Here is a 71,573-nt window from a genome sequence, read left to right on the forward strand (position 1 = left end):
CAAAGGAAAAATCAAAGGAAAGAAAGTCAGCATGATAGCACATGTCTACAGTCCCACCACTGGGGGTACAGACATCTATCCCAGATTAAATAGTAGTTACTCTTGAATTTACTGGGACCCTCCTGCCTCAGCCCTCCTTGGTTTACAGGATTGAACCAACACACTGGGCTCATTAACTGCTTTTCCAAACAACAGTTTTAGCAATTTCTGACACTTCGAAGAAACTGTTAATTCAATTGGTTGTTAAGAGCTAACATTATCGCTGGGCTGTGGTGGTACATGCCTTTAGTCCCAGCACTCAGGAGGCAGAGGCAGGTAGATTTCTGTGAGTTCGAGACCAGCCTGGTCTACAAGAGCTAGTTCCAGGATAGGTTCCAAAACCACAGAGAAACCCTGTCTCAAAAACAAAACAACAACAACAAAAAAGAGCTAACATTATCACAATGTGGTTGGAAGATTGTGATAAGCTACTCCAGTCAGCTGCAAGTAGATGTTGACATTTTCTCTGGAGTGGGTTGGGGAATGCAAATCTTGAGTGTGAAATGGATTTATTATTGACAGGGATGAAAAGATGAAAATGGTGGTGCTGTACAGTTTCCAGTGGTTTACACCAGAAGATCTTGAGTTCAAGTCAGCCTGGGCCATACAGTCAGATCTTGTCTCAAAACACACAAGGAAAAAAAGTCATCTGCAAAACATAGTTAAAGCTGAGTGTGGTGGTGCACCTGCAAGCAATTACAGCATTTGGAAAGTGGAGATAAAAGGGTTAGGAGTTCATCTGTCCCTGCTTCAAACAAACAAACCCAATCCACCCTAAAAGAAAAAAAAAAAATCCATTTGAGGACTTGCTTTAAAAAGTAACGGAGAGGGACTGGAGAGATGGTTAAGAGGTTAAGAGTTCCTGAGTTCAATTCCAGCAACCACATCCCGCTAACAACTATTCATAATGAGACCCAGTGGCATGCAAGCATATATTCAAGCAAAACACTGTATACATTTCTTTTTTTATATAGTTACTGAGGGCTTTGTGTTTAGCTCTGTCTTTAGGCCAAATTCTCACTTAGCTTCTTTACAATACAAATGTTTAAAATCAGATTTCCAACTTAGATCTCGATTTTTTTTAACGATTTTATTTATTTATACAACATTCTGCTTCCACGTATATCTGCATACCAGAAGGGGGTACCTCATTAGGGATGATGGTTGTGAGCCATCATCATGTGGTTGCTGGGAATTGAAGTCAGGACCTCTGGAAGAGCAGTTGGTACTCTTAACCTCTGAGCCATCTCTCCAGCCTTTAGATCTTGATTTAAAAAAATAACCTAAAGCTGTTAAAACATTTTTCTACACATTATTCCATAATTTCCAAGCAGGTTAGTTGCATTCAGATTAGACTCTTTTCAGAGGAAGTAAAATTAACAGTATGTTTTCCTCTGTCTTGGTCTCCACAGGTGAATTACAGGAGAATTTAAAGGTATTTGGGTTTTTCCTACTTCCTGCAGTAATGACTAAAGGTGAACTGCCTTTCTCTGAACTGTCTTTCTCCTTGCTTGTTACTTCCCCCACATTTACTAAAATGCAACCTGCAAGTATGAGATGCAGTTATTATTAAAGTTGACAAATCCAGCCACTCAAAAGGAAACCACTTCACCTAATGGCGGATAAGGAACTGGAAGCATCAAAATAGCCCTATTAGGTACTGTTGGGTACATTAAGAAATATGACAATCATGATTAATTTATAAATCTCCTGGCAGGGAGGAGGAATGCATGGAAAAAAAAGTTCAAGTGAGGGTTTTTAATGACTAGTCAAACATAATGTGAGTCATTAAAAGTTTCCAGTCAACAATCCCTTCCGTACATCCTGTACATCCTGGGCCCATTCCTTTATGAGCCACACTGCAGTTTAAACTGTAACATCTCACGGTTTTACTGCCTCTTCACAAATAAATACATAAAAGGAAAGACACTCCCCGCCGGCTTTGAAATGTAGGGCAAACTGGTTGGGGGTGGCGAGAAAAAGAACAAGGTACAGAGACTGACTGGAAGGCAGAGAAGGCAGAAAGGGTGTTGAAAGTGGGGAAGGAAAAAAAGTGTTTTTCCCTAGGTTAGGCCTGCAGTCAGTGTCCTTACAGGCTGGGGTTGATCCTCGCCGCCTGTTGAAGGGCCCGGCCCACCATCCTGCCTCATCAAAATAGGGCCTGCCCCTGCCCCCACCCTGGGACAGACGGGGCAGCCGATCGGCCACCAGACCTCTGCCTCCTCGCGCTGCTTGCCGGGAGCTCCAGCCGCTTCCGGTGACGCTTGATCGCTGAACTCCGACTCCCGTCGGTCCCCGGGAAAACCGCAGCAGGCCTGCGCGGGTCCTTTCGGAACTTGTAGTTTAGCTGTCGGCCGAGTTTCGTAGGCGGAAACGGGGGCTAACATAGCCGGGAACTACCGAGGCGAAGGTACGGGTAGTAGCGAGGGGTCAATTCACGCCAAGCGTGGGGTTGGCGGTGAGGCCGGCGGCGGTAGTTGGAGTTGGGTGGGAGGAGATCCTTTCGCACACACGAGGAGGGTTGAGCCGCTGTCGCTGCGGTCGCGAGTGCCCAGTCCGGACTGCAGCTGCCGCCCAAGACGCCGAGAAGTGAGTCTTTGGCCGCTGGCCCCTCTGTCTTGTCGTCCTCTCTGGGTCAGCTCGGCCTGCTCCTCCCCGGTCGGCCGCCCCCGCCTCCATTTCCCGCCCTCTCTTCACCACACACACGGCCCCCCCGATCATGGATCCCGGCAGCGGCGGTGGCGGCGGAGGCGGTGGTGGCGGGAGCAGCAGCAGCAGCGACTCTGCCCCCGACTGCTGGGACCAGACGGATATGGAGGCCCCCGGGCCGGGGCCTTGCGGCGGCGGCTCCATGGCCGGGATGGCCGAGGCCCAGCGTGAGAACCTCAGTGCGGCCTTCAGCCGGCAACTCAACGTCAACGCCAAGCCCTTCGTCCCCAACGTCCACGCCGCAGAATTCGTGCCGTCCTTCCTGCGGGGCCCGGCCCAGCCGCCGCCATCCCCAGCTGGCGCGGCCGGCGGCGACCACGGAGCGAGCAGCAGCGCGGGAGGCCCTCCGGGTAAAGGGCCGGGATGGGTATTCCCAGGGCACGGGCGGCGGGCTAGGGCCGGAGTTCCGCGGTGGCGTGGGTGGCCCTGCCGGCCGACCGGCCGGCACGTGGGGCGCTGACAGCGGCGCCGGCTGGTCTGGGTGGGGCGCCTCTAGTCCCGGAGCTGCATGGCTTGGGACGCCCGGGCGGGAGGAGTAGAGACCCGGAGACCCGGCGAGGCTGGCTTCTCCGCCAAAGGCCGCGGTTCACCGCAGACAGAAACCGTATGGGACCCGGCAGGCCCTCGGCCAGTCACTGCCACGAGGCCCAAAAGTGGGGACTGATGGGGCCTGAAGTCCCGCAGGTGGGCGGTGTGAGAGCCTAGGAGTTGGGGGACAAGATCTGTCTCTTGATCTGTCTGACGCAGAGAGCCGCTCCTGCTGCAGTTTCTACTATTGGAACTGTTAATTGCGTTTTAAATATCTGTGGCACCGGCCGACCTGAAGGAATCCCAAGATGCATTGCAGGCTTGTGATCCGCCAGAAACTGTTGGCTGTCAATACAAAGACCTTTTTTTCACTCTTAACATTTTGAAAACTTAAAAAGTTCAAAAAATATCAGATAGATTCCTTAGTAGTAAGATGTGGTAGGAAACTTCATTGACTTGTGAGGTTTCTTAAAGTGGGATTTAAGACCATCATTCTGAGTGGCTTGTTTAGACTTTAATTGCTTTAAAAATGTTGACCTTATACTGCTGCTTGTTATGAAAGCTTAGTTTGTGTTCGTGTATTGGTAGTCTAGTCTGTTACTTGAGACACTTGAATATTTCTGATAACTTAATAGTTGTCCCACCAAGAACTACTAGATATACTTTCTGTCATTTCAAATTTCAGTCTTTAAACATCTATTTCCAGGCTGGCTGTGTGGTTGGTAGCCTGCTTTCAGGTACTGATTTTGTACCAATGTCCCTTGAGTGAACTTAAGTATTGCCTTCTCACTGGTGCTTATTTGAGTAAATATGGTATTGTCTTAAAGAGAAAAAGGAAAGGGAAGGAGAAAGGCTGACTCTTAATTATTTAGCAGGGATGTTGGTGGGCCAGGTTGTTGGAGCTCATTTCAAGTGAGTGGTGGTACTCCTAGGTAATGGCTATAGTTCCAGAACTCTGGAGGCAGAGGCATAAGGATGCTTGGGGAAGGCATAGAAAACATGTCAGTATCACCTAGCCTCCTCCCTCCCAGGTATGGTGATGCTGTCTGTAACCCTGGGACTCAGAAGGATCAGGCTGGGAGATCTTTAGATGAAGACTACTGGAAGTGTATGGCAAAATCCTCAAAAAAAAAAAAAAAATTTTTTTTTTTTTTTTTTAACCAAAAGTTCTCTTGGAAATGAGTTCCTTGGGAAACTTGCTTCAGTTTGCTCTCCAGGAGTGAAAGAATGTTTAGGGAAATGCTTTTTTGAGGAGCATATAGATGCAGTTTAGATTAGACTTTTTGGGTGAGAGGTAGATAGTGAACTTTGGGTCAATATTATGCCGGAGGGACTTGACTCACTTACCTGCCTTTCCCTGACCCTAGGGATTTGACTGTTTTATTGACTGGCATTTCTTTTATTTGTGTGTGGTTGATACTTTCCTTTCAAACAAGAAAACTAAACTTTTGTTTTTCAAGACAGGGTTTCTCTATGTAGCCTTGGCTGGCCTTGAACTCACAGAGATCCATCTGTCTCTGCTTCTCAAGTGCTGGGATTAAAGGTGAATGCCTGGTTTAAAATTTTTTTAATTCTTGTGACCAGGCAGTGGTGGCAGATTGAGTTCTGGGACAGCTAGGCCTGTTACACAGAAAAACCCTATCTCAAAAAATAAAGTAAAATAAAAGGCAATAAGCTATATACTAGCAATACTAAATAAAACATGCTCCAAAGGTTTGTTTCCAGTCAAAATTTCTAAGTTTAAACAGTCACTCAACCTAATACTAGATAATGCTCCCTAAATCCTCATACTCAAGCTGTCCATATTCATAAAAACATGAACCAAGAACCAAAATCTAGTCCCCACCACTGTGACATTTTAGGAACAATACTTATCACCAATTTCTTCTTGCTATCCTCCACGTAATATTCCAGTAAGGCCTACCAATGTCTTTATATCACCAAACCCAAATAAAAAACATAGGTTGGGAGGCTGGGCAGATGGCTCAGTGTGTTAGAGAGCTTGCTATATAAGAGCTGAGTTTAAATTCCTAGCACTCACTTTAAAAAGGCAGTGTGGTACTATAGGCACAGGTGCGTACAATCCCAGTGGGGATCAGAAATAGGAGCATCAATGGGGGTTTGACTGACTGCCAGCCTGGCTCCCAATTCATAACAGATCCTGTCTCAAAGGAGTATGGCAGAGAGTAATAAAGTAGGACACTCTATGTCTTCTTCTAGTTTCCATGAATCACCCCCCCCATAGGTAGGTCGAGTTCTTTCTCTCTCTCTCTCTCTCTCTCTCTCTCTCTCTCTCTCTCTCTCTGTGGGGGGGCAAATGGTAGGGTCCTTGCTTAGCATGTACAAGTGACTCAGGGTTTCACGATCAGCTTCATTAAAAATAAAAGACTATCCGGTCTTTAACAGGAACTGGTTAACATAATAAAAAATAATTATTACTTTGATTTTGGATACTGTCTAATCTTTTAGCCCTAAAGAAGAAACTTAAAACTATCCAGTGGTCAGAAAGCCACAGGCAGGCATAATGGCAAGCCCCAGTAATTTTTCACAGCCTCTTGGAGGTTGAGGCAGGAAGACTGAGAAGATAGCCTGGGCTGTATAGTGAGACCTGCCTTTAAAAAAAGTCAGACTGGAGAGATAGTTCAGGGGTTAAGAGCACACTGGCTGTTCTTCCAAAGGTCCTGTGTTCAATTCCCTGCTTACAACCATCTGTAATGTGATCTGATGGCCTTTTCTGTCATGCAGGCATACATGCAGACAGAACACTGCATATTAAAATAAATAAATTTTACAAAAACCAACAAAACTAAGGATGGGGACTCAGTTGGTAAGGATGTATGCCTAGCATGCACAAATACCTGGGTTTGAGCCCTAACATCATGTATACCATGTAACTTGCATGCAGTGCGACAAGCCTATAATCGTACCACTTGGGAGGTAGAGGCAGGAAGGAGAATCAGAAAAGTCCAAGGTCATTCTTGGCTCTGAAGCAATGGGAGACCAGCCTAGGTAACATGACCTTGTCTTAAAAAAAAAAAAAAAATCCATTAAATGATAATGGTTGCTTAACCTTGAGAATATACTTAAGTAAAAAATTTCCAGTCATTTTTTTTTCCCAGTCATTTTTTTTGGGGGGGGGGGTTCGAGACAGGGTTTCACTGTGGCTTTGGAGCCTATCCTGGCACTCGCTCTGTAGACCAGACTGATCTTGCACTCACAGAGACCCACCTGTCTCTGCCTTCCGAGTTCTGGGATTAAAGGCGTGCACCACCAACGCCTGGCTTTTTCCAGACATTTTTAAGACCCCTATTTTCATTGATAGTCACTAGCCCAATTTACTGGGCTCTGTAGAAAATTGGATTAAATTAATTATGCTTAATAACACTTAAATGAGTTCTACTTATTGTTAGGAATTTGGTATTTTTACGTTTTCAAAGAGAACAAGGTCAACAATGGGTCCCCAGTTCTGACTCTGGATTGCTGAAGATGGGCATATCTCTCAGCCTTTCCAGGAACATCTGAAAACTCTTGGCACCAAAGCCCCTTCCTCTACTGCTTGCTCTAGGCAGCACTGCATTTCAAAGAAAAAAAAAAAAAAGACAAATCATCCTGTTTCCAGGAGAAAGGAGAGGTAGTTGTCATCAGGCACACCCTAAAAGTTATTCTAGAGCCCCACTCCCAACGGCCCTTTGACAGCTCTCCTACTGGAAACACCAACTACAGACTGGCTTGATAACAAAGGAAACAGGTCACATACTGTATGGACCATTTCCTCAACATCAAAAACATATGCCCTCGTCCCCCCCTTAATGAGTTACAGGCTAGGTGCTACTGCCATTTGTTTTTTCTGTGTTCCCCAAGCAAAATTCACTGATAGCAGCACTTTATGGATCCAAAGTCCCCACTTTAGTCCCATATAGCTCTAGACTTCTCCTGAGGTAATATTCAGACTCATATACAAACTTTTTATTATTATTGTTATTGTTATTATTTATTCTTGATGGATATAGGTTCTTACTGTAACCCAGGCTGACCTGGAATTCATGGAAATTCTCCTACCTCAGTTTTTCAAGTGTTGCAATCACACAATTTTTTATTTTATTTTATTTTATTTATTTATTTTTGAGACATAGAGTTTCTCTGTGTAGTACTAGCTGCCCTAGAACTAGCTCGTGTAGACCAGCAGGCTGGCCTTGAATCTGCCTCTGCCTCCTGAGTATTGGGATTAAAGGTGTGCGCCACTGCCCAGCCATTGTTGTGTTTTTTATATTTTACCTCTTTGAAATTGTACAACATGGACAGGGCAGGCAAAGTGGCTTAATAGGTATTAGGGCAGCTTGGGACATAGCTCAGTGGTAGAGCACTTGCCTAATGATCAAAAGGCCCCAAGTTAGATCTAGATCCTTGGCACTGTAAGGAAACAATACCAAATTCTCAAGACAAGTTAGGGAAATACTATAGATATGTTTGCATTTGTTTGTCAGGGAAGAAATATATTAAAAGTTAAAAATAGAATTATCTTTCTGGTGAAGAGAAAGAAATGAAAAAGATTTAGTCAACTTTTGGGGGTGAGTTCACATAGTAGAATGGAATTTTTTTAAGTGGAATTTTTTGCTCGGATATCCATTCAAGCAGTGAACAAACATTTGCTTGTCTACTAAATGTAGGATGCTGTGCAAGGCATTGAAAGGAGGCTCTGGTAGGAACACCAAGATAATGAATTATGGTCTTTGAAAGAGTCTAGAAAGAAGCCAAATAAGTTTACTGTAGTGGAAGAATGCAGAAGAGTGCAAAGTCATGCAGAGGATGTGGAGGCAAGAGATTGGTCAAGATTCAGGATCCCTCAGTAAATGGTTTCAACCTTGTTATCCTAATCAATGCCTGGTTGTTTTGTTTTTTTTTTTTGTTTTTGTTTTTTTTGTTTTGTTTTGTTTTGTTTTTGAGTCAGGATCTTACTGTGTTTCCTAGGTTGCACCAGAGTTCACCTGTCCTTGCCTCAGTCTTCCAAGTGCTGGGATTACTTTTAATTTTTTCAGAGATTTGGCAAAGTAGAACAATACATGTCTTATTTATTATTTGATAGTTTTCTTACCAAAGAGCGGTGGGTTTGGGTACGTAAAAGTTTGTCCTTGTTTTCAATAGATTTTAATTAAATAGCTTGACAGTAGATACAGTTTGTTTATTCATAAATAGCTTTTTTTCCTGTTTCCCACTGTAATTCTTATTTCTTTTTTTTTTAATTTGAATTAGAAACAAGATTGTTTTACATGACAATCCCAGTTCTGTAATTCTTATTTCAAGGGGAAAGAAACAGTAAGAATTTCCTAAGCATCTTCTATTACTATAGTTTATTTCGAAAACAGGTTCCAACTAAGTGATTGAATGTCATTTCACTTGAAGAAAAAAAAAGTGCATATTACTGAGCAATCTGTATCCATCTTTGGGTAGTTGATTTTAGTAGTAGGGTAATGTTTTCTATTTTTGTACCTTACTGGCACTATCTGAAATGTTTCTAGGTTATGTATTTTAGTATACTTTAATTGTTTTTGAAGTAGATGAGACATATATTGTTAATAAGACCTTTTCAGGATTATTTGAAAAATAAAAATGTTGTGTTTTTTGTTACGACACAGAAAGTCATATCAGGTTGATATGTGGCATTGCTTAATCGTATAATAAATAGTTTCTTCGAACATTAGGTCTGAAAATGACTCCAGCAAAAATACAATTTCAGTTTTGAATAAAGAAATAGAAGCCTAAGCATGCTAAGTGGTTGTCTGAAGTCACTCCCAGAGTTAATGACATATTTGAATCTGGAACCCTGATTTGCCAACTGCTAATGTAGGACTCTTTCTGCCCTACTATATGCTGTTTTAATAATGAAGAAGGGAATGCCCATAGCCAGTTTCTATAAACAGCATGGATTTTTCTGACAGACTCACCCTGGAATTTGCCTTTCTAATGTTTTCATTCTAAAGGGTTTTGTAATAAGTGCAGGACTCTGAAATGCTTGTTGTAAATTTATGGAGCAGTTACTGCAGCTTACCACTTAGTCTCACAGTACCCAGTGCTTGGATACTGCCTGCCCATTTTATAGGTGCAGAAATTACAAGTTAAAGAAGTTAAACATGCTAGTAAGATTATACCTGTGACTAAATGGAGGAGCAGGCTTTGGTTCCAAAGCTTATTTTAGTATTAGTAACTGCTAATTACAAGGAAAGGTCCTTGTAACTTAACATCTCAGCTGGGTGGTGGTGGTGGTGGTGGTGGTGCACACCTTTTATCCCAGCACCAATGAGGCAGAGGCAGGCAGATTTCTGTGAGTTTGAGGCCAGCCTGGTCTACAGAGCGAGTGCCAGGATAGGCTCCAAAAGCTACACAGAGAAACCTGTCTCGAAAAAAAAAAAAAAACAAAACAAAAAAACCCAACAACAACCAAAACCATTCTAGCTAGGTGGTGGTAGTGCACACCTTTAATCCCAGCACTCTGGAGGCAGAGGCAGGCACATCCCTTGAGTTGGAGGCCAGCCTGGTCTTTAAAGCAAGTTCCAGGACAACCAAGGCTATCAAACCCTACCACCACCACCACCACCACCACCACCACCACCACCCACATCCCCACCCACATCTCCACCTCCCCACCCCCTGCCAAAAAAAAAAAAAAAGCCTTGTTTTACTTTATGTGTATGGATGTTTTGCCTGGATGCATGTTTGTGAACCACATTTGTGATTTTTAGATCACCTGGAACGGGTTTGATGATGGTTTGGTGTTTGGGTGACTGTCCAGCAGATAGTTGTGAGCCACCATGTGATTGTTGGGAATTGAACCTGGGCACTCTGCAGGAGCAGCAAGTGCTCTTAACCACTGAGCTATCTCTAGCCTCTTTCTCTTAATTTTTGAGACAGGGTCTCTCACTGAACCCAGGGCCTACTGATTAGACTATACTGGCAAAACCAGCAAGTCCATTCTTTGCCATTCCTGTGGTAGGGATTACAGGTATGTGCATGGGCTTTTTATGTGGCCATTGGGGTTGATCTTGAGTCATCATACTTGAGCAGCAAGTGCTTTTCAGACTCAGCCCCAGCCCCAGTCCTAGGAGAATCATTTTAACTCGGGACACAGTTGCTCTACCACTGAACTGCACCCGAGCAAAAAAACTCCAATCACCAGGCTTGTGTGCTAAGTGCCTTTCCTGATAGGCCATTTACCAGCCCTTTTTTGCTTTTCTGTTTTAAGCTGAGGCTGGCCTTGAGCTTTCAGTCCTCCTCCTGCAGCCTGTGGAGTGACTGGGATTTACAGGAGTATATTGCTGCTCCATTCTGAAGAACTTTTTTTTTTTTTTTTTTTTTTCCAAGACAGGGTTTCTCTGTATTGTTTTGGAGGATGTCCTGGAACTCATTCTGTAAAGACCAAACTCAACAGAGATCCACCTGCCTCTGCCTCCCAAGTGCTGGGATTAAAGTTGTGTGTGCGCCACCGAAGCTGGGCTTTTCCTAGGTCTTTACATGTGAATTTTATTATATTATTTTAAACTTCCAAAAAGTCCTATGACATAGATACAATGATTGCCACTTAATACACAGGCACACTACAATTAATTGTGCACTCTTCCTAAGATATACAAGTCCATTTTGCCTCTTTTTTAAATAGCCCTGTTGAAAATCCTGTTTAACTCTATACTAAACTGTGATGCCAATTACAGTGAATGAAATCTGTTTAGACAGGAAAAACACCGAGATGACTAGTAGAGTCATACTTGAGCTATCCCTAACTGTAACTGAGCATTTCAAAATCAAGCAGTACTTGTACTTGACCACTTAGGTCCTAGTACTATTTACACTTAGACTATGTGGCTAAGACTGTAGGGAACTTCTTAGGAGAAGAAAGTCTGTCTTGAGACTGCCTCCATGGCTGACTAATACAGCACAACACCAATCCTTACATGGTTTTATTTCTCAAGCTACTCTACAATTTGACATTTAAGATCATGGACAAGAAAGCATTGTCTTAATCCATGCTCCATTACTGTGAAGAGACACCATGACCATGGCAACTCTTATAAAGGAAAACATTGGGGGCTCACTAGACATCTCCAAGCCATTATCATTATGGCGGGGCATGGAGGCAGATAGGCAGGCAGAAATGGTGCTAGAGGAGCTGAGAGTTCTATATCTGGATCTGCAGGCAGCAGGAAAAGAATAAATCACACTTCCTCCAACAAGGCCACACCTCCTAAGAGTGCCACTCCCTATGAACCACCACAAGCATCAAGTGCCAGAATTAGTGAAGTGTTTAATATGCATGAAATGATGAAATTAAAGGACTCCAATGTAAGTTGACCATAGCTTCCCACAGTTTTCCACCTTTGATCACAAAAGCCTAATGGCAAGGCTGGTGAAATGTGTGATCCAATGTTTTTGGAATGTTTAAATGTTTTAAAATGTTCTTTAAATATATTTATACCCAGTTATCCCAAATGTGCAATAAATCTTTGATCACTCATTTTATTCTGGTATTATTCATACTGCATATGACATAGAAAGTCTACTGGCTACTAATAAGCTTGGACTTAATTTTCCTAGGTTTAGAATCCATTTGTTGGTTCATGGTTACACAAACACTGGGACTTATTTTCTTAAATCCTGCATGGTTTAGATTTGCTCCTGAAAGCAGCCAGAGAGCATTCTAAGGAATGAGGTTAAGGCTTCAAGTTTTCCAATAAATCTCCATTTTCAGAAACACACCTTTTTGTTGTATTGTTTTGTGAGACCGGGTGCCTCTGTGCAGCCCTGGATGTCCTAGAACTTGCTCTTTGGACCAGGCTGGCCTCAAATCAGAAACACACCTTTATCAAGTATTTTCAAATGGACTAATTCTGTCTGGGGAATAACTCAGTCAATAAAATATTTGCTTTGTTGCCCCAAGTTCAACCCTCCAGAAACCACATAAAAATGCCAGGCATGGTGAGGTGTGCAGCCCCAGCTCTGGGGAGATGTTGACAGGAAGAGCCTTGGGGCTCACTAGACAGCTCCAAGCCAATGAGAGACCACCTCAAAGGAGGTGGGTGGCATTCCTGAGAATGACACCTGAGGTTGTCCTCCAGCCTCCACACTCACCCTGTGCATACCTCTGTGCTTACTTACATACATCTAGAAACATACTTGGATTTATTTGAAAGATAAAATAATTCTATGTGGGGGAAGTTGTTCGAGTATACCTGTACATACAACAATGGTGTCCCAAATTAAAATGATTTTCCTAGGGCTGGGGCTGAGTCTGAAAAGCACTTGCTGCTCAAGTATGAGGACTCAAGATCAACCCCAGTAGACACATAAAAAGCCTGTGCACATGCCTATAATACTAACCACAGGAATGGCAGGGAATGGACTTGCTAGTTTAACCATTCTACTCTAATCAATGGGCCCCGGGTTCAGTGAGAGACCCTGTCTCAAAAAATAAAGAGAAAGAGGCTGGAAAGATGGTTCAGTGGTTAAAAGCACTTGCTGCTCTTGCAAAGGGCCCAGGTTCAGTTCCCAGCAGCCAGCCACATGGTGACTATAACTACATTGTTCCAGGGGATCAGTCAGGAACAGTCAGGCATGTGCAGCACATACATGCATGCTGGCAAAACATTCATGCACATACACACCTAGCAAGCACTAGGTCTTAGGTTTGATCTCTAATGCTGACAGACAACAATAGTTATAGTCATAGTGACAGTAAACTTGACTATCCTTTATCAGGGACAGGAAATACTTTCCTCAACTTTTGATGGTATTAAAGGTGATATATATATATATATTTTTTTTTCTCCCCCCAAGTACAATCTCCTGAAACCTAGGCTGGCTTTAGATTTCCTTATTAACTGCTTCTATCTCCTAAATTCTGGGATTAGAGGCATGTGCTGCCACACCCATTTCACTGTATTGATTATGTATTTGTTAATACATTCTGGGCAATGGTTTTAAAGATGCAATTTGTAGGTTACAAATTCACTATTAATGTTGTATGTCATATGACTTCAAATCCTTTGGTGTGTTTCCACATCTTGGAAAATCTTTAACAGTATCATTTGTGCTGTTCAGGGACAAAGAGATCAGACTCACATATTTGGGTAGCAGCATATAAATTTCTCCTATAGCTCTGTAGGGATGCCAGAGAAGATTTGCAGTTTAACAACTGCAAACTTAACTGTTGCTTGATCTTAGAATTCTAAGAATTCTGACTTCATCAGAATCACTTTAAAAAAAAAAAAAAAAAAAGCCAGGCAGTGGTGGAACACTTTAGTCCCAGCAGTCAGGAGGCAGAGGCAGGCAGATTTCTGTGAGTTTGAGGCCAGCCTGGTCTACAGAGCAAGTTCCAGGACAGGCTCCAAAACTACAGAGAAACCTTGTCTTGAAAAACCAAAAATAGATAAATAAACAAGTAAATAAATAATTTTGGTCAGACAGTGGTGGCACATACCTCTTTTTTTTTTTAAGTTAAATTGTTTTTATTTACATACCCATCACAACTTCCCCTCTCCCCCCTCGTCCCATTGCCGCCACCATCTCCCATCCATTCTACTTCTGACCAGAAAGGGGCAGGTCTCCCATGGGTGTCAGTGAAGCATGGCATATCAAGTTAAGGTGTAGGACTAAGCTCCTCCCTTTGTACTAAGGCTGGTCAAAGCAACGCAGCATAGGGAATAGGTTCCCAAAAATTTGCTCAGGCACCAGAGACAGGTCATCGATCCCACTGCTAGGAGTCCCACAAACTAGACAAAGTTATACAGTTGTCACACACATAGCCAGGCTGGTTCCATGCAGGCTCCCTAGCTGTTGTTCCAGAGTCTGTGAGATCCTATGATCCCAGGGGTAGCACACACCCAGCACTTGGGAGACAGAGGCCAGCCAGGTCTATAGAGTGAGTTCCATGACAGCCAAAGCTGCACAGAGAAACTCTGTCTTGAAACAAACAAAATAATTTTGAGACATGGTTTCTCCTTGTAGCTCTGTCTGTACCAGAACTACAGAACTAGCTGTGTAGACAAGGATGGACCCTGAACCCAGAGATCATCATGCCTCTGCCTCCGGAGTGCTGGGATTACATTGGGCAAGAATCACCTTTCCCGAATATGTTTATGTATTCCAGAGGCTTCACACAATTGCCATTTATCTTAGTATCAAATGACTTGGGGATTTGATAACATTGCCGTCACGGCTTTCTTGGGTTGGAGGATTATCAGAAGAGAAGTAGAGAAGAGGCATATTGAATACAGTCCAACTAATTATATTTGTTCTAGACTTTGTGTTACATTTATAATATCTGTGGAGAAAAGATTGGAAAATAGGACTAACATTTTTAATACATTTCCATTATTGGAAGTTGGCTGCTGTCTGTAGAGTTTTTAAATTACCATCTTGTATAAGTGCAGGTGTGAATATGCTACGGCACACTTGTGGAGGCCAGAGGACAGCTTTTTGAATTGGGTTTCTCCTTCCGTCTTTATGTGAACTCAAGGGATTGAACTCAGGTTGTCAGGTTTGAGTGGTGAGCTCTTTGCCTGCTGAACCACCTTGCTGGTGCCTGGATTTTTTGTTTAGTTGTATGCAATTGGTATAGTTTTTAAAAGTAAGCTAAACAGATTTCTGATTTGAAAACCCAAGTTAGCTGCCATTGTTCTGAGTTTCTGAGGTTTGTGATATGTTTATTGAACTTCTGCTCTTACTTGATTGTATGTTAAAAGATAAGTAAATAAGATAGAGCTTAATTTCTAATAGAACTTACTTTTCTTAACCAGCACCTGTGGAATCCTCTCAAGAACAGTCATTATTGTGTGAAGGTAATTTTTTTAATGTCTAACCAAGAAAACATTACATCGTCTATACTGTGTAAAATTAGAAACTGTTTTATGAATATGTATTGTGTTTCAATTTTTTCTCTAGGTTCAAACTCAGCTGTTAGCATGGAACTTTCAGAACCCGTAGGTAAGAATTTCTGACCTACTGTATTACTATACTAATTACTGTATTAATACAGTAATAGGAAACTACAGATTTAAGGTGCAAATGTACATGTTCTGATGACTGAAATATCTATGCTTAAGCCACACTTAATTTTTTGATATTAGAATTTAAAACAGCCTAGACAAGTTAGTGACTACAAGTGGAATGGAGTAGAGGAATGCTAGCTAATTTAAACATAGTGCTTGTTCCTTTGACTTTTTGTTGTTTCTTGACAATCTTTGTAGCCTTGAACTACTTATCCTATTGCCTCTACTTTGAGAGTGCTGGGGTTACAGGCATATCCTTTTAAAAATAACTATTACTCTTAAAAGTTTCCTATTTCCAAGGTGACTATTAAAGTTAATTTTTTTTAAGATTTTATTTATTTATTTATTATGTATGCAGTCTTCTGCCTGCATGCCGGCAAAGGGCACCAGATCTCATTCAAGGTGGTTGTGAGCCGCCATGTGGTTGCTGGGAATTGAACTCAGGACCTCTGGAAGAACAGTCAGTGCTCTTAACCTCTGAGTCATCTCTCCAGCCCTATTAAAGTTAATTCTAAAAGTTACTATTTACATAGAAAATTTATCTCCTAAATTCTTTCACCCTCATTCTGTTGTTTTTTTGTTGTTTTGGGGTTTTTTCGAGACAGTTTCTTTGTGAAACTCACAGAGATCCACCTGCCTCTGCCTCCGGAGTGCTGGGATTAAAGGCATGTGCCACCACTGCCCAGCTCATTCTGTTTTTTTATATACCCCACCCACCCCCACCCCCCCACCCCACTGTCAGGGCATCTTGGTACTGGAATAGAGGGTGCTGGAAATGATGGCTCTCTTGCCATTATTTAGTCTACCCTTAGGAAATGAACACCATGCTTGTATAGCTGTGTGCTGTGGTATAGGCTCTGACTCTGCTATCAGCAATGAGGCTAGCTTGAAAACCCACCCCTCTCTGCCTCTGTCACAGGTGTCAGGAGAGGAACCTAAGTACTTGTATTTGCCGCTTTAAAGACTTTAAAGTGCAGGCAGGTCTTTTTCAAGATACTAAGTTAAAATACCTTTCTTCAGTAGAAAATGGAGAGACAGAAATGTCCCCAGAAGAATCATGGGAGCACAAAGAAGAAATAAGTGAAGCAGAGCCAGGGGGTGGTTCCTCAGGAGATGGAAGGCCACCAGAGGAAAATACCCAAGAAATGATGGAAGAGGAAGAAGAAATACCAAAACCTAAGTCGGTGGTGGCACCGCCAGGTGCTCCTAAGAAAGAACATGTAAATGTAGTATTCATTGGGCATGTTGGTAAGTTGTCCTCATAGAGCTCATGAACAATGACAAGTGTTATTGGAGACATCAGAGTGTAGAGCATCTTGTTTAGCTCCTTGGAGTTGTTGAGTAAAACTGAGTCAGAGTCTTGAAATATCTAAAATCCTCTGTACACATGTACTGAGAGTTGACTGCAGGGTCGCATATAAAGTGCTTTGGGTGTTTGCTTGCTTGCTCGTTTGTTACGAGACAAGGTTTCTCAATGTAGGACTGGCTGTGCTGGAACTTACTTTGTAGACCAGGCTGGCCTCAAACTCAGAGATCCACGTTCTCTGCCTCTTGAGTGCTGGTACTAAAGGTGTGCACTACTACTCCCTGACTGTTTTCATGTTTTTGTTTGTTTGGGGGGGTTCCTTGGTTTGATTTGGAGGCCATGGTTCAAGACAGGGTTTCTTTGTGAAACAGTTCTTGCTGTCCTGGATGTTTTTATGTTTTTTAACTTCCTTCAGCTGACCAGTGCTTTGTTAAGTTTGGGCAGATGAACTGTTTTGTAGTGGCTTGGAAGCTGGAAAAGATAAGCTTCAGTGTGAGTGTGTAATGAGTAATTAATTAGTCTATAGACCACTGGTAATGGTTTGCCATATTGTGATAGTTTTTATTTAGTATCCAAGAAATGTGCATGTTTTTTGTTATCTTTAGTTGATATGTTCTTTTTAATGGGATTGACATTGTTACTATTCAGATTAATTCTGTATGAAATAGGGAATTAGTAATTTAGAGTAGCTTTTGAATGCTTGCCAAGTAACTGGCTTAGCCAAACAAATAAGACCTTGCTTAATTATATGATTTCTGACTTACCAGATTGTGAAAAGAAAATACTGAATTCTGTGTTATCCCTGCACCTTGAGACAGGGACTCACTGTATAATACACTGTGGCCTTCAGCCCGTATTCTTTCTGCCTCAGCCCCCTGAGTTCTAGGATTGCATATGTACCCCGCCATGCTTGACCTACCTCCCTCTTGATATGTCACTCCTTTTAGAAAAGAATAACTTTGAAATTTGTAAAGAAATGCCTATCCTGTTTCCTAAAGTGAAACAAGCCTTTGACCCCAGGACTTAGAGGCAGAGGCAGGCAGATCTCTTGAGTTTGAGGCCAACCTGGTCTACAGAGTAAGTTCCAGGACAGCCAGAGCTACACAGAGAAACCCTGTATTTCTCAGTCATCATTGGGGAATCTTAGCCTTATTCATTATATGTGGGAGAGGGTCCCTAGAATTTCATGAAATTCCCATTACAGTTCATTTGCTTTTGTGAGACTTGGTTGTATATGCTAAAAAGTCCCTGCAGTTTTATTTGTATATATTGGTTGTTTTTAACTTATGTTCCCATATTTTTGTTGTTCCTTTTAGATGCGGGAAAGTCAACTATTGGAGGACAAATAATGTAAGTCTCTTTTATCTAATGGTAGAGTTAATCTGATTGGATAAATTTCATGTATTATAAGTGTTCTTGTTGCCTGCTTGTTTTTTATTCAATCCAAATCAAATTACCTACATAATCACCTACAGTATGATGTTCTTCACAGTCTGAATGTGTGCATGTGTGTCGGTCTGCATATATGTTTGCTTACATGCAGAGACCCAAGATTGAGGGTCTTATTCGATGAGGCAGGGTCTCAGTCACACCCAGAGCTCCCTGATTTGGCTAATTTCACTGATCATCTTACTCTGGGATTCTGTCTTTGCCTGTGAGGCTGGACTAACAGACAGGGCAGACCTGCCTCTCCCACCTGACATTTAAATGGATTCTGAGGATCTGAACTCCAGTTCTCATGTTTGTGTGACAAGTGCTGTAACCACTGAGCTATTACCCCAGCCCAATTTTTACCATTTTATACAAACTACATACTTGCAAAGACATTGACTGACCTCTAGTAATTTATTGTGGTAATGACAGTTTTGTAAAAATCTTTTTGCATATGTGTGTATATTTGTGTGTGTTTGGGGAGCGCATGCATGCCATATTGTAAGCATGGAGGACAAAGGGATTCCTCAGTCTTGACCTTCCTTCTTGTTTGAGCTAGGGTCTCTTATTGGTGCTGTGTATGTTAGGCTAACTGTCTAGCATACCTCCCAGCTTCCTGTGCCCTATAAAAGGATGAGGATTACATACATTTGTGCTACTGTGTCTGGGGTCCAGGGATCTGAAGGCTTGTGCAGTAAACTACCTACTGAAGTACCTTCCCAATTTGATATATCTTTGTAATTAATAAAAGGGTGATTTCTTCTCAAAATTTGGATCTGTTCAAACTTGATTATCAGGGGAGCTAATGGCATGCTGTTGTGTTGCCTAGTTGATAGTCCTCAGTGGTAATCCTTCTGTTGTTGCTCCTGAAAATGTCCTTAAAACAGACATCTTTAGGTAGCTAATGAGGTTCTGTGGTTGCAGTTGTTATGCCTATTTGATGGTATTGTAGACAGTATGATTTTTGTTGATGGGCTGTAGTTAGGGTGGCCTTTTCACTTTTGTTTTTATATTCAGACTGAAGAACATCATACTGTAGGTGATTATGTAGGTAATCTGATTGGATTGAATAAAAATGAGCAGGCATTACTAGTGAGCTATTCAGACAATAGTTTCACATTGACAAGCTATTTTAAAGTGATCTCACTTTGAAAAGTCATTTGTCAGAACTCTACTTACACATTAGAATTTATATATGTATGTATATAAAATATGTATTAGCGGATATATATTTACTGATCTTTAATATGTACTAAAGAATCTTTAATATGAAAATGTCTTGTCTTACATGTTCATATGCATGTGGGTACATATGTGTTGGTCTTACAGAAAGATAGCAGAAACAATAGAGTCCTTTCACTTAGTTTATCCTAATGTGAAAATCATACATAAACTATGATATGGTAATCAAAACTGGAGAACTAGGGCCAGGGATATAAGTCAGTGTTAAGAGCACTAACTTACCAACCATACATAAGGTCTTCGGTTGAGTCCTCAGCACTGTTTACAAAAAGAAAAAAAAAGAAAAAAAAGAAAAAAAAAAGCCAGGTAATGATGGCACATGCCTTTAGTGCCAGCACTCAGGAGGCAGAGGCAGGTGGATCTCTGAGTTCATTTTTGGTGGTAGTTGTTTCATTGGTTGGTTGGTCTGCCTGCCTGCCTGCCTGCCTGCAGGGTGTCACCTATACCTGGCAAGTTTGAAATGCAACTTAGCATCAATAGGACATTTGATGCTCATTTTAAAAATTAAAAAACAGATCTTTTATGTTCTTGAATTATATATAATATAGCATTATCATTATTTATTTATTTTTTTGGTTTTTCGAGACAGGGTTTCTCTGTATACTTTGGAGCCTATCCTGGCACTTGCTCTGGAGACCAGGCTGGCCTCGAACTCACAGAGATCCACCTGCCTCTGCCTCCCAAGTGCTGGGATTAAAGGCGTGCACCACCAATGCCCAGCAGTATAGCTCTATTATATCTCCACAGCTTTTAATCTGTAACATTTCTAGTTTTCCTTCCTTTATGGCCTTAGTAATCTATAAAAAACAATGAAATTATTTGTATTCATGTGTATGTATTCGTGTGCCTCCTTGTATTATGTGCAAGTACCTGAGCAGGCTAACAGAGGGTGTTAGATCTCCTGGAATTGTAGTTTCAGAGAGTTGTGAGCTCCCTTGTGGGTGCTAGCAACCAAACCTGGGTCCTCTGCAAGAGCAGCAGGTGCTCTTAACCATTGAACCATCTCTCCAGGCTCCTTCCCTTTTAAAAAATGTATGTGTATAGGAGTGTCCCAGGAGACCAGAAAAGACTGTTGTCTCTCCTGGAGTTGGAGATAATGGGTGATTGTGAGCTGCCTGGACTCAGTCCCTGGAACCCACTTGGTGGAAGAGGAAGACTGACTGTTGCAAACAGTTCTCTGACTTCCACATAAATAAATGAATGTAATTCTTTTTTAAATAGTCATTCAGGTTCCCTTCAAATACTTCAGCGGTTTCCTTACTGTACTGAGTGTGTACTTCTTTTTTGTCTTTAACTGTTTTCAGGTATTTGACTGGAATGGTCGACAAAAGGACACTTGAGAAATATGAACGAGAAGCTAAAGAAAAAAACAGAGAAACTTGGTATAGTAAACTTTTATGATACTATAGGTTACCTTTTTTCTCTCTCTCTTTTTTGGGGGATTTTTTGAGACAGGGTTTCTCTGTGGTTTTGGAGGCTGTCCTGGAACTAACTCTTATAGATCAGGCTGGTCTCAAACTCACAGAGATCCACCTGCCTCTGCCTCCTCAGTGCTGGGATTAAAGGCCACCAACACCTGGTGCTATAGGTTACTTTTTTTAAAAAAAATTATTTTTATTTTATGTGCATTAGTATTCTACCTACACATATTGTCTGTGTGTGGGTGTTGAGTCCCTTAGAACTGAATTTATAGATAGCTGTGAGGTACTAGGAATTGAACCCTGATCCTCTGAAAGAGCAATCATTGCTCTTAACCACTGAGCCATCTCTTCAGCTCCCTATAAGTTACTTTTAAGGAAACACAGTACCCTTAGTATTTTTGTAGTCTAGTCAAATACATATTTTCAGCTCAGTGCTGCATGCCTATGAGCCCAGTTCTCTAGATGCTTGAGGCCTGGAGTTTGAGGCCAACCTGGGCAACATAGTGAGGCCCTGTCTCAAAATGATTTAAAACAAATTTTTGCTATCTAAAATACTGTATACTAAAGGCAAAGTTTTCTTTTTCTCACATCATACATAGAGAACTGCTCCTGATGACTTCCTAACTTACACAGGAAATTTGGGAGTTATCTAAACATCCTGTAGTAAGAGAATTGCTTAATAAATTTTAAGCCATCCATTTAATTGAGCAATTGTGTAACCATTCAAAGATTGTATTTATATTGCTAGGCAGTGGTGGTGCATACCTTTAATCTTAGCACTCAGAGGCAGAGGCAGGTGGATCAAGGTCATCGTACTCTACAGAGTGAGTTTCAGGACCGCCAGGACCACACAGAGAAACTATGTTCCGAAAAACCAAAGAGAGTAAAAAAGATTATATTTATGAAATTTATAATGAACAGGAATAGAACTTAACATTGCAATGGCATTTGGAGAGAAAAGAATTATAATTGTACGTAGGATATGTGATCATAATGTAAATAAGTGCTAGAAGGAAAAAGAAAAATTATCTATCGATGGAAAGAGAAAAGAGTATAAGTGTGTATGCAAGAGCAGCAATTAGTGACCTTATTTTGTTTTTTAAAAATGTGGGAGTGTGGGTGAGTAGTAGAGTAAATGCTTGGCTTGTGTGACAAGCTTGGGTTAAGTTCCTCAAACTTGAAAGAAGTTTGCAGCCCTTACCTCACGGGGACACTACTGCTTCTTTCAGAAAGGACCACATTCTGTGTTCTGGTGGTGGTGATGGTGGTTTGTTACTGAGACAGAGTCTCTAGCTCTGGCTTGGCCTAGAACTCACTATGTAGACCAGGCTGGCTTCAAATTCAGAGATTACCTACCTGTTTCTTAAGTGCTGGGATGTTTTGAAATATTTTATGTAGAATTATATCATTCTTACACAATGAAGTAGTATCAGAATTTTTTTTTCTTTTTTGGGTTTTTTTGGAGGGCGGTTGAGTAGTTTTTTGAGACAAGGTTTCCCTGTGTGATAGCCTTGACTGTCCTGGAACTCACTCTGTAGACCAGGCTGGCCTCAAACTCAAAGATCCATCTGCCTCTGACTCCTGAGTACTGGGATTAAAGGCGTGTGCCACCAGTGGTACATTATCAGTAGCTAATAGTAAGTTACAGGTGTTCCAGCATGCTGTGAATGGTGCCTTGTGGGAAAATGATATTTTGGGTTTTTTGTTTGTTTGTTTGTTTGTTTGTTTGAGATGAGGTCTCATTCTGTAGCCCAGGTTGGCCTCAAATTTAATTAGAGGTGGTTTCAAGTGGTTACAGGTATTGGGTATGAACCACTCTTTGGCTTTAATATCCTGTTTTTTATAATCATTGTACTCTGTCATATAATTAGAAAAGTAAAATAAGGAGGGATAACATCACTCTACGAAACTAGAATTATTTGTATTAGTTATTTTTCTATTGCTGTGTGATAAAACACCATAACCAGAAGCAACATAGAACGGAAAATTATTTGGGCTTGCATTTTCAAAGGGGTATGAATCCATCATGGCTGGAAAGCATGGCAGCAGTCAGTCATGGTCCCTGGAGCAAGCAAGCTGACAGCAAACCTGAAGTGTAAGGCTTTAAATTCTCCATGCCAGCCTTCAGTGACATACATCTTCCAACAAGGCCACACCTTGTAAGCCTCCCTAAACAGCACTACCAGCTGGGGACCAAATATCCCATGTCTAAGACTTCAGGAGATATTTAATTCAAACCATAATGTTAGTATTATGACTCTTCATTTTTTTCTTTTCTTTCTTACAGAATTTTTGGTATGCAGCTCAGGATGGTCTTAGACATTCACTATCCTCTCTTTCTCCCTATGTTGTCAGTTTACTTTTATGAATAATGTATAATGTTTGCTTATAGACTAGTTGTATTGGCTCTGTTTGAACCATAACTGCATATTTAATTTTCTTGCTTTTTTAAAGCAATGAGTCTTTATTATTTTTTTTATTATTATGTATACAACATTCTCCTTCCATGTATATCTGCACACCAGAAGAGGGCACCAGATCTCATAACGGATGGTTGTGAGCCACCATGTGGTTGCTGGGAATTGAACTCAGGACCTCTGGAAGAGCAGTCAGTGCTCTTAACCTCTGAGCCATCTCTCCAGCCCAATTTTCTTGTTTTTATTTTACTAGTCTTCCTTGACACAGATGAATAGTGGAGATGAAACTTGATGTCACATTTAGTTGCAATCTTATTGGTAGAGGAATATTTTTAATGATAATCATATTTTTTTTTTTTTTAAATCCTTCCAGGTACTTGTCTTGGGCCTTAGACACAAATCAGGAAGAACGAGACAAGGGTAAAACAGTAGAAGTGGGTCGTGCTTATTTTGAAACCGAAAAGAAGCATTTTACAATTCTAGATGCTCCTGGCCATAAGAGCTTTGTCCCAAATATGATTGGTGGTGCCTCTCAAGCTGACTTGGCTGTACTGGTAAGAAAGACACCATGTTTTGTTTTGTTTATTTTCTGGTCTAGTCTGGTCTGGACATTTTTATCAACATCCCACATGTATCTTTTCTTTCCCGTTGGTAGGCTTGAACCCAAGGCCTTTGCATTTTGCTGTGCATGTGCTCTACCACTGTTACAGGGTTTCATCGTGGAACTCTGACTAGCCTAGAATTCCTTATGTAGACCAGGCTGGCCTCAGACTCAGAGATTTACTTGCCTGTTATTTAAGGTGTGCTCCACAACCTAACTTTAATATTCTAATTCACTCTCAAAAAGTTGTAGTGCATTATAACACTATACAGTCATAGTATTCATTTTTGTCACTTTTTTTGTCACTCTTATATGCCCAAAAACTCTTATATTTTACTTAAAAAATCTATTAAACATTTTCTTGTTGCTGTTATCTCTGTGTCCGAATTTAGTGGGTTTTGTTTGTTTAAATGCTAAACCCAAAGATTGAAATTAACGCCCTGTTTCTCCCTTTCTCCTTCTTGCCTGACAATACATTCTGTCCCTAAACTTAGCCCTTTGTCTCAGGCTCTTGTTTGTTTGTTTGTTTGCTTGTTTTTCAAGACAGGGTTTCTCTGTGAAATAGTCCTGGCTGTCCTAGAACTCAATCTGTGGATCAGGCTGGCCTCTGCCTTCCAAGTGCTGGGATCAAAGGCGGGCGCCACCACCACCTGCCCAGACTCAGACTCTAAATGCTATGATTACAAGTATGCATCGTCATATACTCATTTTGATTGTAGTACTAGAGATTAAACCAGTGGGGCTGCAGAGGTAGCTCAGTGTTCTTGCAGAGGACCTGGGGTGATTCTCAGCATCCCCAGTTGGGGGGCTCACACTCCATGAGGATCTGATGCTTCTGGCCTTAGCAGGCACCAAAATTCATAAGTATGCACACATATGAGATTGAACCTGGGGCCCTGAGATTGCTAAACACATATTTCCCCTCATCCTTCACTTGGAAGAAAGTATTCGGAATGTGTGGACTATATGCACATATCCACATATCCTAGTTTTAGGGAAGTTGAAGAGAAAACATGTTTGTTTTGATAATTGGCACATGGAAATAACTCTACCAATGAACCATACTTATTCAACCCCAAACCCTCAGTTCTCTAAACCATTTGAACACCACGTGATTGGACATGTCCATTGTAGCACATGTGCTCCCATTTCCTTGGGAAGCTTTCTTACAGAAGTTAAAGTATACATGTTTTGCTGCTAGATTTAGTGGGCAGGGGGTGGAAATGAATGACCAAGAATAAATTATTTGATTTCTTGGAACAGGTAATCTCTGCCAGGAAAGGAGAGTTTGAAACTGGATTTGAAAAAGGAGGACAGACAAGAGAGCATGCAATGTTGGCAAAGACAGCAGGTGTCAAGCACTTAATTGTGCTTATTAATAAGATGGATGATCCAACGGTAAACTGGAGCAACGAGAGGTAAGCTTCCAATGCTCTGCTGGCTTTTTACAGGCATGTCAGTGAAGAAAAGGTTCTTCTGTTATTGTTTGAATTTTCTTCCAGTTTTCCTAAGCTTTAATGTATTTACTGATAAAACTAGTGCTAAGTTGGCATAATTGTATTATTTCTAAATATTCATAGATATGAAGAATGTAAAGAGAAACTAGTACCATTTTTGAAAAAAGTTGGCTTCAATCCCAAAAAGGACATTCATTTTATGCCCTGCTCAGGGCTGACGGGAGCAAATCTCAAAGAGCAATCAGATTTCTGCCCTTGGTACATGTGAGTAACCTTTCATTATTTTTTTAAAAGGAGGAGGGCCATATCTAAATAGTAATTGAAAGAAATTTTGCCTATAGTCTTGGTTTTTAAAAATACCAGACCTTTGCCTTTTACAGTGTGTGTGTGTAATGTGCAATGTGCAGGGGTGTGTGTTGTGTGCTTATGTATAGAATGAATGTTCAGAGGGATGTTTTGTGTGTGTTATATGCTTCTGTGGGGAATGTGTAGGGAGGTTTGGTATATGCTGTGTGTGTAATATGAAGATGTGCTTTGCCCATGTTTGTGTGTGCAGGTCAGAGGTGTTTGGGTGTTTTTGAGAGTTTTTCACTGAACCTGAAACTACCTGATTTGTCTGGAATGACTGGCCAGTGAACCCTGGAATCAATTTGTTTCCTCCCCAGTGCTAGAATTACAGATGCATGCCACCCCTGACTTTTACAGTGGTGTTGGGGTCCTGACTCACATCCTTGTGCTTGCGTAGCAGGCAGTTTACTCACTGAGCCATCTCCCCAGCCCTGTATGTTCTTTTTTTGAGTCATATGAGTTTGCTTTTGTTTTTTGGTTTTTTTGTTTGTTTGCTTGTTTGCTTGCTTGCTTTTTGTTTTTCAAGACAGAGTTTCTCTGTGTAACAGCCCTGGAACTCACTCTGTAGACCAGGCTGGCCTCAAAGTGACAGAGATCCTCCTGCCTTTGCCTCTTAAGTGCTGGGATTAAAGGCAAGCACCACAACCACCTGATTTCTTTATGGGGCTTTGGCCTATAGCTCGAGTCAATAGATTACTTGCCTTACAAGCATGAAGACCCTGAGTTCAATTTCTCAGCCACACTCATTCAAACACACAAGTTCCTTACTGGGTAATTAACAAGTATTTTTTCTGCTCTATATTAAGTTCATTCTTACCTTCCCCATCTTTCATTCCTGCTTATTGTGTTGGGTAGAATCCAGAGCCCTGCCCGTACAGAGCATGTTCTGTATCACTGAACTGTCCTCAACCCTCTGCTCCTCTTTTTCATTGTGTGTATGAGTGCAGGTGCCCATGTTCTGTGGTGACTATATGGAGGTCAGAAGACAGTATTAGAGTTTGGCCCTCACCCTCCTTGCTTAGATAGGGCCTCTTCTGTTCACTACACTCCTGCTGGCTCATGATCTTCCATGTGACTCTTCTATCTCTACCTCCCATCTTCTCCTAACAGTCCTAGAATTATAGATGTGAGTCACCAAATCTGTGTTTTGTTTTATAAACTGTAGCTAGTGATATGGCTCATCATATTATTGTGCATGCTGCCAAGCCTGGTGACCTGAGTTCACTCCCTGAAACCCACATGGTAGGAAGAGAAAACAAACTTCTGCAAGTCCTCTGAGCTCTACATGTGCATGGTACCATGATACATATACAGTCAATAAATAAGTAAATTTTAAGACACATTGGCTGATCCAAGGTCACAAAGATTTACCCCTACAGAAGAAGATGAAGCAGGTTTAGTTTCTAGAGTAATTAAGATTTTAGGTTTTCAGGGAAGGAGATGGCTCATCGGTTAAGAGCACTTGTTGCTCTTACAGAGGACCTGGAAATTAGTTCCCATACCCACACGATTGTTCAAACCCTTGCTCAACTTCAATTCAATTCCAAGTGATGTGATGCTCTCCTCACCCTCCTCGGACAGCAGGCATGCACATGCACACACACAGACAAAACACATTGTGTTTTTTCAATCTAAATTTTAAGAAAACTTTTTTCCTTTTATATTTAGTTTTCAGTTCATTTTTGTGTAAGGTTTATAGGCTTTACCTAGCTGGGTTCATTGGCTTTGGTAAATGGGTATCCCATTATTCTGGTATAATTTCTCTGTTGCATTATCATCCTCATTAGAAATCAGATGGTCATAAATGTTGTCTGCTTTTCCCTCATTTCCCTTATGTTTAACTGTTTATCTTAAGACTGTACAGTCTTACTGTAGAACTTTGAAATTGGTCAGAAAAAAATTGGTTTTCTTTCTTTTTTTAACTATTGTGAATCTCTTGAACTTCCACACAAATGTTAGAATCGGTTTATAAAATTACTGCAAAACAAGCAGCCTCTCTAGACAGTGGTGCCTCATAGTCAGAGTAAAGGGAAAATTGTATTATGGAATCCAGATCTCATGTGAATTAAATTTCATAGTCCATAAAGTTAGGAAGTAGAGAGTTGGGCATTGTGGTACATGTCTATAATCCCAGCACTTGAGAACTGAGGCAAGAGGATTGAGTTGGAGGCAAGTCTAGAACACATAGCAAAATCCTATGTCCCTTGTCCTTGTGTAGTTAATATTATAATGTAGGCTGCTACAAGTCACTTTTTTCTAGATTTAACAAGTGTATGGGGAAGCTAGATCAGCATGGGTCAGCAGGTCAAGCAGGTCAGCTTACTGCCAAGCATGATGGCTTGAGATCTTTCTCCAGAGCCCAGATAGATCATTAAAGGAGAGAACTCTTCTGCACAAACTCATACACATAGACAGTTGATAAACATCAGTATGTTTATAGTTTTTTTGTTTTGTTTCGTTCTGTTTTGAGACAAGAATCTCACTATGTAGCCTCAGTTAGCCTGGAACTTATTAACCTCTTGTCTGAACCTCCAAAGTGCTGGGATTACAGGGTTATATCACCATATCTGGCCTAGGGAGCTTTTTAAAAGTAAGGCATTTTTGTCTTACTTTAGTTTTCTGGGGTGTAAGTTTCATGAAATGGAAATATATAAATGAAAAAAAGTACATTAGAAAAATAAAATGTTATATATGATCATTTATTGTTTAAATTACAATATATATCTTCTTAGATTTTAAAAAAAAACTATTGTGTTAACTTTCTTTAATGGATATTGTTCTGTTCTCAGTGGATTACCATTTATTCCATATCTGGATAATTTGCCAAACTTCAATAGATCAGTTGATGGACCAATCAGGCTGCCAATTGTCGATAAGTACAAGGTACCTCAAATATTAAGGTTACTGGATTTCAGGGGTGTTGAAATCATTGTGCTTTGTTGTGATTCATAAAAATATATTACTAATAATGTTTATTATCCTTTTTGAGTATTTGCTTATAGAAGGCCGTGATTTACTCAGCAAGCTTAGCTTGGACATTTTCAGTAAGCTAGTCATTTTTTAAACTGAAATATTAATACAATGAAAAGACAGTTCTGAAAGATTTTTTGCATTAAAATTGTATTGATAAGTAGCCTGGCAAGAACTGTGCATTAAGTTATAATAGTACCAATACATGAGAGCTTATGTTGTCATTGTGCACTTTGTTGGGTGTGATAGTGCATACTTTTAATCTCAGCACTTGGGAGGCAGAGACAGGTGGCTCTTTTAACTCAGGGCTAGTCTGGTCTACATAGAAAATTCCTGGCTAGCCATGGCTACATAGTGAGACCCTGTCTCCAAAAAAAAAAACAACTCCACACATCTCAAACCCCTACAAAAACAAAACAAAACACTTCATTGGTTTTGATTGGATTCCCAACTTGTTTTGGAATTTGTTTTTCTGAATACAGGGACTTGAAACTCCATCCACAGGCCTTGTGCATATCAGGCAAGCTGTCTGCCACTGAGATATATCCCAAGCCCTCAACTTAATCTTTAAACTCTGACAGTAACAAGTCATGTAATATTTTACCTACTTTAAAGTCTTTTGTCCTTCAATTAGCTCCACTCTAAAGTTTACAAACAAATAAGTTTCTAAATTTGTACAAGCAATTCAGATCTTCCCAACATAAAATTTTGGATTGTTTTCTGCATGAAGCTTTTTTTTGAACCTTTATATTTAATATAATAGTACTGAGGCCTATGATACAAATTATTATGGACTACTTATCACCTCCTCTGTGTTTAAGAATAATCATGAGGGGCTTGCAAGATGGCTCAGTGGTTGAGAGCACCGACTGCTCTTCCAAAGGACCCAGGTTCAATTCCCAGCACCCACCACCTGGTAGTTTTCACAGCTGTGTGTAACTCTAGGATCCAACCGTCTCATACAGACATACATGCAGGCAAGACACTAATGCACATTAAATAAAAATAAGTAAGTTGTATAAGAAAAAAGTTAGACTTTAAAAAAAAGAGTAATCATATCACTTATTAAGCTAAAGACTTTCCTTGATAGATAAAGCCTATAGAATTTCACGTGGGGCTATTCACCTGCTATAATAAGCAATAAAAGTCTGAAGGTTTTTAATTTTTTTATTCTAAATTTGAATAGGATATGGGGACTGTGGTCCTGGGAAAGCTGGAATCTGGATCTATTTGTAAAGGCCAGCAGCTTGTAATGATGCCAAACAAGGTAAGAGTTTAGTATGCATTTTCTCAAGAGTGGTTCTTGAAAATGTTAGATTCCAGACTTTTCAAAAACTTAGGAACTTCCACCAAATTTTATGAGTAATAATTATTTTATTAATGCTCAGTGAAAGAACAAATGAGTTTTTTATTGACAAAGGGTCAGCTGATCCTTCAAGCTGTTAGTGCTAGAAGGTGCAACATGAAAGTTTGAAACTATCAACCTGTCCCATTTATCCATAAGAGCAAATAAAGTAAGAGATTTGGAGTGGTTGAGTAACTTCTTTAAAGGTTCACAAAACAAATTACTAAGAAAGCCTTGCATGGAAGAAAACTCAGGTTCAGTTCTAGTGTGTCTCTGTGTCTGTAGTCTTTAATCTTTTGGGGGTTTGTTTTTGTTTGTTGTTAAACACCCATCTCCATGCTAAGGACCTTGGCCCTAGCTAGGCAGGCACTTTTTTTGTTGTTGTTTTTTGGTGTTTTGCCTGTATGTATGTATGTATGAATGTATGTGTGTATGTATGTATGTATGTGTGAGGGTGCCAGATCCCCAGAAACTGGAGTTACAGACAGTTGTGAGCTGCCATGTGGATACTGGGAATTGAACCTAGGTCCTTTGGAAGGGCAGTCTAGTGCTCTTAACCACTGAGCCATCTATCTCTGCAGCCCTAGGCAGGCACTTTTATCATCAAGCTAAACCCCCAGTCCCCCAAAGTCATTCATAGTAGGTTATACAGGGGCTTGGGGCCAGTTTGGATAACTTTAAAAACAAAAAAAAAAAATTTTTTTTTGTTGGGTGTAATAGCACACAATTTTTTAACCCCAGTACTTGGGAGGCCTGGTCCAAAAGGGAGTTCTAGGACAGCCAGGGCTATACAAATAAACTATCTTTGAAAACCAATAAAAAGAAAAAAAAAATATTTCAGGACTGGCAGAGTTGGCTTAGTGGGTAAAAGGCTACCTAGAACCCATGTTAAAGTGAACAGAGAGAAAATTGTTCCCTGACCTTTTCTCCACATGTGCTCCATCATTCACACGTGCGTGCGCGCACACACACACACACACACACACACACACACACACACACACACACACACACAGATAATGAAAAACAAAAATCTTTGTTAGTGGGCTTTAAGTTAGATTTGATTTCTACTTTGAGGTATTATGAAATGATTCCAAGATACATGTTGATATTCTTAGTACTTTCTAGGAAAATGATTTTGGTTGACTCTTGCTTTTACCCAAATAATCATTTTCTCCTGGGGTTCCAGTGCCTGTGTCACTCCTCTGTCTTTCCCATGCAGAGCTGTAGTATTAAACATGGAGGGAACAAAGGAAGGAGTGACGTAAGAGAAGATAACTTCACCAATGACGTTTAGTATATTCACAGTGCTACCGTGCTGATCATTGCAGCATGTGACTGTCTAGTTCCTTTCCCACAAGGAAATCTTGCACTCATTAAACAATGTACTTTTGCCGGCAGGGCATTGGTGGCGCACGCCTTTAATCCCAGCATCCCAACTTACGGGAGGTAGAGGCAGGTGGATCTCTGTGAGTTTGAGACCAGCCTGGTCTACAAGAGCTAGTTCCAGAATAGCCTCCAAAGCCACAGAGAAACCTTATCCTGAAAAAACCAAAAACAAAAGAGATTTGCCTATCTTTATCTTGTATATATGAATGCTTGGCCTGCTTCTATGCATCATGTACACCTGGTACCCACAGCAGCCAGCAGAGAGCATTGGCTTTCCTGTAACTGGAGTTATATGGGCAGATAGTTGTGAGCCACTAGTTGGTGCTTGGAATTCATTGTTCATGAGTCCTTTGTAAGAGCTGCAAGCATCTTTCCAACCCCAACAATATGCTTTTAAAATTCAGTTGTTAAAATAACTTTGAGGAACACATGCTTATTTCAGGATTGACCTGCTGTGGGCAGTAAAGTTTTTTAATTTGAAATTTACGTTAAGTTCAGTATTTTTCTTAGTTTCCTGTGACAGCTCAAGGGAGGGCTGAAGAGGTGACTCAGCACTTGAAGAGAATTTGCTCCACCCACATCAAGCCACTCAGGATGGCCTCTGATTCCTGCCCTAGGGGTTCCTGTGTCCTCTTCTGGCCTTCACAGACATTGCATGTGTGGCATTCTACACACAGAGACAAGCACCTATACATAAATAAAAGTAATTTTTTAAAAGCAAATCAAGGGGACTGGAGAGATGGGTCAGTGGTTAAAAAAAAGCACTTGTTCCTTTTGCAGAGAACCTATGTTCAGTTCCCAGCCATCCACACAGTGGTTGCCAACAAAACATAACTCCAGTTCCAGGGAATCTGATGTTGTCAATCCAGACCTTTGAGGGCACCAGTGGAGAACATACATATATGTAGGCAAAGCATATGTAAATGTCTTTTTTTTTTTTTTTTTTTTTTTGGTATGAGTGAGTGAAGCAACTCAAGGGAAGAAGGTTTTATTTCAGCTTTTTTTTTTTTTTTTTTTTGGTTTTGGTTTTCAGACAGGGTTTCTCTGTGACTTTGGAGGCTGTCCTGGAGCTAACACTTGTAGACCAGGTTGATCTCGAACTCACAGAGATCTGCCCGGCTATTTCAGATCTTAATTAAGCAGAAGAAGCAAGGCTACAGAATTTGAATGCATCCACAATCAGGAAGAAGGATGAGTGCTAGTGTCAACTCCCTTTCTCCGTTTTATAGTGTAGGTTCCTACCTCAGGGAATGATCCCAGCCACAGTAAAGATAGTCTTCCCACATCAGTAATTCTGTGCCAGCGTGGTCAGGGACTAACTGAGCCCTCACAGGTGTGCCTGGGCATTTGCCTTGAGTGATTCCAGATGTCGTCAAGTTGACAATAGTAACCATCACAGTGCTGTCATTTTGAAAATGAAGTTTGTTCTGTTTCTATTTAGAAGTTGTTAGAATTTAATATTAAATAACAAGTTGTGACAGTTGGGACTTTGTACAGACTGGTAGAATGCTTGTCTGACATGCCTAAGTCCCTGGAACTTCTTTCCCTCCAAATCTTTATTTTGGCTTATGAATTTGTAGCTTCTTAACAAATGAACATTGAGATCATTTTATGTCCTATAATTCAGTGCATTCATCAGAAAACCTCTAATTTTCTTTTTAAGCACAACGTGGAAGTTCTTGGAATACTTTCTGATGATGTAGAAACGGATTCTGTAGCTCCAGGTGAGAACCTCAAAATCCGACTGAAAGGAATTGAAGAAGAGGAGATTCTTCCAGGATTCATCCTTTGTGATCTTACTAATCTTTGTCATTCTGGACGCACATTTGATGCCCAGGTAATCAAGTTACTGAATTCATCTTCTTGGTTGTTAGAACCTAAGTGGTTAGAATTTCAATGCCTTTTGTCTTGAGTATTTGTGATGTGCCACATAACTGTTAGCAGAGGAACTGAAATAGTCAAACTCATTTGTACATCACAACCATATTATCTCACAATTTCAAGATACTGTAAGAATTTATTAGGTGGTATTTTTTGTAAATTCCATTTTATTTTTTGGTTTATTGATAAAATTTAGAGTATTATTCACTTTGTAAAGGCAGACAGTGATATAGCACCAATAAATATTTAGTTTAAAATTTCCTTGATTTTTGATTACAGCATATTTGTTTGCTATCGCAGAGCCAGTATGTTTTCAGACTTGGGTCACAGTTATATTTAATTTGACATTCTTGGGAGAGTGGTAGCAAAACACTAATAACATACAGAACTCTTTGAGTGCTGGTAAACCAGAGCTGGAGAAATGGCTCCGTCATTAAGAATTCTTGCTGCAGCCGGGCGTTGGTGGCTCACGCCTTTAATCCTAGCACTCAGAGGCAGAGGCAGGCGGATCTCTGTGAGTTCGAGGGCAGCCCGGTCTTTAGAGCAAGTGCCAAGATAGGCTTCAAAACTACACAGAGAAACCCTGTCTCGAAAAACCAAAAAAAAAAAAAAAAAATTCTTGCTGCTCTCCCAGAGGATCTGGGTTCAATTTCAAGTACCTGCAGGTTACAACTGCCTTGCAACTTCAGTTCCAGGGGATCCAGCACCCTTTTCTTGCCTCCTTAAGCACAAACATGCATATATGTGGTGCACGTACAAACATCCAGGCAAAACATTCATACACATAAATAAATCTTAACCCTTCCCCTGGAAAAGTATGACTAAGGTTTTTTGGTTTTGTTTTGTTTTTTAATGTCAAGTACATTCACTTGTTTACTAACTGGACCTTGGCTATTGAGAAATGAATGAGCTATGGGAAGATCACATTTGGGTAATTTGTGGGAGGGAATTTGTCACATTAATTCCATGTGTGAAGGCTTCTTAGAGTCTACCTGTTGAACTGAGATAAACCAGGCACTTACCAATTTATATACAGGTGGAATGTTTAAGGGTGAGCTTTGGTTGAGCAACTTGAGCTAACCTGTCAACAAATGGCACATACAAAAAGTTATTGATTTCTGTTGCTTCTTGGAATATTATACCTTTAGAACATTGAAGTTAAAGTTGAAGAGTTTTTGTTTTGTTTTTAATTTGACAGATAGTGATTATAGAGCACAAATCCATCATCTGCCCAGGGTATAATGCGGTGCTGCATATCCATACCTGTATCGAGGAAGTCGAAATAACAGTGAGTTTGGTTTTAGGGTAACTGGTTTGTTTGCTTAATTTTTAAGAATGTTGCATCTTGATAGTTTCTGATCAATGGTAGAGATACATTTATACTTATTTTTCTTTTTCGGGGAGGGGGGTAAGTATGTCATGGTACATGTGTAGAAGTCAGGGGACAACTTTCTGGAGTTAGCTTTCTTCTCCACTTTACTTCTGCTTAGGAATCAGACTCGGGTCAAGAGACTTATGTGGCAAGTACCTTTGCCTGAAAAATCTATCTTGCTGTCTTTTGTTTTTGTTTTAAGACAGGATCTTACTGTGTAGCTTAGGCTGGCTTGGAACTCATGATCCTCCTGACTCCTTCTTCTCAACTATTAGGGTTACAGGTATTCAGTACTATATTCAGGTTACATTTTATTCTTGGAGTTACTTATATTTAACATTAAAAATTTTTTTTTCTTATCCTCTTTTATTGGCTAGGCCTTAATCTGCTTGGTAGACAAAAAATCAGGAGAAAAAAGTAAGACTCGACCCCGTTTTGTGAAACAAGATCAAGTATGCATTGCACGTTTGAGGACAGCAGGGACCATTTGTTTGGAGACCTTTAAAGACTTCCCTCAAATGGGACGCTTTACCTTGCGAGATGAGGGTAAGAGGATTTTGTTGTTTCTGGTGTCAGGCTGTATAGTAATCAGCATTGCCTCAGTACTGTCCTATTGTATTACAGCAGGAAGGTTTTGGAAACCCAGATTTGTGTTCTGTAATAGTCACATGTATATATTAAACAACAAATGGTATTACCATTTACTACCAGTAATGCTCTATGTAGACTTAATTTTAGTATTTTATAACAGTGCACTAGGAACAAATTGAATTTACTAAAATCATTTCTATAATGAAGACTTCTATAGAAGTAAGAATACAAGGGTTATATGACTTGATTTTTTGTTTGTTTAATGTGCAATTCACATCCTTGAGGGCATCCATTTCTACCTACCTTTGATTAATGCAGAATAGCTATAGATTTTCCTCTAACAGTCTAAAAATTCCTTGGTATGAAAATGAAATGATTATAGGGAACATTTCTTTGTGGGCTAATGTATCTAGCCTTAGTTTTTTTAAGTTTTTTTTTTTTTAGGATTTATTTATTTAGTATGTATACAGTGATTTATCTATATACATGCCTGCATGCCAGAAGAAGGCATCAGATCTCATTAAAGATGGTTATCAGCCACCATTTGGTTGCTGGGACTTGAACTCAGGACCTCTGGAAGAACAGACAGTGCTCTTAACCTCTGAGCCATCTCTCCAGCCCCCAAAGTTTTGTTTTTGTAAAATGAGGTCTCAGCCGGGTGTTGGTGGCACATGCCTTTGATCCCAGCACTTGGGAGGCAGAGGCAGGCAGATCTCTGTGAGTTTGAGGCCAGCCTGGTCTACAGAGAGAGTTCTAGGACAGCCTCCAAAACAATACAGAGAAACCCTGTCTCTCTTAAAAAAAAAAAAAAAAAAAAAAAAAGAGGTCTCATGTAGTCCATGCAATCCTCAAACTTAACTTACTGTGTGGCTTATGATGATCTGATGTTCCTGAACTTGTGGTCTTCCTGCCTCTGTTTCCCCAAGGGCTGGGAATCAAAGTTAGCACTTCATGCATTCGAGGTAGCAATCTACAGGCCAAACTGTATCCCTAGCACCCTGTGTTGTTGTTTGAGCCTGGGTCTCAATGGAGCCTAGGTTTGCCTATTGCTTTGGCCTCCTGAGTACAGTGTCTGGTAACTAGAAAACTACATAAATCTTTGTGGTTCAGCAGAAATACAGACACATATTTAACATGGTACTGTCCAATATTGTTAAGCTATGGTAGAGAATACAGTATAAAAACTGTGGCTTGTACTTTCTTCCCCAAAGATTGACTGGGTCATGGTTTCACTTTAAACACCTTATCTTCTAAATTTGTTGATAGTGACATTTGTTATATTTAATAGTTTAATGGGATTTTTTTTTTTTCTTGAGGCATCATTTTTTTTTTTTTTTTAAGATTTTATTTATTATGTTTACAGTCTTCTGCCTGCATGTCAGCAGAGGGCACCAGATCTCACTGAAGGTGGCTGTGAGCCACCATGTGGTTGCTGGGAATTGAACTCAGGACCTCTGGAAGAACAGTCAGTGCTCTTAACCGCTGAGCCATCTCTCCAGCCCTTGAGGCATCATTTCTATGTAAGGCCCAGCTAGCCTTGAAGTCAAGATCCCAAGTGCTAGGATTACAGTCATTTACACTGTGCCCAGCTCTAAATAATTTGTTACCCATTAAAGCCTGATGAAATCTAGCATATAGAAAAAAAGAAATGAAGATAATGTGGCTTTTAGGATTTTTCACAATCCCTGTGAGTTTATACTTACAACCCCTTCAGTCCACAGGCATGTTCCTGGAAGAATCTTTTCACTGAATTGTATGCGCCCCCTTTTTCAGTGCTTAGAGACAGGGTTAGTTTTTTTTTTTTTTTTTTTTTTTTTTACTACCTATACAGACAGATGTTTTGTTTCATGTAATGGATTTTTAAAGTTTATCCATGTTCATTAATATTTTATCATTAATTGGTATTCTGTTGTATGGATATGCCATTTCCCAGTAAGACTCATTTAAAATTACCTAACCAGATACCATGGTTTGGGTGAGTAGAGCTATTAAATCGGGAATTTACACAATGGCAAAATTTTCTTTTAGTTAGTGAGGCTTAATACATTACATGAACTTGCTGTTAACTACTGAAAGTTTGTTTTTGTTTTTGTTTTTGTTTTTTCAAAATTTCATTTCTAGGTAAGACCATTGCAATTGGGAAGGTTCTGAAACTGGTTCCAGAGAAAGACTAAGCATTTTCTTGATGACCCTGCACAATACTGTGAGGAATATTGACTGCAAAAGCCTACTTCACACCGCCTTCTCTTATTTTCTGCCCATTGACAAAACTCTCCCCATATTTTGCAAAGAAAATTCACAGCAAAAGTCCACATTATGTCAGCTTTCTCATATTGAGAGCTCTGCTATGCCACTGTTGAATTTTCCCCAAGATTTTGCCCCCCTTTCAAACTTCGCTTTCTTGGACAGATTTGGCAATAGCTTTGTAAGTGATGTGGACATAATTGCCTACAATAATGAAAACCTACAGGAATTTTTTTTTTATTTTTCATTTTCCCCTTAGACATAGTTAGTCTTTTTCCCCCCAGGCAGATCATTCTGAGTGTGCGAGTGTGTGTGCACATGTTAAGAAGACAACTACCATGTTAATAAAATATTCAATTTGAAACCCTTTTCGGTATTTGAATTGCTTTTGAATACTGTTTTTTATCTCAATGTAACATTGTTGCATTAGCTTTTTAACTGCCAAGTAATTGAATACATTTTATTACTTGGATTTTTCTAAACTCCCTACCCACTCACTTTAAATGGGGCATTTACAAACACTGCTCAAGTTTGTATTAAAGGAAAGAATTTGTTGTTTGATCCCTTATTTTGGTGGTTAATGCATACATAAACATCTTTATGCAACTGTGACACTGCATTACTAACTAGGTTTTTTGGTTGTTTCCTGCCAATTTACATTTTAATATGATTTCTTATACACAGTAAGTTGTTTGGAAATGAACAGACAGCATTACTGTCATATTTATAAGTACAAACTTAATGAAACTATACCCCTACAGACAATTCCATTAGCTTGTTACATTAATGGAATTCACAGTAAAGAAAGCATGTTGAGACTGGCGAACGCCCTTTAGTTTTTCTAAGAGCTGCATGCATCTAGTAAGAATCCCTTTCAGTTACACATGCTAGTTCCAGAAGTTACCCACTTTGTTGGTAACTTTAAAGGGTGAAAGAGCCTTGCTTCTTCATGCCAATTCTCAATCCAGTGACTAAATGAACACAGAATCGTCACAAACTTCTCACACTAAAGTGAACAGTAACAAATAGAACCAAGCACAGAATAGGTTTTTAGCTCAATTGAGTTTTCTTAAACATAAGTTGTAATTTGCTAACCGTGATTTGGATGAACCACAGTGCAGCACTGGTGTGGTGGTTTTAGTCAAAGGGTGACTTTCTACTACAGCTATCATACCTGAAATTTTTAGTGAGAATAAATGGGAAGTAGAATAGACAGTTTCTGGGTTTGTCAGAAGCCTCCTTCATGTTGAATATGTGCTTCCATCTATGAGATTTGGCCTTTTACATCGTGATTCCTAAGATACTTTTTAACTGTGTGTTTATTGGTGTGGCCCATCCCTGTAATCTTGCTCCCCAGAAAAGAAAAGCCTAGACAACTAGACACAAAAATGTTTTCTTAGCAGTGATATGCCAACTGCAGAAATGAATGTGTTGCTGTCTTATGGACAAAGCTATGAAGAGCCCTTCAGCTTCTTTGAACTCCAGCTTTCATGCCATTAAATTGCATGAAATTTAAATTTTATGATGTCTACAAATATCTGGGCTTTTATTTTTCTGTGACATATGGGAGCTCTAATGAGAACAAATGGTTCTTTTTATATTTCCATGATAATAAAATACTAGCAAATGCAGTGACAAAATGAACTTAACCTTTAGAACCTTTGAGTTACTGAAATTATTTCCAAAGATTTCCCTTTTGAAATTAAGCATTTTTAAAGACAACTTATGTCTGCATTTAAAACACTTACACTCTTAAGAATGGTATGTGTGTGTTGCCAAGATTATAAGTGAAATGACTTGGATGGCACTTGTGAAAGGCCTACCTCTACAAGGTAACTAAGTACAAAGGGGATCACAAAAATTTCATTGGAATTATATCACATCAGCAGAATTAATCAACACTATACATTTTAGGGACTTTGAAGTTTGAAAGGATTATCTGTTTACACTTGACACAATTTAAAATAGTGGTTATATATCAGATTGTCATTTGAAAAAAGATAAAATGTTTGAAGTAAGCTTGGAATGTGTGCAGATTTTGGATTTTTTAAAAAGCAATATAGTTGTGTGCTATCATTCTGTCTTTTGCAAGTGTAAACTTTATGTGGTTGACAATGCAAAATAGGAAAACGTTACACATTCTGTATTTAGCATAGGCATGTAGCATCATGTTTTGGTTTTCTCCATTTTATGTTAATAATCATCACACAACTTTTATGCTAGGTCATTTACTTTAATCTTTTAAGTGAATATACAGAATTTTAAGTGATGGCATTTAAGAACATCTTAACCATCATCTTTTTCTGTGGAAGAGGAAATACAACATTTTTTGTTCATATAAAAATCTATAAATTCAAACCACAAGAAGTTGGGCTGAGTGTATACTGCCTGGAATTCAAACAAAGTAACTGTAAATGATTAAACACATTTTTTCCTCCTTGTTTTTAATTAAAAATCTTGGAAGTACATGGTAATTACATGTAAAAACTTTGTATGAAGTACAAGTTATTCACTGTAACAAGGTAATTAATTCATTATGTTTGCTATTTATGAAAACCCCTTAGGTCTACTAGTGTGGGACTTTGAAAGTTGTTTGGTTGAACACTTCCTATCATCAGTTGAAGTGCTGCAAATATTTTGGCTTATACATGGAACCAGATGCTGTTCTATAACTTAAGAATCCAAGATGAACATTGGGGGGGGGGATGTAAAAAAAAAGTCAGCTCTAACCCCTCAGCCATCTCCAGGAACACTAGTCATTACTTCATGATCTTGAATAACTGTTTACACATGACAGCACTCTAGCACCTTTGCTTACTGGCATGTTCTTGCTCATTGACTGCTGCTTCATGAATGATAACTTCATTGCTTTGGGTATAGATTTAGGTAGTCAAGGGACAAAGCTAAAGCTGTAGCTTTCAATGTTAGGAACTTCCAATCTTTAAACCATTTGTGAAAATTCTGGTTACAGTACTATAGCTCTGACTGTAGAATGAGTAGATGTTATATTCATTGTTGGCCTACCTTATTAGAATAAACTGTGCAGTTAATCCTCTCACAGATGTATATGTAAAGTAGATAGATAGCAGTCAACTGGATGTGGGGGAGTATTACCTCCAAATACTGTATTTATTTCTTCCAACTAATTTTTCAGTGATTCTAACAGATGCCATCTAATTATTCATAATCTTATTTGTTTAGAAATCTTGCCATGGCAGCAACTTGTTAAATACATATAATTACATATGCACAACTCATGACTTACTAGGTTTAAATTTAGCAGTTGGTTAAATTAGATTTCATAGTATGTGGAATAGAAAGTGTTATTTTCCAGTAGTAATTCAGTCGATTGCATCTGAACCAATTTATTGCCAGAATTCAGATAGGGTAGATTTGATACTTGATGGTTTTAGTTCTGGGATATTCTTAATATTTGGAATCCTAGAACTTAATGAGTCTTCCCTTCAATAAATACACTTCTCACATACCTCTAATTCTATGCTTCCTTGAAACAATAATATGCTAGCCAAGTTGTTTACTAAGGATTATTATGAGGGCGTGGAGGTGTGGGGGTAGAGATTTAAAACTTGTTTTCCGGTGCAAGGGAAAAGTACATAGGCACTAAGCCTGGTTAGGCAGAAAACATGGATTTCTTAAGCAGCCCCAGAACAGTATTGCTTTTTTTCTGCCTTGTCACACATGCCACTGTGCCCTTTAAATATTGACATGGGAACCTCAGGTTTGTGGACTGCACAGGTAGATGGCATTTTGTGCTTCCTGAGGCTCCCCTCTTCTCGGCACATTAGCTTAGTGCTTCAGATGTCAGCCTGAGTCCTTGCTACCTCCTTTCCTGCTGCCCGGGGAAGAGTGTCTGTGCTGGAGCTGGAGCTCTGGCCCTCCTCAGGTGATGGTCTTCGCCTCCATTTCTCCCACATGCGTTAGGTGAAACTGAGGTTTAAGCCTGCAAGTCTACACTTGAAGGGACATGTTGGGCTCTCAGAAATGTACACACTTCTTAACTAGTTTCTTCGGTTTGTTTTAAAGGAAATGTGGATCTCTCAGGCCAGGATTTAGTGACTAATTTTTACTGAACTGGTTAATACCTAGAGCCCATTTTAAAAGAAAACAAGATTAATGAGAACTGGTTAGGTTTGATGGGTTTAGCCTAAAATTCCAAAGCATGAATGAGTGTTCTAGGTAGGAAAGAAACCCTTTTCTTATGATTTGTAGCTACCTACTGTGCCTGACTTGGTGCCTGTGTGAGGATTAAGCCCTTAGTCTGCTCTTGCAATTACTCAAATGACTGAAGTTTAAAAATTTTGTTTTGTAACAATAAAAATTGTCATCTTCCCTTTTGATGTGCTTGTCTGTCTGTTTATAATCACCTGTGCTGTACTCTGTGCTACTTTCTCTATAATATTTTTGTATCGAGTACTGGACATATCTAACAGACTTATTAGATGGATCTAACAGGCTGTTATCTCAGAATTTAAGAACATGTTTGTTTGGTGTGTGAGGCTTTTGTATGGTTATATGACAACCTTACAGAACAAAAACAGCCCTCCAAAAGGGTTATAGATAGAGGTACTTGATAATAACATCACATTGTATGGTTTTATGTGAACAACAGAATTGGAGAAACATCAATGATTATTCTGTCCAAGCTATGAACCTCTACAATTCAGGATTTTTAATAAAGATCAAGAGACCAAATGGCATGTGCCCTTCTTTATTGTGCAAGGGTAATTTAGCAGAACTGGTATATACGATGGCTAACTGAATGACAGTAATATGTTTATACACTCATCTTTGGTAAGGGAAGGGTGAGACAAGAACTCACTATGTAGAATAAACTAACCTCAACTTGTGACCTTCCAGCTTTTGCCTCCTAATTGGTGGGATTACAGATGTGTACCGGCCCAGTTCATGCACATATTTCGTTTCATGAGACGTGAGTTCCTCTTTCAGCATCCTTATATGAAAGGTCAGAATTTTGGTCATGACACTGGCATTAAACTACTAGCTTAAACAAAATTTTGAGCAAGAATGTGATAACATTCTTATTTAGCTCCTGAACATTCTAAATGAGGGCTGAAGAGATTGCTTTTCAATTAAGAGCACTTGTTTGTTCCCACCGTCACAACTGCTTAACGCCAGCTCCAGAGGATCTGATGCTTCTGGCCCCCTCAAGCGTGTGGCACACACAAATAATTAGAAAGTTCTAAAGAAATCATTTTGTGACATTTACCAACAATCACTACATTTTCTTTGTTTTTGTTTTGGGAACAGAGTCTCATACATACCTAGGTGGAACTTGTTATAGAGATCAGGCTGCCCTTGAACTCACAGAGATTTGTCTACTCAATCTTCCAAGTGTTCGGATTTTTTTTTTTTTAGAGACAGTATCTTGTACTCTGGCCTGACCTTGAACTTCAAATCCTCCTGCCTCCACTTCCTAAATGCTGGGATTATAGGCAAGTACCATTGGTATTCAAGGGATCAAACTCTACAAGCTAAACACTAGCTTTTTTTCCACCCTATGGTTTTTCTGTTAAAAGTAGGATTTCAATACATGGAACTATTCCTTGTTAACAGTTCTCTTGATTTCAGAGATTTTCAACACACAGGTATCTAGTGGACACAAGACTCACATTAGAGAGTTTTATAGCAGGTGGCACATGGAACCTATTTTAGACAAGCTCAAAGCCAGAAAAAACTGCACAAGTTGTATTAAACATAGTTTTATAGTGAAGGGTTGTAGATCTCCTAAATGATGACAAGATTTAGTTTTAACGTTTCTAAAACTTTAGCTTTTTAAAAGAATATCAGTTTAACATCTTTGTTTATATGAAAAATCAAACTTTATTTTGTTTGTTTTTTTGAAGCAGTTTCTTTGTAGCTTTGGCGCCTGTCCTAGAATGCACTCTGTAGACCAGGCTGGCCTTAAACCGACTGCCTCTGCCTCCCGAGTGCTGGGATTCAAATCAACTCTTAAAAAAAAAGTTTTCATTTGCCCTCCAGATTATTTTAAGCTTTTGTGACCATTTTAATTTGATACACGAAGAATTTTACAAGTTGTACTGACAGCCTTTGTTCCCATTATAGAATTCAATTTGCCAACCCTAAATGTGAAGAGTTTACTATTGTGGACATAGCTTACATTCAGATTCTGATGACTTTATGCATTCATGTGCATGAAATACTCATATTTTCTATAAGATACTGCCTGAAACAAGAAAACATCCTGTAGTTGAGAAGTAAATATGTGCTTTTTTTGTTGGGTTTTTTTTGTTGTTGTTGTTGTTTTTTTGAGACATGGTTTCTCTGTGTAGCCTTGGCTGTCCTAGAACTTGATCTGTAGACCAGACTGGCCTTGATGTAACAGATTCTCCTGTCTCTGCCTCTTAAATGCTGGGACTATAAAAGTGTGCCATCACCTGTGGTGATAAAGCTTACCTGACTATCAGAGTGCAAAGCTAGCCACACTAGTTAGCCAAAGAGGCCAGGCAGTGGTGGTAAACACCTTTAATCCCAGCACTAGGGCCACCCTGGGTACATGAAATCGATCCAGTCTGAAAAAGGAACAGAGCTCACACAAATGAGATTCCAATACTTGAAGTGACATGCCTTTAATTCAAGCACTAAGGAGGTGGAGACAGAAGTGATATAGCTGGGTGGGGAGAGGAATGTAAAGTGGAAGGAGCTGAGAGAGATGCAGTCTGAGGAGCAGTGCAATCTAAGCAGTATGAGGATGCAATCTGAGGACAGGATCGCCTGCCCCTGTGGTCTGAGCATTCACTGGTAGAAGTAGGAACTCTACTTTGCTTCTCTGATCTTCAGTATTAACCCCAATATCTGACTCTTGAGTTTTTATTATTAAGAACAACTAGAATTTGTGCTACAGCCACTGCCTGGCTAGTACTTTTAGATTACATTTATTAAATATTTGTGTATGTACCTGTGTGGGTATATGCCACAACATGCATGTAGAATAGAAGTAGAGTCTTTCTTTCCATGTGGGTCCCAGATGTCAAAAACAAGTAAGCAGGTCATGCCACTTATAAAAGAAAGCATTCAATTGGGAGCTTGCTTACAGTTTCATGTCAGGAAGCATGGCAGCAGGGAGGCATTGTATTGGAGCAGTAGTCAAAGTTTACATCTTAACCTCAAGATGCAGGCAGAGAAAGATAGACTGGGCCTGGCAGTCAGCCCCGAGACAAACCTCCCAAGGCAAACACCACCTCCTAATCCTTTAACAGTATACCAACTGGAACCAAACATTTGAATATGAGCTTATGGGAGCCTTTCTGTTTCAAACCACAGCACCTTTATCCATTGTGCTACCTCACTGGCCCCACCCAGGAGTGCTTTTTGATAATTTGTGATATGATCCTCCTGTTAATAGATTAACCTTGGGACTGGGAAGATGACTCAGGGCTTGAAAGAACTTAACTGTCCTTGCAGAGGACTGAGATTCAGTTCCTAGCACCCACATCCTACAATTACCTTCTGACCTCCAAGGACATGTGAATATGTGTGGTGCCCACACACTCAGGCACACCCATTTTTTGTTTGTTTTGTTTTTGAGACATGGTTTCTCTGTGTAGCCTGGCTGTCCTGCAACTCACTCTGTAGACCAGGCTGTCCTCAAACTCAGAGATAGACCTGCCGCTGCTGGGATTAAAGGCTTATGTAACCACCTCCCAGCACATTTTATTCTTTTATGTGCACGGGTGTTTTAGCTGCATGTTTTTATGTACACTATATGTATGCCTGGTGCCTACAAGGGTTAGATGAGGGCATCAGATCCCGTGGAACAGAAGTTAATGGGTGATTGTGAGCTGTCATGTGGGTGCTGAGAATCAAACCCAAGTCCTCTGAAAGTGGTCTGTCTGTTCCACCTGAGAAAGCTGTAGACCACCATGAATCAAGAGCCCTTTTTATTCAAGCTGGTGACCAAGAGCAGGTTCCTGTCACAAAAGAACTCGACTGTAAGATTTATAAAGACAAAAAACAAGTACATGACACTGGGTGTAGGCTAATGATCTTTTTTTAAAATGTGTGTGGAAGTTTTGCCTGCATATATGTATGTGTGCCACATATGTACCTAGTACTCATTTTGCCTAAGTATGTGTATGTGAGCCACACATACAAGTGATGGAAATGGACCTGAGTCCTCTGAAAGAGCACCAAATGCTCTTAACTGCTGAGCCATCTCTCCAGCCCTGCTTTGTTTTGGTGTTAAACATTTTGGAGCATGGAAGGAAGAACGCTTTGGTCTGTTAAACATCTTACAATCATCATTTCTCAGAAGGAAGGAGAAATACTTTGTTGTGTAAAGCAGAGTGTGGTTCCAGTGGAGAGGTGTACTCTTCTGTAACACTCCACTCCCCATGTGGTAACATTGGCTTCCTAGGATCAGTAGCTTAACTGAGGCAGGCCTTGTTTTACAAAGTTTAAAAGGCAGTTGATTATGCAAGGTTCCTCTGTGAGCCCTCTGAGGAAAAACAGCAGTGAGTGACAGCATGCCAACGAGGAGGGTTGTGGTATATGTTGGATGGTGAAAAATGCCTCTGTCATTCCCTGACATAACTGTCTGATTCCCCAAGTATAATGTTGAAGGTTGTTTACTTGTAAGTACAAGGGGTTGCTAGCAGATAGGTTGAAGAATCTCCTGTGGGTCACCTCCAGACAGACAAAAGGAGGTATCATTTGGCTCCCCTGAGTGAATAGCAAGTTAGGCATTTCCAGTAGGTGCAAAAGACTTCTTGGTTGTATCAAGGCTTATCCTCAGCCAGGTAGTGGTGGCACATGCCTTTAATCCCAGCACTTGGAAGGCAGAGGCAGGTGGATCTCTGAATTCAAGGACAGCCTGGTCTACAGAGCAAGTTCCAGAACAGTCAGGACTACACAGAGAAACCCTGTCTTTGAAAAACAAATGAAAAAGACTTCTCTTCATCTAGACTGACCCTCTCAGCTCCAGGTTACTTTCATTCTCTGGGACAACTTTATGTCAGGCCCCCTTAACTTCCCAGAAATCATATGGGACATGAGCAGGTATCCCTCCTAAGCCCACCAAAAGGTAATTTCCTGTGACAGTGAAGAGGTCTAAAGTCTTCTTGATGTGTTTTTAGTTGCAGAGTGACTAGACCCTTATGTTCAGATGACCTTATCTATAACTTCCCCAGTTGAAAAGGAAAAGTAGAGGGGCTTGGACAGAGTAAAGGAACATACAGTTGCAAGTAAAAGTCCTACATGTTGGAGAGTCTTACTTTTAGGGACCCTGGTTCCTGGCATGGCAGTCCACCTTTGGTTCTGATCTGGGGCAGGATTAACACAAAAATAGTGAATTCAGGCAGGAATCTCCTCTTCAGTGTAGATGACAGCAGGTCTTTTCCATACAGAAGCTAAGCCTTCCTTTGGAATTTCTTTTTAATGTTCTTTTCAGTGTCTGCTGGCTTTTTTTTTTCTTAAGATTAATTTATTATACAATATTCTGTCTACATATATTTCTACATGCCAGAAAGGGGTAACAGACTTTATTACAGATGTTTGTGCCACCATGTGATTGCTGGGAATTGAACTCAGGACCTCTGGAAGAGCAGTGAGTGCTCTTAACTTCTGAGCCATCTCTCCAGTCCCTCCTTTGGGAATCTTTAAAAAATAATTTTTTTATTTTATGTGCATATGGTGTTTTGTCTGCATGTATGCCTGTGTGAAGATGCTGGATCCCCTGGAACTGTAGTTACAGACAGTTGTGAACTGCCACTGGGTGCTGGGAATTGAACCCAGGTCCTCTGGAAGAGCAGCCAGTGCTCCTAATAACTGAACCATCTATCTCTCCAGGCCCCCTTTTGGAACTTTTGATGTATACCAGAAGTGAATAGCAGGGTACTGAGAAGGGAGCTAGAAGGATGTCTTGAATCTTAAGAGTGGACTGCAGCCTAAACCTGCTGGAGACAAGACTAAAGATTTTTTAGAAGAGACTGGTTGGTGATTTCCTCAATAAGGGGTCCCTCAAATTGGGAAAAGAAGAGGTGGTCTCCCAAACATAATCTCATATGGGGTAAACCCTGCCTTATGAGAAACATCTTGGCCTGGGGAAGGCCAGGGACAGGAAGTTGGGTCAGTTTCCCCTGGGTTTCAAAGATGAAACAGTGGAATGGCTTAATGATATCTGGTAAAGTCAAGGATTGGGACCCAAGGCCTCCTTACGTTTTGGAAAGCCTATTCCTCCACCTTTGTCTAACTTAAGGGTTGGTACCCACCATGACTTAATAGAGGGCTAGGGCACTTTAACAAATCTTGGAATCCACAGCTGGCAGTAACCTGCTGCTCTCAAGAATTCACATACCTGCTTCTTGGCCTGAGATGTGGAAATCCAGAAGACAGCCTCCTTCTGGGAAGTAATGAATGTTTTGACTTTGGGTAGGTTCATATCCCAGATATGATACCTCTGTTTTACAAAGCTGAGGCTTTCTCTTTGGCAGATAGTATCCCAGTACCTGGAGTAACTAGAGTAGGACCTTGGTGTCTTTCAAGCAGCTAGTAGAGCAGGTCATCCACATATAGAAGCAGGGTTGAACTGGGATAGGATGCCTAGAAACCTGTTAAAGACTGTTTTAAAAACTAATCTCAATACATGGGCCAAATGAATCTCTAACGGGTAACACATATCAGATATTTATGATTCATAGCAATAGCAAAATCACAGTTATGAAATAGCAACAAAAATAATTTTATGGTTGGAGGTCACCATAACATTAACTGTATTAAAGGGTTGAAACATTAGGAAAGTTGAGAGGCACTGTATTAAATCCTTTTAAAGGACTTCCCTAGCTGGTGGTGGCACACACCTTTAGTCCCAGCACTTGGGAGGGTGAGGCAGGCAGGTCTCAGTAAGTTTGAGGCCAGCCTGGTCTATAGAGTGAGTTCCAGGACAGCCAGAGCTGTTACACAAACCCTGTCTCAAAAATCAAATAAATGAGGAAGAGGCAGAGAAAGAGGGTGAGGGAAAGGGAGAGGGAGGGAGAGGGAGAGAGAGAGAGAGAGAGAGAGAGAGAGAGAGAGAGAGAGGAAGGGAAGAGAATGCTCACTGTAACAACAAGTCAGTATACCTCTAATCCCAGCATGTGTAAGAGGCTGAGGTAAAGAATGGTTTGTTGAAACAAGTTCTCTGTAGCTTGGGCTAGCCTCAGACTCCCAAATACCAGGACTACAGACACATACCACCACACACAGCTCCCTCAAATCAATCCTAATTGTAATGATTTCTTCCCAAAATATTTTATAGTCTATATTTTTCAGTGCAGACTAGGCACTACCAGGGCTTGTAGGTGCTCTACCAGACTTACATTCAAGTCCCTGTATTTTTTTAAAAAGTAATTCATGTATTTCGCAAAATGAAACCTGAGTTTAGAACCCAGGCATCTATGTAACTGCGTATGGGGTTGGTGAGATGGCTCAGAGGTTAAGAGCACTGGCTGCTCTTCCAGAGGTCCTGAGTTCAATCCCAACTGGTGTCTCACAACCATCTGTAATGAGATCTGGTACCCTCTTCTGGCCTGCAGGCATATATACAGGCAGAACACTGTATACATAATAAATAAATCCTTAAAGATAAACACTAAGCATTCATGCACCTCTATTATCACTATCTATAATATTCTTTTTGTTTTTCAAGACAGGGTTTCTCTGTAGTCCTGGCTGTCCCAGAACTCACTTTGTAGACCAGGCTGGCCTTGAACTCAGATATCTATCTGCAATTAAAGGTGTATGACAACACCACTTAGCTATAGTATTCTTTAATAAATATTATGTTTAATTTGGAACTCAATTACTATTTTAGATTTTTTAAAATATTTATTTATTATGCGTATTTGGCTTGCATGTATGCCTGCCAGCCAGAAGAGGGCACCAAATCTCATTACAGAGATTGTAATTCCGCATGTGGTTGCAGGGAATTGAACTCAGGACCTTTGGAAGAGCAGGCAGTCCTCTTAACCGCTGAGCCATCTCTCCAGCCCACTATTTTAGTTTTAAAACTTCATTATTTTCTTTTTAAATTACGTTTTATATGAGGAGGTGTGGGGTGCAGAGCAACTTGGTACACACATGCCACTTGACTGCCATGGCAAGGCTCAGTGAAGACCAACCAGAAAGTCGGCCTGAAGTTTCAGTTTACCCTGAAGCAACACCTGACTCCAGGAGACACCACAAGCTGGGACCATCCTGGGGGAAAAGTACCAAGCATTCCAAAGGAAATTCCTAAAGTCCCAACCATTATAGATAGGATCACCTGATGCCCCTTAGACTAAGCACACACCCACCATCTTCTTTCTTCAAGCACCCCTAGTCAATGTCAGCCAATCAGGATCTTGAATCCTGAAAATCCCCTCTATGACAAAAACCCTACCCCACCTGAGCTGGGAACTCTCTGTGCTCTCAACTGTTGCGTTGGACAGAGACCAAGCTCAAGCTTGAATAAAGCTCTTTGCAGACTTTGTGGTGGTTTCTGGGGGATCCCAAGATCTGGGCATACCAGAAGTTGATAAACATGTCATGGCACAAATGTGAAGGTAAGAAGACAATGTGCTGAGGAGTCCATTTTCTCCTCCCACTCTGTGGGACCCAGGCATTTAACTCAAACCATCAAAATAGGTAGTGAGTGGCTGCACTTCCCATAGAGCCATATCACTGGTCCAAAATTCATTATTCATTATTCTCTTTCTCTCTCTCTCTTTCTCTCTCTCTCTCTCTCTCTCTCTCTCTCTCTCTCTCTCTCTCTCTCTCTCTCTCTCAACAGGTTTTTTCTGTGTAACAGCCCTGGCTGTCCTAGAACTCCCTCTGGCCTCGAACTCACATAAATTCACCTGCCTCTACCTCCCAATTGTTGGGATTAAAGGCATGAGACACCACCGCCTAGCTCCAAACTTCATTATTTCCAATGGTACAAATAATGCCATATTGTATGAACAAAGAGTTTGTGTAGATATTAATCTTGTATATGCTCAAATAGTACCTTGTGCTTGATAGTTTGTTTTTGTTTCTTGAGCTTACTATGTAGATCAGGCTAGACTTGAACTCTTGAGATATGCCTGTCTCTGCCTTCTGAGTACTGGAATTAACCACATGTGCCACCGTGTAAATGAACATTTCCTGTCCTAACCACCTGTTCCCCAACCTGGCAGCTGCTTCCAAATTACCACATAGAGGCTTAATATTACTTATAAATGCTTGACCAATAGCTCAGGCTTATTATTAACTAGTTTTTACATTTTAAGTTAGCTCATATTCCTTATTTACATTCTGCCAAGTGGCAGTACCTTTTCTCAGTATGGCATGCCCAACTTGCTTGTTCCACATCTGGTTTGTGTCTCCTGACTCTGCCCTTTTCCTTCCCATTATCCTTAGTTTGGTCACCCTGCCTATACCTCCTGCCTGGCTACTAGCCAATCATGGTTTTAGTAAATCAATTCAAGTGACGAATCTTTACAATGTACAAAAGGATTATTCCAGCTGGGCATTAGTGGCACACACCTTTAATCCCAGCACTCGGAAGGCAGAGACAGGCCGATCTCTGTGAGGTCGAGGCCAGCCTGGTCTACAAGAGCTAGTTCCAGGACAGCCTCCAAAACCACAGAGAGACCCTGTCTTGAAAAAAACCAAAAAAAAAAAAAAAAAGGATTATTCCAAAGCACCATCACACCTAGCTACGTTTTTGGATTTTGGAGGCAAAGTCTTATGTTTTATTTGCTCACATAGTGATCCTCCTGCCTCCACCTACCAAGTACTGGAACTAAATGAAAAATTCTGAAAGAAAAGGTAGAATCAACATCAATTTAATAGAATTTTATGGCTGGTTATGGTGCCACAAGCCTTTAATACGAGGCACACGAGAGGCAGACAAATCTCTGAGTTTGAGGTCAACCTTGTCTATACAGTGAGTTCCAGGTCAGTTAGGGCTACATAGTAATACACTGTCTTGAGCGAAGGTAGGAGGAAGAGGGGTAAAGAGAGGAAGGAAGAGAAGGAGAAAAAGGAGGGAGGGGTAGAAAGAGAAAGAGTGAGAATGAATTGTAGGGCTGTAGCCATGATGTGGACAAGGTTCTTCTGCCTTGTCCCCACTGCAGCCATCTAAGGCCTGACTCAGAATTGACCACCCCACCACCCTCCACCTCTCCAATTAAGTTCCCCTTCCCATGGTAAAATCCCTTAGAAAATTACCCAACTCTGCCCCTAGGACTTGAGGTCAGGATGCCCCAGTTAACTATAGCTTTTTTCTTCTATTATACTGCTTACTTGCTCTACATCTGCAGCTGTCACCCAGGGTATGTTTTTTTGCCTTTAAAAGCTCCCTGAAGAGGCTGGGCGGTGGTGGCACATGCCTTTAATTCAAGCATTTGGGAGGCAGAGGCAGGCAGATCTCTGTGAGTTCAAGACCAGCCTGGTCAACAAGAGCCAGTTCCAGGACAGCCTCCAAAGCCACAGAGAAACGCTGTCTTGAACCTTCCCCCTCCAAAAAAAAAAAAAAAGCTCCCTGCAGAGGTCAAGCATGGTGGCGCACACCTTTAATCACAGCACAGAGGAGGCAAAGGCAGGCGGATCTCTGTGAATTTTGAGGCCTGTCTGGTCTACAGAATGAGCTCCAGTACAGCCAGGACTACACAGAGAAACCCTGTCTGGCAAACAAAACAAAACAAAAAACCCTGCAGATTATTGACCAGATTTAAAACTAATTCTCCCAGGGCTGGAGAGATGGCTCAACAGTTAAGAGCACCGGCTGCTCTTCCAGCGGTCCTGAGTTCAATTCTCATCACCTACATGGTAGCTCATAGCCATCTCTAGTGGGATCTGATGTCTTCCTCTGGCATAAAGTCACACACACAGATAGAGCATGTATATGCATAAAATACATAAACAAATCTTTAAAAAAGAGGGAAAGAAAACTAGTTCTCCAGTAAGTCAGTTTCAGTAGGCAGAGGCAGGCAGATCTCAGAGTGAATTCCAGGACAGCCAGGGCCATACAGAGAAACAGTCTCAAAAAACAAAAATACCACTACCACAACAAAACCCACTAGTCCTTCTAACAGACATAGAAATGTAATTCAACAGATCTCTGGACATAGTGCCATAAGTCCCTATCTTAGTACTTGGAAGGTAGAAGCAGCAGGAAGATCAGTAGTTCAGCTGGATTATGTAAGACTTAACAACTGGGACCCCAACACAAAAAAATAGAACCAGATAGTGAGGGGCCAGGAAAAAAATGAAATCATTTTAAATAATTTCACTACAGAAAGACCAAAATTTTAAAACTGTTGCCACACAAGAACTAAGACCTAAGAGTTCAGGATGGGTTGTTACAGAGTTCAAGACCACCAGGAAAGGACCACAGACTCAATCCAGATTATAGTTACATGAATTTATTAAAATTACTAGCAGAGTGACAGCCTTAAAGTCAAATCAAAGGCATACCACCCAAAAGAGGTTGAGGGAAGGCTTCTTAAAAGCAAAACCACAATTACTTAATTTTTTCTGCGAATTTGCAGCTCTGTGAGAAATTGCCTCACTCCCTTTGAATACATCAGTAAGTGAATTACAAAAGCCAGAGCAAGCAGCTAATCATTTCACAACAGTTACACCATTTTGGGAAGGGAGCAAGATGCCAGGAACTTATGTTTCAGGAATTTAAGTCAGAGGAAAAAGCCTACTAAAATGACTACCTGGTACAAAATGGAGTTTCCTTAGCTATCACATTCCCTACTGGCTCTAGATCATATGAGTCAAATCAATTCATGTTCAAGTACAGGTTGATACTGGGCCTGTAGGGCTCATATTTAACAATAGACTAGATTCTACTTTTAATGTCAGTAACCAATTAAAATGCACGGGCCAATTGTGATGCCAAGAAGTAAAAGAATGGGCCCAACTGTGGCCATTAAAAGGGTGGTAAGTCATGGGGACCAAGACTGTACCAATTTGAAACCTCAGTTCACTTCTTTGCCTTTGTATCTAAGTTTTTCTGAACTATATCTAATGTTTCCCATATAACTCCTGAGTTATTGGCATAGAAATATTTTCCACTTAAGATTACACAAAAACATACTCCTTCAAGAGTAACAAACCTAGCCCGAGATGGTTCTGTAAACCATTTCTGCTAGGGAAACTACCTGTTTTTTCAAGCTGTCCAATAGAGCCCGTAGGTGCTGATGTCTTTATTACTTGGTGTTTTAAAACTCTGCTCTTCAATAACTAGGGCTGATGCTCCCTGTGATTTGTGCTTCATAGTTGTGATTGCTATTCTCTTTTTTCTAACGGGAATGCCCTTTATATGCAGGCAAAACTTTTCTACCCTCCTTTCTGGTATACATGTCTACTTGGGTATCACCATGTTCTTAAAGGGAATGGGAAATGCATTCTAGTAAGTTCAGAGCAGATGGTATGTATTACAGTGAGTATTACAAAGTTGTCTATAAAGGGAAGCTGAGTAATTATAAGTGGAAGAGATTAACCAAGTACCTATTCCTTGGAAATCTTCCAGGGTGAGTTTACTTTCTTCCAGTTTACAATTTAAATTTTCTGGTGGGGTAGTAGTTGACATAATAGAGAGATTGACCTCTACCCCATATAAAAGGGAGGCCTGGCACCTAGACAATACCAACAATCTCTTCCCAGGCTGGGGTGTGTATAATTTATCCAATTATGCAGTAACTTCAAGGTCTCGAGCTCAGGGACATCATCCAGGAATAAAACTTTTAAGTCTATTCTGCAGTAGGGTTGAGGCTGTGTCTGTTACAGTAGCCCCTTGATTTTGACTGTGGATCGATTTACTACCTTGGGTGGAGTGGTCTGAGAAGGCAGGACAGAGAAAGGAGACATCCTAACCCCCAGTTGATGCAGCCAGTACCTTATAGGACCTACAAGTTGGGCTAGATGGGATGATACCCTTCTCTGTATAGTGAATTCTACACCAGGACTGTTTCCATAATTCTTAAATTTAAGCACAAATCCCCAGGTCCGGCCTGCAAGCCAGTATTTGGAACTCAATTCATTCCAGGCCATGATTGTTAAAGTGAAGGGGTTGCAGGTCCTAGGTTTGCAATCCCGAGAAGGATATACCCGTTGAATGGAGATGAATGGGTCTTTATGTCCGCCCTGGTCAGACTCAGTCTCGCAGCCTGGAGTGGAGCAATGATAATCTCTTTTACACTTATGACAATGTGCAGGCCCATCGGCTGGGCAAACATAAAAGGTTGAAGACCAGAAGAATATTTCCTTCATTTTTGTCCCACACCCCGGGTGAACTGGACTATCACTTCCCCATTCGGCCATAAGTTCATTATTATCAAAGAAATCGCACAGGTCAAATCTAAACACAGGTTGGGAAGTAGCATTCTGGAAAATGCCTATTATTTTCCTATCTGCAGTTCGAGATAGTTCCCAGTCCCAGACTTCAACACTTTCAGTTGGCCATATATGGGAGTTACCTACCAAGATTCCCAATATTAGTGTCAATCTGAGTTCAAAGTATAGATGAGCCTCACTTTTAGAGGGCACTGGGGGTTTTGCATTACCCTCCATTTGTCACCTTTCTCCTGGCTGGCTGTGTCCACCTTCAGATGGGAATGGTGGATCCAAACTGCAGTCCCCACTATCTTGATGGCCCCTGGTGTTGTCAGAATCACAGGATATCGCCGGTTCCTTCCAGGTAGGTTCCGGAGTCTTGCTGGGTAAGTGGAGGACCCACACAAAGTCCTCAGGTTGGAACCTGGGTGCTGGTTCAGTCAAGGGTGACACAGGCGGTGGGCATGATAGATGACTCTGGATGTTTCTAGTTGTCTGCTCTGGTGCCTGTAAGGACTTGAGGAAGGAACGATTAGACAGTTCAATAATCTGTGGCCTTGCCTTGACAGGAATAAGTGGAGGTGGTTGACCAAACATTTCAAATGGTATCAGCTTGTTCTGGTAGGGGGAGCACCTGATCCTAAAAAGAACAGTAGGGAGAAATTCTGCCCACAATTTAATTGTTTCTTTAATAGTTTTGCTATTTCTTTCCACCTTAAACTGTGACCCATAGGCACAGTATAATTTCCATGTATTCCTAGAGTTTTAGCTACTTGTTGAGACACTTTGGCCATGAAGACCAAGACTTCAACAGACTCCAAAAAGGAGCGAAGGCCAAATCGGAGAATGATCCCCAATAGTAACTACATTAGCTGGTGGGAAAGGCCATCCTGAAAAAGTGTCTATAAAAGTAACAAATACTGGGCTGGAGAGATGGCTCAGAGGTTAAGAGCACTGGCTGCTCTTCCAGAGGTCCTGAGTTCAATTCCCAGCAACAACATGGTGGCTCATAACCATCCGTTATGAGATCTGGTGCCCTCTTCTGGTGTGCAGATATACATGGAAGCAGAATGTTGTATACATAATAAATAAATAAATAAATAAATAAATTCTTTAAAAAAAATTAAAAAAAAAAAACTAGCAAATACCAGAAACCAAACTTCATCAGAGCAACTTTAGTAAAGTCCAATTCCCAATGTTCACCAGGTTAAGTCCCCTTTTGCACACACCCATAGGTGTTGGTTCTCCTTCTCTCAGACTCACCTGGGTGCAGACAGTAAAGTGGCAGGTGATTTGTTCAACCCTTTCCACCCATGTGGTATAGAAAGTACCTGTCACTGATTAACTTTTAATTTGGTCCATCCCAGGTATGTGCTCTGATGCATTTGTGAGACTGGATGCCCCTAGGACTCCTGACAGGATGGAGCATCCACCTATAAGAACCCACCAGTCCTCTGTCTTAGTGGACCCTTGTCTGGTCAATTTTCTTCCCTGACAGTATACAAAGGACATTCTAGCAGGTTTGGCTCAGGCAGTAGGGTGAGAATTGAGGGATGGCCTAATATTTGCAGTGGTCCCACTAGCTGTGGTCACTCCTTTTGGCATCAGCAAATATGTTGCCTCATTCTTCAATGGAATCCCTTTCTGGTGTACTGGACAATGGATAATAGCAAGCTTTTTTGGCAGCCAAATAGCCACTGGAAGAGCTACAATCTCCTCTTTGGTTTTGACCTCCTTTCCCTCAGGGTTAGCAGGCCTCGTTCCTGGTACAAGGTACCATGGATATGTGCAATGGCAAAGGCATACCACCTATAGATGTTGACAGTGTAGCTATTTCCCCACCTTAGTGCCTGAGTAAAGGATATTAGTTCTGCCTTTTGGGCTGATATCTCTTGAGGAAGATATTGGGACTAGGTTACTTCAATGAGTGTCACTGGAGCTCTACCTACATACCTGGCCCCTGGCTGCTTTCATTGGGGAACAGGGTTGCACCTGCCTTTCTAAGGCTGGTGTCAGAGGTCTAGTCATCCATTTGGGAGATGGTCAATAACCTTGACATGGTCATGGACTAGCTGCTATTCTTCAGGGCTAGATAGAAGGGATGCTAGGCTTAAGCATTGCAGAAGGTGAGAATTTGATCCTGGGTGCATCTAAAATGAGAGCATGAGAATGGGTAGACATGTGTGTGACATCTAGTGCTCAGAGGATCCCCGAAGGAGCATTTCAATGGAGTGCTAACAACTAACTCCATTTATCAGTTTCCTTTATCAACAATGTGGTGATAGCAATGGCTTAGATACAAGCTGGCCATCCTGCTGCAACTGGGTCTAGGTGTTTATACAAATAGGCCACAGACCTTTTTCATGGCCCCAAAGTCAATACACCTACACCTTTCACCACCCAATTCCATTTATCCACAAACAAGTGGAAAGGTTTAGTAATGTCAGGGGGCATTTCCACCTGGGCTCTAGTATAATGGTTTTATAATTTCTGCACAGTTAGGTATCCATAGTATACAACCAGGAATTCTCGACTGCCTTTTATCCTGTTGCTCATGAATATTCACAATAGCATGGCTCCTGCTGTATGATAGGGTCCTGCTACCTCCCTCCAAGCAATAACCCCCGAGATAAGTTACCTTATTGGAGCAAAATTGGGCCTTTTTTTTTGGTCAGACACTCAGTAGCCCAGTAGCCCAGGAGTGTTTCAAGTAATTTCTCAGTAGTTTGTTGACACTCTTTCAGGGTGCATACAACAACAAGAAGGCCATTCATAAACTGCAAAAAGGTGATACTCAGGTGCCTTTGGTGGTCTTCAAGGAGGTCCGCACTAAGACCCTCACCAAACAGAGTGGGGGGAGTTCTTTGTTTTTGTGTTTTTGAGACAGAGTTTCTTTTTATAACAGCTCTAGCTGTCCTGGGACTAGCTCTGTAGACCAGGCTAGCCTCAAACTCACAGAACTCCACCTGCCTCTGCCCCCGAGTGCTGGTATCAAAGGTGTGTGCCACCACACCAAGCTTTGGAATGGGGTAGTTCTTAAACCCCTGCAGTAGTGGAGTCCAGTTCAATAAACCACTGAACCCTGATTTGGGGTCTGTCCATCCAAAAGCAAATATAGATTGGTTCATAGGCTCCAGAGGCAGAGAGAAAAGGGCATCCTTTAGGTCTAAGACAGTGTATACAGTTTTCCTGGGGCCAATAGGCTGAGTAAAGTATAAGGATTGGGCAATTTAGGGTAAAGTTTTTACTCTTTTATTTACTTCTCTTAAGTCTTGGTAGTCTTTGGTGCCTGGCTTAACAGCAAGGAGCAGTAGAGTATTCCAAGTTGAATTGCAGGGGACCAAATTTCCTGCATCTCTAAAGCAGTTGATATGTTTTCTAATGCCTGCTTTGACTTCTTTTGAGACTGAGTACTTAATCTTTACAGGCGAGGCTGAACTCAAGAGTTGAACAATAATTGGCAGCCACTGTGATTCCAGTGTGGGAGAATTGGTCTCTACCCATACTGCAGAACACTTTAGCACTGATTTTATTAGGAATGGTTCATCAGCTCCTAGTTTTCAATACTCATTTCTGTCATTTTTATATTCTTCTGATAAGGGGAATTTACCAAAATTGCTGAGTACGGACTCTCCAGGTCCAGAGTGGGTGGCTTTATTCTCATTGAATGAGGTGATGGTGGCACCAAGTTTTCTCAACAAATCTCTACAAATCAGGGGAAATGGACAATTTGGCATAACAAGAAAAGAATGAGTCACAGTACCTTGTCCAAGGTTCATTTCTTGGTTGGTGGTCCAGGAGTAGATGACAGTTCCTGTGGTCCATTGGATGGTGATTTTCTCCTCATCGATGGGCCCCAGGGACTGGCTCAGCACTGAATGAACTGTATTCATGCTTATCAAGAACCAGAGAGTTTTGCCCTCTATTTTCCTGTGACTGTGGGGTCCTGAGGGCTCATTGGAATGATGCCCTGGGCCCATCAATCTGATCCAGTTAGATTGAAGATAAATTCTCTTTTTCATGTCGACAAACTTTTAGACACTTGTTTTTCCAGTGTCTTTTTTTCTCTAGGCACACTGGTCCTTCTCTACCCTGTCTCAGAGATGATTTGGTTGCCTGGGGTACTTTTAGCCTCCCTCAGGCCCTTCTCTCTGAAGGTGGCTATCATTATCCTGGCCAGTCTTATGCCTTTCTTCTCATCTGGATCTCCACTGTTAAGTCTTTTGAGTTATCTCTAACAGATGGGACACATTCATTCCTTCAACCCCTCTAACTTCTTCAAATATGTGGGGCTGACTGCATAAGGAAAGCAATGCTAATAACCCCTGGTTTTCTGGGATGTTCAGATCCTAGTAAGCCTCTTAGAGAAGTTCCAGGAACCCAGAGGGAGAGTCCTGACTACCTCAGATGTTTTTGATGGATTAAATGGCTTTCTAGCCACTACTCTCATTCTGGTCAGCAGGGCCTAGTGATAGGTGTCGAGAGCCCTGCTACTTTCATCAGTGTTGGGATTCCAGTTTGGTAAGGCTGAAGGCAATATTCATTCTTTTCTCTGTTGAACCCTGTAGCCCCTGGAGCCATCACAGCTTTCCTGGCCTCAGTCATGATCTAGTCCCTTTCCTCGATAGTAAAAAAGGGTACCAAAAGTCTGCTTATGACCAACCCAGGTACGCTGAGGTAAAGAAAACAATTTCCAACAGGCTGATGAAGGTTTGAGGCTTCTTAGAAAAGGGAGGATTTGGGGTCTTTCAGTTATACAGAACAGTGGTTGGAAGGAAAATAAACTACAAAATGTCTGAGCCTCTGCTCCTTTCCAGTTCATTCCTCTGGAAAGGGGTTGAGGCCCACTAGAGGGTGCCTCTCAAAGAGGGAGAAGAACAATGCTACCCACTTTAAGTGTGCAGAGGTGACAGTCAGTCAAATAGAGGAGAGGGAAAATCAGGATAAACTCTCGGGACTGCAGGCATAGATCCCCTTCAGAAAGACAGGCCCTGGACTCTCTGGATGTATGGACTGTAAGATGGGGAATATCCTCTCTGCAGAATATTGCATATTCTTATGTGCCTAGCAACTTAGGAAGAGCCGGACACTCTGTTTTACGAGACAGAGTTTCTCTGTAGCTTTGGAGCCTGTCCTGGAACTCGCCCCATGACCAGGCTGGCTTCGAATTCACAGAGATCCACCTGCCTCTGCCTCCCAAGTGCTGGGATTAAAGGCTTTGGCCACCAATGCCCGGCTGAAAAAGAATATTTTTTAAGATTATTTTTATTGCATATTCTTATGTGTATGCATTCATGTGGGCACACCTGTGCCATGGCTCATGTGCCAGAGCTCACATGTGGCAATCAAAGGACAATGTGCAGCAATCTGGTTTCTCTTTTCATGATGTGAGTTCTTTGGTCAAACTCAGGCTGCCAGGCTTGATGGCAGGGATCTGTACTTGCTGAGTCATCTCACCAGCCCAAAAGAATCCATTCAGATAGCTTCCAAATCTGTTCCTTTTTTTTTTTTTCTGTTTTCAAATTTTATTAATACCACCCAATTGTCTACTAATTCAGGCTCAGGAATTTGGGGATAATCTAGGTTTCCATGTATCTGCACGGTTTTATTTACTTATTTGTTTATTTATTTATTTATCTATGGTTTTGAGACAGGGTTTTGTGTAGCTCAGATTGGCATTAAACATTCCAGGTAGCTGAGGCTTACCTTGAAATTCCTAATTCTGTAATTCCAAGGAATGGTATTAGGGTGTGAGCCACCAAATCCACACAGCAAACTATTATCCATCACATTTAGGGATGAAGAGAAAAGAGCTAAAAGTAATTTTCCTATTTGTCTTAGCAGTACCCAATACTAAGAAGTAAATACAAGAGAAGCAGGTTAGAGGGGGTAATAATGAGTTCATGGTAAACTTAATGAATGTGAGGTGCAAAAATCCAAAGTTACATAGCTGAATATGTGAGTGGGTTTAAAGCCAAGAGGACTATAAATTTCTATCAAATATCTATTGATAGAGAATAAGTCACCCTAGTTTGATAGCTAAAATTAGCAAAAGCTTACTCAGTTTTTGTGAGAAAGCTGGGAACAGCACAGCTGGATGGTTCTGGCTTGGAATCTCTCATGTGTTTGCAAAGAAGGCTCTACTTCCAACCTCATGCTTGTGGTTAGTAGCTGGTTGCCAAAGAAGCCTTACAACACAGCATCTGCTTTCCCGCTCCTTATGGTTGCCTTACACATAGATGGCTTAGAATTCACTGCAATCCTCCTGCCTCAGGCCTCTAAGGACTGGGATAACAAGTATCATGCCAGGCTTCATTCTATCACCTTTTCAATACTGTATTATAAAGAACCAAGTCACTAAATCATCCAGCATTGAAATGAGTGTGAGTGAGTGTGTGTGTGTGTGTGTGTGTTGATGCTCCATTGGGAGTAGGAATATCAGTTTCAGCTCTTTCACCTTGCAATACCACAACTAGATTAACTTTACTAAAGCATAATCCACCGCTTTGCCTTTGCTATTAGTATTCTTATGATTTCTTTCAAGTGTAACCTAATGGTTCAAGGTGGTGTGGGGAACTCACTCACTCTTGTAATCCTAGCATCTGGGACGCAGAAGAGGGGTTCCTCAAGTTTCAGGACAACCTGGGCTAAATATTAGCATGATCTTGACTAAAAGAAAGCGGAGCATGTTAGTTTGATAACTAGTCACTTTGTCAGTTTTTAAAGACTCATATCTCATCCCTCCATTTACAATTCTCTGGTTTTAGTCACTTACTGTTTCCAACCACCTCCACAATTTATCATCTGAATTCATGCCATTTCCTGGGCCCAAAATTCTGGTGCTTGGGGCTGGAGCAATGGCTAAGCAGTTAAGAGCATTTGTTGCACTTCCAGAAGAACTGGGTTTGATTCCCAGCACCCATATGGTGGTGTACAACCATCTGTAATTCCAATTCTAGGGGGATCTAACACCATTTTCTGCCTTCCACCAGCACTGCACACATGTGGTGCACTGTAAGCAAAACACCCATACACACAAAATAAAAATAAATAAATCTTAAAAAAAAAAAAGTCTGGTTCTTAAACTTGAATTCAGGGACGGGAACATCTTATACTACCAATGAATGCTCTTTGGAGTGGATAACTGGATAACTCAAGCCCAATGTAACAATTCACTGCAATATGCTCAAAGTCTATCTTATTCTAGATTCTAAAATAGATTAGTAGAAGTAGGTTCCAATGACTTTTTTCAATGTCTTCTACAAGTTGCTTAAGACAAGATCCTTATTAGACACTAGGAGAAGGACATTATTCTTTCATAGAAGAAGCACTTTTGGTAAACAATTGACAATAGAGAACATTCTACTCCCATTTCTTGGAATCTCCCAAAAATTCACATACCTAGCTGCGAAAAGCCTGTCACTATCCTTAATATCTACCCAACAGCTCCTAAGTAAACTATGTAGCAGTAATGGTTCAAGGTGGTGTGGGGAACTCACTCACTCTTGTAATCCTAGCATCTGGGACGCAGAAGAGGGGTTCCTCAAGTTTCAGGACAACCTGGGCTAAATATTAGCAAGATCTTGACTAAAAGAAAGCGGAGCATGTTAGTGCACACCTTTGACCTCAGCACCAGGGGAGGCCAAGGCAAGAGGATGTCTGTAAGTTCGAGGCCAGCCTGGTCTACAGAAAAGAGTTCCAGGGTATTTAGAACTCCATAACAGAGACCGGGTCTCAAAAACCAAATCAAAATAAAATTAAAAAGCACGGTACCATGGTACTGATTGAGAACAACCTCGAAGGCACCGGCAACTACTCTTACTTTAAATAGAAAACTTAATTGTACCTATTCTTAAAGAGGGGGAAAATAAAGTATGCTTCTAACAGTTTTGGAAAGTTCTAGGAGGTGGTGTGCTCTGCAGAAGGGAGAGAAGCAGGAAAGAGACATTCTGGAGTTTTCCCCCACGCGTTATCCCGCCTTTACACTTATTGGTAGTCTAGGGGCTTACCTGAGCCGACGATCCTGGGAAACCAACTTATCTTTTCGTTTCTCACGCAGCTTCACGCGCCTGTCATTGGCGGTTCCTTATTATTTCATTGGAACACCCCCAATTTGGGGAAAGCCACACCTGAAGCCACGACAGGGTGGAGGAGCCACGGCTTCCCGCTCTTCAGAGGACCGACCGCACCGGGTTGAGGACAGGGTTCTAGTCTCTCCTCAGGACGCTCTCCCGCTGTCCTCCGTGGAGGAGAGACAGGGCTTGCGAGGCCTATAGACTTAGAAAGAGCCGGACGCAAGGACAGGTGGCGGCTTAGCGATGACTCTGGCCATTGCCGGTGCCTCACCACCAACTACTCGGCAGGAAAGCTCTGGACTCGAATTCCGCGCCCTCCCGGAAATGACGCACGAGGTCTCCGGCCAGATCCTACCCTCTGCCTTCCGGTTCCGGGCCTCGGGCCCGCGCGTGCGCAGTTATTCCTAGCTCCCGTGGTCTACACGAGGCGAAGAATCATGGAGGGGTCATCGTCTGCCTCTCCCGCGACTTCAGCCGACACAGCGACCGCCATGCAAGCGACCCCGGCCGCTCTGGAACATCTGGACCAAGAGCAGGCGAGTGATTTGGAGGACAGCGATTCGCAAGTGGGGTAGTTAGGGCCCGCGAGAGCCGCGGGGTGTGGAGAGAGAGGCCTGGATATTCAGAGCGGGCCCGAGACTGCGTGGGAGCCCCGGAACCCGAAGGAGGTTGCTGAAATGCACCCCTGCGGGTTCGCTTCCCTCAGGTCTATGGCCTGTTTGCCTCCTGTTGGAAGTGGGCTTTTCTGTGCTCCATTCTTCAGGATTCCAAGACATTTGCACGAGCGAAAAATAGGGTGCTCAGGGACGGGCACATGAAGCTCAATAGCTGCTCCCAGCACTATGCGCTTTTCCTGGCTGTTTCCTCGCTCGTGGAGGGCAGGAGAAGCTTCGGTATATATAGCTTGCTCTCGTAAGTACAAAGGACACCTTGTAAACAGATACCGGAAGCAGGTACTTGGGTGTTCTTGATGGAATGAATCTTAAATTGCCCTGGGCCCAAATTCTTTTTTTTTTTTTTTTTTTTTTTTCGAGACAGGGTTTCTCTGTGTGGCTTTGGAGCCTATCCTGGCACTCTCTTTGGAGACCAGGCTGGCCTCGAACTCACAGAAATCCTCCTGCCTCTGCCTCCCGAGTGCTGGGATTAAAGGCGTGCGCCACCAACGCCCGGCTGGGCCCAAATTCTGAGAGACCAATACGCTGATTGAAATTTGCCCCCCCAAAAAGAAAGAGGAGCAAAGGAAACAAATATGTTTGTATATAATATGTATATGGGAGCAATGATTAACCTAAATTTCTGTATCTCTGCAGATTAAAAGGGCGGTAGAAGTTCTGTTTGCACACTCCAAGTCAAGGAAAAAAAATGAGTTGCTTATGAATGGGAATGAGAATTTATTTTTAATGGTGATATTATGGAAAATTCCAGCGAAAGAACTGCGAGTCCGAGTGTAAATTCTAAGTTCTAATTTATCTGTTTGTTTTGATTCTGTGGCTTGTCTGTCTCCCCCCCCCTTTTTTTTTTTTATGGTCTCGTTACAAAGGCTTGCCTGACTCCAAACTTACAGGAATAAATCTGCCTCTTAAGTGCTGGGGTTAAAGGTGTTCACCAATGTGCTCAGCCTTTAAATTTTTGAAACTTACTTAGCGTGTGTCTGTCCAAGTATACAAATATGTGCCACATATGTCCAGAGGCCAAAAAGAAGGTGTCAGGTTACCTGGATCTGGAGAGAAAGGTTTTGAGCAGCCCAGTGTGGGTACAGGAAACAGAAATCAAATCACAGCAAATGGTCTTAACTGCTTGAGTACCTTGGATCCTGCTTGAGAGCCCTCTCTCAACCCCCATATTTTGGTGGGGGTTGAGACAGGGTTTCTCTGTGTAGCTTTGGAGCCTGTCCTGGCACTCGCTCTGGAGACTAGGCTGGCCTCGAACTCACAGAGATCCACCTGCCTCTGCCTCCCGAGTGCTGGGATTAAAGGTGTATACCACCAACACTCATCCCCATATTCTTTTTATAAGTTATTTTAGAGTGCTGGGCAGTGGTATGTAGAGTTGGTAGATATAGCAGAATTTAAAAAAAACAGTTATGTTGGTGTAAGTGGGTCCTGTGCAAGATTGGAGAACCTCTTATTCTAAGAAAAAATAATTTGTGGTCACTCTCAAAGTCTTACTTGACAAATCTTAGATGTTATGTAATAACATGCTTGCTCTGCTTATCAAAACCAGTATGTGGGGATATAGCTTTTTTTTTTTCCAAAAAAATGAGGGCTCAAGGAGCTTTAAAGAGGAAAGACATTTGATTTCCAAATTTTTGTGTGTACAGAAGCCTGTGGGAGTCAGAAAAGATCAGATCCCCTGGAAATGAAATTACAGATGGCTATAAACTGCAATGTGGGTGTTGGGAGCCAAACTTGGGTTCTCTGAAAGAGCAACCAGTGCTCTTAAATGCGGGGCCACCCCTGGAGCCCCTACATTTTAACATGTGTCTGTTTGTAAACTCGTTTTCATGTATGTGAGCACATGAGTGTGGTGCCAGGGGACATCTTTGGCTGTCTTCCTTGGAAGCATCATCCACCCTCTCTTCAGGAAGGTCTTGTTTTGTTGAGCTCATTGAGTAGGTGGACTAGTTGACCACCAGAGTCCTGCAGATCCTCATGTATTCGCCTCCACCTGAGATAACTAGTGCACCAACCTCTTTGACATAGATGCAGGGATGAACACGGATCCTTGTTTGTACAGTGAATGCTTGAAGCTCTCCCTGGGCCAAAGAATCTGGGTCTTTCTTGTGTTAGGTAACTGCTCTACAGTGAGCTACACTCCCAGCCCTCTGTTAAGACAGGGTTTCTCTGTAGCTTTGGAGCCTGTCCTATAACTCACTCTGAATACCAGGCTGGCATCAAACTCACAGAGATCCATCTGTCTCTGCCTCAAGAGGATTAAAGGCATGCCCCACAACTGCCTGGCCCTCTGCATTCTTTATTCCCACATCTTTGCTCAGTTTTTCACCTTGATTTATGTCACTTGTGGGAAGGTGTCGACCCCTCTCCCCCTGGTACTTTTGGCATTTCTTTTTCTGTCTTTAAAGCTGGAATTATAGGCATGCATCACCACACCTTACTTGCTTTCATTCAGACCAGGTCCCAAAAATTGTTGTTCTCTGAACCCACATATGTGCCACACATCCCCAGAGTGTGTGTGTGTGTTTTGGATAAACACATTCTCTGGAATAATGCTCTGCTCATTGTCTTTTGTCATGTTTTACAGGCCTTTGCCTTATAGTATCCTATCAGATTCGTCAGAAGTCTGTTTGTTTACCAAAGATGACTGTGAATCACCTGAACAAACAGAATGTTTCTATAAAAAACTTTTGAAAAAGCATGGAGTTAAAAACATCTCTCGGGTAGGAATCATGTTACTACTTTGAAGTCCTTACAGAGATCTAATTGAAATGAAATATGATACACTGCTTTTGTTTGTTTTGTTTTTTTGTTCATTTTTGTCTTTAGGTCTGTTTTTCTCTTATTTCTTTGTGGATATGTGCCTTTATTCCTAAGTTTATATATATGTACCATGTGAGACCAAAAGAGGGTATCAAATTCCCTGGAGCTAGAGTTATAAGTGGTTTTGAGCTGCCTGGTGGATGCTGAGAAATAAAACCCAGGTCCTTCAAAAAAGAGCAACAACTGCTGAGCCATCTCTCCAGCCCGTTTTTCTCGTTTTAATCTAATTACTGTGGCTTTTGTTTGACTGTATGCCATTTTGCTTGTGATGAGGGTGCTATTCTGATTTGTGGCTAAAAAGCTAAATGCATGTCAGATTTCATATTGCAATTGTCTAGAGTGTGGTACATATGGAGGATTGGGGGGGGGCATGGGATTCCCTGCAACTAGAATTGCAGGTTGTTTTCATAGGCACTAGAAATTGGATTCGTGTCCTATAAGAGCAGTCAGCTCTGAACCACTGAGCCATCTATCTAGTTCCATTGCAGATTATTTAGAAACTTAATATTCTCGTCAGTCCCTCTGTACTTGTAGAGCATCGTATGTCTGGTTCTGCTTTGTGATTGTTTGTGTATTTTATTATTCTCTGGTTGTATTTATTTCTCCGGGTACTAGGAATTGGATCCAGAGCCTTACACATGCTAGGTTAATGCTGTACCCCAAACTCGAAGTGTAGATCAAGCCAGCCTCCTACTCAGATCCTCCTTCATTAGAGGGATTAAATAATCCCAGGTTGGGATTAAAGGTTGTACCAGGTGCTTCCTCCCCACCCCCATCTTCATTACATTTGCTTTTTAAAAATGTGTCTGGGTGTTTTGGCTCTGTGCACCTGGTATGTATCCATGAAGGCCAGAACAGAGCTTTGGAATCCCTAAAGCTGGAGGGAGGTACACATGGCTATTAGCCACTATGTGGGTACTGAGAATCAAACACAGGTCTTCTATAAGAGCAGCCAGTGCTCTTAACCACTAAGTTATCACTACAGCCACTGATTTACTTCTGTTTTGCTCAATTGCCTGGGCTAGTCTCTGAGTTATTTAGCACTCTCCAACCTGAGGCTCCTAAGAAACAGGTTATATCATCTATTTCAGGGCCTGGCCTACATACTAGGTTTTTGTTCTGGGTCCTTGATCGTTCTTCTCAGTGTCCCCAGCATTTAGCACAGTGCTGGCACATTTTAGATGCTCAGGAATTCATTAAACTAAGAGGAGTGTGACCTGAACAGGAAATGTTCAATATTCTTGTTTCAAGTTCTTAAAGGTTTTATGGGTTTGCTTTGTTTCTGTTTTCTAGATTATTCCTTTTAAAACTTTAAAAACAGAATATAAAGCCTATGAAGCCAAGCTTCGCCTCTTGGGTAGCTTTGACATCTTCATTACAGATGAAAGAATTCGAAGGCATTTGCCCACACACATAGGAAGGCATTTCTATCAGAGGAAGAAGTAAGTTTATGTGCAGTATCTGGACTTTGGTGGTGTGGGGTTTCATGTGAGTGGTGTTCTGATATCTGTGTGTTTTCATAGAGTTCCAGTATCTGTGAACCTTCTGGCCAAGAATCTGTCCAAAGAGATTGACCGATGTATCACAGGGACTGTCTTAAATATCTCCAAACATGGTTCTTGCAGGTAACAAGAAAAACATCTATGTGTACCTTTTAAACTTTACATGTCATGGTGATTGAATCCATTTTTTTCTTTAAAGGGCAGTGTTAATGAAACCAGGTCCTTCTATAAAAACCCTAAGAAATGCCAGGTGGTGGTGGTGGTGCACATCTTTTAGTGGATCTCTTGAGGCCAAGGCCACACAGAAAAACCCTGTCTCATAAAAGGACTTCTAGGAATGTTTTTCTTAGCTTTAGTTCCCATTAACAGTTTCTTTGTCATTGTCTGATTTTCCTGGAGAGATGTGAACAAATGTTTATTTTCCCCAGGTAGGACACCAACCATAAACCAAAGAAATGATTCTATGGGTCTGTCTTGAAAAACTTAGAGTTGCGCACAGGTGACATTACTTACAGAAACATGTCTGACTGAAGCAGCTATACCACTGGAGTTCTCTGTCTAGCTATGGGCAACTCCATGCAAACTGTCTGCTGCTTACATAGCTTTGGGAAAGAGTCTCTTCAGTCTTGTACTTGTTCAAACCTGCTGCCATCCCCATTCAGAGGCATGTTTCTGCTGGGAGGAAGAACTTTTCCCTTCAATTCATTTTCACCCAGGGTCCTGAACTACATCTAGTCTAAGGGAAAGACCTTTGGAGTCGACAGTGTGGTTCTGGTTTAAGGCATCTGGCCACCAAGCGTGGCAATTTGTTTTTTGATCCCCAGGACTCACATGGCAAAAAGAGAGAACCAGTATCTGCATGTTATCTTCTGACCTCCACATACTGTGACACTCCACCATTCACGAAAAGCACACAAATAAGATAAAGACTCAAGTATGGTTCCCAGCACCCATGTTAGATATGGCTTACAACCACCTATAATTCTACCTCTAGGGGATTCAATGCCTCTAGGCTAAAAGTTCTCTCTCTCTCTCTCTCTCTCTCTCTCTCTCTCTCTCTCTCTCTCTCTCTCTCTCAATCAATCAATCAATCAAAAATAGGGTCTCACTATATAATTCTGGCGTGCCTGGAACTCAGAGAGATCCTCAGGCCTCTACACTGAATGTTAGGATAAAAGTGGGAGAGTGTTTTCTCCCCTCCGTCCCCAGCTAAAGGGGGGAGGCACCATGCTCAGTTTAAAAAAAAAAAAAAAAAAAGATTGCTTTCCTGCCTGCAAGAGGGAACCCCTTGGTTGGTTTCAGTTAAGTAACTAAGAGTTGTTGGGTCTGGCCTACTGCTTCTTCCATGGTTATAGGCTGATGCCAGAGAGTCACAAAGATGGTTGAAATACCAAGTATAATGCCTCACATGGGCCTGCCACGGGAGATGCTTGAGCCAAAGGGCCTGTGCTTTGAGGGTCACCTGTGTTGCATAGTGAGTTGAGTTTCTTTCATTATTTATGTTCTCTTTGTCTGGCAGTGTGTCTTCTTGTCTTCTCTCTTTCCTTCGTTTTCTTTGCCTACACAAACAGCTCTGTGCACACATACACATACAGAGTAGACAGAGTCAGCCAATGGCTGACTAGAGATAAAGCTGCTATCCAGTTGACACTCCACAGAATGCCACCTCAGTGAACGAACCTCTGGTGAGGGGGTGGACTGGCAGGCAGGCAGGCCCAGTGCTACAGGAGCCCTCCTGGGCTTCCCATTCATTGCCTATTGCCTGTCCATTAGCTGTTATCCATGAGAGGTAGGTACTCTTTACTTGAGAAGGACTCATCTAGAAGGAGAAGAGAACTGTGAGATAGCAGTGACATTTTGGGGTGATTCTGCTCAGAACAGCTTCAGGGATCACCATTTTGGATGGGAGTATGGATGTCAGGGCAGTTTCTGGGGTCAATTCTCTTTTACACTGAGTTAACTGGGATTGAATTCCCATCCTTAGGCTCCTTGGTTTGAGCTCAGAATGTCAGGTTTGTGTGACTAGTTGTTCCTTTACCAGTTGAGCCATCTCATGGTTCAACCTGTGTGTGTGTCTTTGAGCATGGTGGTGTTTTACTTTAGGGAATGTCGTTCTGAATTCAAAAGTTAAGAATCTTATTCATTAAATTCTAGTACTGTGCGTATTGGTCACACTGGAATGGAGACTCAGCACATTGTTGAAAACATCCTGGCTGTCTCAAAAGTGCTTTCAGAAAAATTGCCAGAGGTACAGTATGGCAAGAACATGAGTCTTTAATGTTTAAAAACAGCAGCAGTATATGGGTAGATGGAATTTATTTCTTTATTTCAGAAATGGCCAAGTGTGAAACTCTTGTTCCTGAAAACTGAGAAGTCTGTTTCCCTTCCCATCTTTTCCTCATTTGTCACATGTCAGGATGAAAACACCTTATCCTTCCGTAGCATGAAAAGAAAGGTTAGTCTAAGTTAAAATATTGGGTGGGCATAATAATCAAAAAGTGGGGGGGGGGGCTGCTTTTAATCCCAGCACTCTTAAGTTCAAGGCTAGCCTGATCTACTGAGTTAATTCCAGGACAGCCAGGGCTACACAGAACCCTGTCTCAAAAAAACATAATAATAATCATCTAAATGTAGCCAAGGGAGATAGATCCTATCAAGTTCAGAGTGTTGTTCTGAACTTAGCAAGTTGTTCTGGTGGTACAAGTTCAGTAGTGCTATATTATAAGGCCTCGTTTTAAATACATTTAAGACTGAAGCTGAGCCGGGCGTTGGTGGCGCACGCCTTTAATCTCAGCACTTGGGAGGCAGAGGCAGGCGTTTCTTGAGGCCAGCCTGGTCTACAGATCGAATGCCAGGATAGGCTCCAAAGCTACACAGAAGCTGAAATGGTAAGACTATAGCTCAGTGGTAAGGCATGTTCTTAGCATGTGGGTCCAATAGTTAGGGGGAAAGTTAAGGTTTATTTTATGTGTATTAATGTTTTGCCTGTGTGTATGTTTGAGAGTGTTAGATCACCTGGAATTAGAATTACAGACAGTTGTAAGCTGCCATGTTGGTCCTAGGAATTCAATCTAGGTCTATTAGAAAAGCACTAAGTCTCCAAGCACTCAGGAGGCAGAGGCAGGCAGATCTCTGAGTTCGAGACCAGCCTGGTCTACAAGAGCTAGTTCCAGGACAGCCTCCGAAGCCACAGAGAGACCCTGTCTCTGGGGGAAAGAAAAAAGCACAAAGCCATCTCTTTTTGTTGGTTAATTGGGACTGGCTTATGGTTCAGAGGTTTGGTACATTGTCTACATGGTGGGGAGCATTGCAGCATGCAGGCAGACATGGTGCTAGATGAGTTCAGAGTTCTACATCCAGATCCACAGGCAGCAGGAAGAGAGACACTGGGCCTTTGAAACCTCAAAGCCCACTCCCAGTGATACACTTCTCCAGCAAGGCCCAATGTTCTAAACCTTTCAAATAGTGCCACTCCCTAATGAATAAGAATTCAAATACAAGAGCCTATAAGGGCCATTCTTACTCAAACCATCACACAATTTCATTCTTTTCTAAGTTGTCTGTCGTGGCATATTCGATCACAACCCCAAATTTGCATTTTTATTAACCTTGGGGTCAGGAAATCAAGTTAGGAACTAATTGACAGAAAGTAATTATAGAGTCCAAAGGTGTCTGAAACAAATAGACACACAAGAAAGTAGTAGGGAGGAATTAGTGGAGTGGAAGTATACTTTAAGAGATGCTGCCAACAAAGAGAGAAGGTCAGCTAGTTGCTACTCCACCTCTCTGAACTATCAGGCTTTCACCCCAGCTAGGCCGAGATTTAAACA

The 71,573-nt window shown here is 41.3% G+C and overlaps 2 protein-coding genes and 1 long non-coding RNA gene across 6 annotated transcripts in view; 2 read left to right on the plus strand and 1 right to left on the minus strand.

The window, feature by feature from the left end:
• The first annotated feature begins 2,449 nt into the window (after nt 1-2,449).
• Nucleotides 2,450-37,938, plus strand: Gspt1 (G1 to S phase transition 1). 4 transcript variants are annotated; one of them, XM_027424773.2, is made up of 15 exons: nt 2,759-3,098; nt 15,060-15,101; nt 15,205-15,246; nt 16,332-16,559; nt 17,934-17,967; nt 20,595-20,672; nt 23,502-23,682; nt 24,993-25,147; nt 25,310-25,450; nt 28,324-28,417; nt 29,691-29,771; nt 32,902-33,075; nt 34,318-34,407; nt 34,869-35,037; nt 37,204-37,938. In XM_027424773.2, exons 1-15 carry the CDS (start codon nt 2,759-2,761, stop codon nt 37,254-37,256), a joined length of 1,902 nt encoding a protein of 633 aa, XP_027280574.1. In that variant the 3' UTR covers nt 37,257-37,938. The 4 variants fall into 4 exon arrangements, with proteins under 4 accessions (XP_027280576.1, XP_027280577.1, XP_027280574.1 ...); XM_027424774.2 differs by having other exon boundaries at nt 16,335-16,559; nt 37,204-37,256; XM_027424775.2 differs by lacking the exon at nt 15,060-15,101 and having other exon boundaries at nt 2,450-3,098; nt 37,204-37,256.
• A 14,794-nt stretch (nt 37,939-52,732) lies between these two features.
• On the minus strand, nt 52,733-63,082 carry LOC113831027. Its single transcript, XR_003487001.2, has 2 exons — nt 62,679-63,082; nt 52,733-55,185 (listed from the first exon to the last, which is right to left on the minus strand). It is a non-coding gene; the product is annotated as an uncharacterized LOC113831027 (long non-coding RNA).
• A 42-nt stretch (nt 63,083-63,124) lies between these two features.
• Rsl1d1 (ribosomal L1 domain containing 1) overlaps nt 63,125-71,573 on the plus strand; it is a 13,216-nt gene continuing 4,767 nt past the window's right edge. Inside the window, exons 1-7 of the mRNA XM_027424777.2 lie at nt 63,125-63,280; nt 64,055-64,191; nt 66,006-66,141; nt 67,535-67,683; nt 67,765-67,866; nt 69,898-69,991; nt 70,076-70,198. Of these exons, the coding sequence (XP_027280578.1) occupies nt 63,182-63,280; nt 64,055-64,191; nt 66,006-66,141; nt 67,535-67,683; nt 67,765-67,866; nt 69,898-69,991; nt 70,076-70,198 (840 nt within the window). The 5' untranslated portion in view covers nt 63,125-63,181. The remainder of the gene's footprint in view (nt 63,281-64,054; nt 64,192-66,005; nt 66,142-67,534; nt 67,684-67,764; nt 67,867-69,897; nt 69,992-70,075; nt 70,199-71,573) is intronic.

Source organism: Cricetulus griseus, chromosome 7, assembly GCF_003668045.3.
Source record: "Cricetulus griseus strain 17A/GY chromosome 7, alternate assembly CriGri-PICRH-1.0, whole genome shotgun sequence".
NCBI classification, from domain to species: Eukaryota; Metazoa; Chordata; class Mammalia; order Rodentia; family Cricetidae; genus Cricetulus; species Cricetulus griseus.

Coding starts and splice junctions, on each gene's coding strand:
- Gspt1 (XM_027424773.2), top strand. CDS start 2,759: ATGGATCCCGGCAGCGGCGGTGGCGGCGGAGGCGGTGGTGGCGGGAGC. Junction 28,418..29,690: donor CAATTGTCGATAAGTACAAG/GTACCTCAAATA, acceptor AAATTTGAATAG/GATATGGGGACTGTGGTCCT. Junction 35,038..37,203: donor CTTTACCTTGCGAGATGAGG/GTAAGAGGATTT, acceptor TTTCATTTCTAG/GTAAGACCATTGCAATTGGG.